The sequence below is a fragment of the Lathyrus oleraceus genome, chromosome 7 (assembly GCF_024323335.1).
Source record: "Lathyrus oleraceus cultivar Zhongwan6 chromosome 7, CAAS_Psat_ZW6_1.0, whole genome shotgun sequence".
In the NCBI taxonomy this organism is placed as follows: Eukaryota; Viridiplantae; Streptophyta; class Magnoliopsida; order Fabales; family Fabaceae; genus Lathyrus; species Lathyrus oleraceus.
The window spans coordinates 526,081,753-526,153,841 of record NC_066585.1 but is presented as its reverse complement, the minus strand read 5'-3'; the positions used below and the strand labels follow the sequence as shown (position 1 = coordinate 526,153,841).

Sequence of the window (72,089 nt, the reverse complement as noted above, 5' to 3'; positions counted from 1 at the left end):
ACCCTATTTTTTCCTCATCTCACAATTTTCTCTTTCTCCTTATTTCCTCCAATTTCACGTATTGATACTTCCAAGCCTTCACTAATGCTTCTTATTAGTATTAACCTAATTCCATATTTCTACTTATTTCACCTTGGCCCTAACTTACCTTTATTTCTCACCACTTTACCCCATATTTTCGTTATTCCTAGTTTCCACCCAAATCTCATGAGTCCAATATTTTTTTATTATTTTAATCATTTAAAATTAACTAAAATTTAAAATGATTCTTACCACTCTCCATAAATCCCACGTCACACTCCCACTAGTGGGTCCTCTCCACACTACCTTAACTGAAGCAATCTCCTTGCCTCTCAAGTGCTTTACTTCACGATCCTCAATTCACAAAGGTGATGCCTCAACAATCAAGTTCTCTCTAACTCATACACCGTCCAATTGGATCACATGAGATAGATCAGGAATGTACTTCCAAAGTTGCAACACATGAAATACATCATGTAGATTCAAAAGAGACGGTGGTAATGAGACTCTATAGGCCGCCTCTTTTACTCTCTACATGATCTGATACGAACCAATGAAACGAGACATGAGCTTTCGATACTTCAACGCTCGACCAAAACCAGTTACCGGAGTAACTCTCAAAAACACATGATCTCCCTCTTGGAACTCAAGTTCCTTCCTTTGCTTATCATGATAACTCTTTTGTCGACTGTGTGAAGCTTTCATCTTCTCCTGAATCATCCTGACCTTCTCAGTAGTCTGTTGAACGATCTCTGGTCCAAGCACGACACTTTTACCTGATTAATAACAACACATAGGAGTCCTACACCACCTTCCATACAAAGCCTCATACGGTTATATTCCAATACTAGAATGAAAAATGTTGATGTAGGAGAAATCAATCAATAACAAGTAGGTATCCTAATTACCTCCTTGTTCTAGAACACAAGCTTTCAACAAATCTTCCAAGGATTTGATAGTCTTCTCTGTCTGACTGTCTGTCTGCGGATGATAAGCAGAACTCAATCTTAACTTAATTCCCAGAGCTTCCTGCAAACTCTGTCAAAATCTTGATGTGAAAGTCAAATCTTTATCTGATACAATGCTTGAAGGAATACCATGCATCTTCACAATCTCACTGATGTAAACCTCTGCTAGATTTTACAAAGAGTAACTGATATTTATCAAAATGAAATGAGCCTATTTAGCCAGTTTATCAACAATAACTAATACTGAATCACTTCCCGTCGTCTTCAGCAAACCTATCACAAAGTCCATAGAAATGATGTCTCATTTCCACTCAGGGATACTCAATGGTTGCATCAATCCTGATGACTTCGGATGCTCGATCTTCGACTTCTGACAATGTAAACAAGAATAAATAAACTTAACAACATCCTTCTTCATACTCGACCACCAAAACATCTTCTTTAGGTCATGATACTTCTTCGTAGCACCAGGATGAATACTCAATTCACTTTTGTGACCTTCCTCAAGAAATTTATTCTTAAGCTCTGGAAAATATAGTACATTGACTCTATCTTTGAACCTCATAACACCATTCTCATCAATTTTTAAATCCACCTTTTTACCTTGATTGATCAACACTAACTGGTCAATCAATCCCAAATCTGATTTTTGCATTCTCTGATCTTGTCAATAACATTGTTAGTCAACTTCAGCATACCCAATAAAACAGTATGCAACATCATCTCGCATACCAAACTAAGATCTCAGAACTTCTCAATCAAGTCCATCTCTCTAACCATCAATGTTGAAATATGCAAGGACTTTCTACTCAAATCATCTACCACCATATTAGCTTTACCCAAATGGTAACTCAACTCGAAGTTGTAGTCTTTTAAGAAATCAAGCCACCTTTTCTGTCTCATGTTCAACTCTTCATGATCAAACAAATATTTCAAACTCTTATGATCGCTGAAAACTTTAAATCTAGAGCTATATAGATAATGTCTCCAAATTTTAAGTGCAAACATCGCAACTACCAACTCTAAATCATGGGTAGGATAAATCCTATCATGATTCTTCAGTTGTCTTGAAGCATACGTAAAAACCTAATGATTATGCATAAGCACACTACCCAAGCCCATCTTCTAAGCATCACAAAATACCATAAAGGATTCACTAGCATCTGATAGAACTAAAACTGGAGTTGTCGTCAACTTCTTCTTTAACTCTTGAAAGCTTTCCTCACACATAAGCTTGTGCTTTTTGAGTCAACTGGGTCAAAGGAAAATCTAACCTCTAAAAGCCTTCATAAACCTCCTATAATAATCAGTTAAACCATGAAAAGTTATGATGTCAGTAACACACTAAGGAATCTCCCAATGTAACACTACTTCTACCTTACATGGATCAATTGTTATACCACCACTAGAAATCACGTGACCAAGGAACATCACTTCACGCAACCAGAACTCACACTTGTATAACTTGGCATACAACTTCTTATCTCATAAAGTCTTCAACATAACTCTCAGATATCCTGCATGCCCTTAATCTGACTTCAAATACACTAAGATGTCATCGATGAACACCACAACAAAATGATCCAAATAAGGATGAAATTTTTTGTTCATGTAATCCATAAACACACTTGGTGCATTAGACACACTGAACGAAATCACCGAGTACTCATAAATATCATATCGGGTTTTAAAAGTATTCTTTGGAATATCTTCAACCTTCACTCAAATATGATGATAACCTGATCTCTAATCAATCTTGATGAAAACATAAGCACCTACCAACTGATCCATAAGGTCATCAATTCTCAAAAGAGGATACTTATTCCTAATTGCGACCTTATTCAGTTGTCGATAGTTAACACATAATCTCTTGCTACCATCTTTCTTCTTCACCAACAACACTGGTGCTCCCCACTTTGACACGTTGGGGCTAATAAAATTCTTCTCAAGCAGACCTTCTAACTGTTTTTTCAACTCTCCCAACCCTGATGCAGAAATTCTATATGAAGACCATCGACACAGATCTAGTACCAGGTACTAAATCTATGGTGAACTCAACTTTACGTTATGAAGGCAAGTTACCAATATCTTTAGGAAAAACATCAGGAAACTCATACACCACAAGCATATCATTAACCACAACATCACTTTCCACCCTCAAAGAAGCTAGCATCACAAGCACCTAATCATCCTCCCTCAAAGACATCCCAACTTAACTAGTGGCCATAAATCTCGAATCCACGCTCTCTTCGAGTTTAGGAAACAATGCAGTCTTGTCAAAGCAGTTTATGTACGCATGGTTGAACTCTAGCTAGTTCATCCAGAAAATCACATCGAGTTGAATCAACGGAAAATAGACCAAGTCCATCCCGGAGTCTTTACCAAAAATTATCAAAGGACAATTTAAACACACTAGCGAAGTAGTCATTAAACCATAAGTTGGGTATCAATGATGACACTTCTACTCATAGAAGATACTTCAAGTTAAATATTTTTAACACATTAAAGAGCAATAAATTAATGAGTTGCACCAGTATCAATCATATAAATTATTGCAACATCGTGAATAAAATACGTACTTCGAATCAAGTTATCTGATTTTGAGAAATCAACACCACTCAAATCAAATACTCTACCATTAGTCTGAGCAGCAGTAGCCAACGCCTTATTTGGTTACTGACATTGTGTACTGATGTGACCCTGCTCACCATAATTATAACTGGTCCGCATATTACTCGTGCACTCATCAATATCGTGACCTATCTTTCCGCATTTGAAGCAATTCAGACCCCACTCTTACATTCATTAGCACGGTGATCCATCTCTCCACACTTAAAACTCTTTAGAGGATTAAGAGCTCCTCCTCCACTTATCTCTTTCTCACCTATAGATTTCTATTGAAACTTCCATTTCTCTTTATCAGCTAGAGTCAAATACGGTTTCTCACAAAATTGATTTCCACTCTTCTTCTTACTAGCACTCTTGTAGTGAGCACATCTAGCCTTGTTATCTTCATCATATATCATGAACTTTTAACTAGCATAGAGAATAAAAAAATCTCCTAATAACCAATAAATTTCTTCATTTCAGGATCCAAGCTGCTTTCGAACTTGATGCACTTTGACCCTTCAACCGTCGCACCATTAGTGTGGAAAAAATCTCACTAGCTCTTTGAACTTAGCAGCACACTCAGCAACAGTCATGTTTCCTTGCTTCAGCTCAAGGAACTCAATCTCTTTCTTACTACGCACATAAGTCAGGAAATACTTCTCGAGGAATCTAGTTCTGAACACAATCCAAGTAATCTCAGTACCATCATCTTCAATTCTCTGATGCGCATTATCCCACTAGTATTCAACCTCTTCTGAAATCATGTGAGTACCACACATCATTTTCTTGGCATCAGTGCAAGCCATAACCCAAAAAATATTCTCAATCTCTCACAGCCATGTCTAAGCACCTTCCAAATCATATATACCCTTGAAGGTACATGGATTGTTCCTCTGAAACTCCCTAAATCCACAGAATTTGTCAGAACTTCCATTCTAACTATTCTAACTCTCCTGTAAAGTCGTGTTTACCTGAGCCATCGCATGAGCCATTGCTTGAAGAGATTCAACAATTGCTTCATCATTTTTACCTATATGTGTATGCACAATCAGCCAAAAAATATTTCTTAATAAAAAAATAGTAAAGTAAATAGCATTAAACGAAACAAACAGCCAACAATGTACGTACACATGTCGCACACAAAAGATGACAACTAGTTCACAACCTATCTGAATGGACCGACCTGCTACGATATCAATATAAAACACCATAATTCCCCGACTCAACATTTAGTAAAATAATTCAATTTTAACTCAACAATTAGAGTGTCACCATATTTCACCAAACATAAAAAACCAACAAAATATAATCTTGTGAATTAAGTAGCGAAAATAATAGAGTTTGACATATAATGTCCCAACAACAAATGAATAACAAGGTGGTTCAACAACTCCAAAATGAACAAGACATCTAATAGTGAAATATAGAACAACTCATCCCCAATACTACATATCAGAGTGACTCCATTAAGTACATTAATGATAAATACTAAAGAGGTCTCAATGTCGTCCTCTAACTCAAGCAGATACTCCTTTACCTGATTGTCTATACTCCAGAGGTGCATAAACACCACAACAAACAAACGAGGGTGAGAATATGCTTATATACATTAATTGTGCAAAACATAGAAAGGGTAACATATTCATCACAATCATCAATGACACGCTTATTCATAGTATTAAACAATCATAACGATTACTCAATCACACATACATGTACGTATGCAAATGTACCCACTACTCGACTCTACATGCATGCGGTACCGATTTGGACATCAAATATATGTTATTGATTTTCTTCCATACTTGCTCCTAGTCCCATCTTCTGAACTAGAGCTTACCATAATCGTCATTGATCCCCACTACAAAATTAGTAACGTTTCAGTAATCCCATTATTGAAATTAGCTACTCACTTTCGGTCCCCACTTCTGAACCAGATCTCACCACCGAACCAAAGTCTATACACCATGATGCATGGACTCAACAACAACATGCAAATATGATCATTCACAACCGACACCACTTTTTACTGTGTACACCGGCAATAAGTCCATCACCTCAACACAACAAGTATGATATGAAAATATATTAGACAATGCATAATCATACAATTATATCCATATTATAGATTTTATTTAATTCCTCATGATATTTTATCATAACAATTTGTCACTCTCTTCGCCAACTCGTAACAACCCTCAAATTCATGATTATATAATGTATTCAATAATCATCTCATAAGACTTCCACAAGTAAAAAACATCATTCATATTTTCATGTACATGTTTAATATTTAAAGCATTAATATAAGGTAGTGTTACACGTTAGCTATCCAACGCTTCGAACCGCACCTCAAACGGAGTTACAAAACTCAAGTTACGTACGAAAATGACGCGTTTAGTACAAAATTCAGGGAGATGCTACGACCTGTAGCACTCCCTAGTCCAAAACCCCTTTTGGACATGTGTCTGGTACAAAACCCTATAGGGCTGCTACAACCCATATCATTTCCCAAAAAACCCCAATTTGGTCACGATTTTGTGCGATCTTTCTATGGCAGTGCAAGGGTTTGTCGTATCTGTTTCGTTCGTCGATCATTCTTTTAGATTTCAAGGAAATAAAGAGAAGTTGTTACAGTCTCTAGGGAATTCGTGCCTTTAATGCTCTCATGCTTCTGAAGGTGTGAAAAACACAAGAACGTGGGGTTTGAATTGGGTTTTACAAAACAAAAGTTTTTTTCCAACTCAAGAACACCACTTAACAAGTTAATGAAAACAATATAAAAACACAAGTATTTTTATAATGGTTTTCTTAAAACTCAAAGCTACTCCAGTCCACCCGCAAATGTGACTTTTCCTTATACACAAGGACTTAATCCACTATAATCACCAAACTACAATAATCACAATGAATAACCTTCTTTGTATTCGCAAGGATCCGACTATACCCTAGTCTCCTTGAGGACTCACAAAGAATAGCGTTCTTTGTATTCTAAAGGATAACCTCCTTAAGAAATCAAACAAATAGTTTGAATAATACTTTTTGTGTGTTACAAGTTGCTTATATACAAGCAGATGTTACACGAATGATAAACAAACACTTAAAAAAACTGTGTACAAAAGAATGATAGCTTTTCACAAAGAAATGGACTTGTCAAAATGTTGTATCACCGACGTTTTCTTCAAGTCTCCAAGTCTCACTTATATATTATAAGAAGAAGATCATTGGAGGGAAAAATGGGGAATGCTCATAGAGAGGTTGCCCACTGTTGGCTGGTGAAATGAGTGATATTGCGTACTGTCTTTCGCCCATAAAATCAGTGACAGATGTGATGTATAATATTGTCCTTTTCCCATGATATCAGGTAGTGGAGAGGATATTTGATTTGTACTATATATATTATTTGATCACATTTCCATTTGATCTTATCTTCAAGTTCATTGACTTCTGATGAAAGTTGATGAAGCATGAAATAAAGAGACATAAAGTTGGATTCAAAAACTTCAGAATCTTTTGTCTGAACCTTGACAATGTCAATAGTCTGGCTTAAGATCTTCAATATCTTCAGAGTCTTCAAAATCTACAGTCAGAACCTTGATAACCTCAATAGTCTGGCTTGAGATCTTTAGAATCTTCAGCTACGTAACATAACTTCAGAAGCTTGCCATTCTTCAGAAGCTTGGTGATCAGAGTCACATCCAGAAGCACAAGCTGAATGGACATTGTAGCAACAACATAACGTCTCCTCAGAAGCTTCTCGGGAGTGATTCAACATAGAAGCAAAAATATCATTGCAGTAGAAATATTGAACATCTTTAAGAACTTCTCATGATTGGCGCAAAAACGGAATTGAAACTCATTATTCAGAAACCGATGACGTTGAACGTCATATACTCAGAATCAGAACTAGTTGTTAAAGTTACACAATAACAAACCATTAGGGTATCAGAATTGTTCTCACACAAATACAACATTGTTATCATCAAAACTCAAGGTATAGATGCAGAACCAACTCTTGTTCTAACAACTTCAAATGTCTTTTTGGAGGTACCATCATAATGATATTTGGGAACTAAAACAATTGAGTGTTATGTGTATGAGATTTGAAGAGTTGACATGGTTTATTCTTCTTAGTATGTCATCATATGATTCTTGAGGAGTCAGTTTCTCATTTCTTTAAGGTGTCGGTCTTTAACAAGATCAAAACTGATTTGCTTTCAAATTTAAATTTAAAATTAAACTAAATTGTTTAGCTATGTATATAAACAAAATTTAAATGGGACACACAAAACATTTTTATGACACGTAATACAAAAATTTAGTATTATATATATATATATATATATATATATATATATATATAATATATATATATATATATATATATATATATATATATATGTATGAACTAAAGATCAAAAGAGTTCAATGTGTCACTGGTAACAAGTACAAGAGGTAGAAAATCACTAGCAAAGAGAAGAAAAAAAGTAAGCGACAATCAAGAAAAGAAGCCAACCACCATTACAAAAAAAAAACACCACAAACACTTCATAACATACAGAAAGAGATCAGTGAATCATGAAGAAACTGAGCTAGAACTCCACAAACAAGGGACTGCTGAATGAACCTATGTCTCCACTTGAACACCAAGAACACACTAAAGGGAGGATGCCTATACTCAATCCTCTATTGAGTCAGATGCATGATATGATTATAAATTCAGGCCGATAAAGCACAAAAGTTAACCATGAACCTACCAAGATATCATTTCCATGCCCAGAGAATGCTCAATCCCTCCACGTCATTCGAAGTCACCACTTTACTTGAGAACGCTATATCATTAAGAGATTTCCAAGTTGACTAAATCACAACATGTCAAATGATAAGACAACCCCCTAATCCTATCCAGACTCCCAATAGGTAAGAACATTTGGAAAAGGATTACAGGATCTCCAGGTAGAACCATAACTCACCCCATCCATATAAGGTTCCTATACAAAACTTAAACTGCCACCTCATAAGTCACAAAAAGGTGAGAGGAAGAATCAACAACCACCGAACAAAAAGGAAAAAGGACACCCTCCAAAACCATTGGGATTCCCTTCTTGATTAAGTTCTCTCTAGTAGGGATACATTCCTGAAGGAGTTTCCAAGGGAAAACACATACTTTGGAGGGGGCCCGACTACTCCAAACACAAAGAAGAACACTCTCTATAGACAAGTCCTTGGTATCTCTAGGAAGCTTTCGAGATAAGAGGTAGGTGTAAGTATAAATCACAAAATATATACCATCTTTGGGATGATGTCAGCACCACTTATCAAGCTGACATAATGGGATAAAAAAACTGATAACCAAGAGAAGATTAACAATCGAAACTCATTTATGTCCAAAATGATGGGATGTTCTCCACTTAAGATCGCAACCTTATAAGTGACCATCCCACCTACAAACCTCCCAACATAACAGGCTTTCTGGTTAGAGATAGAGAAAAGCCCAGGGAATCTAACACTAAGAGGAGTGACCCCAACCAAGGGTCAATCCAAAAATAGGTGAGAAGACTTGAATCAACATGCGTAAGTAGACCATAATGGAATTAATCAGAGGGGTCATCTGATATAGCCCCAAGAGTGGAGACACCTCTCCACCATGGCAACACTGAACGACGACACACAAATCTATCACCCATGGAAGACATCAATACTACAAATAATACATTATATGACAAAGCTTTCACCTCAACCAATAAATAATCTAGGTATATGTCTTGGGAGCGACATGATTAATTTTTTAAAAAATATTTACAACATATTCTCGCGTTTTTGGAAAAAAAATTGAGGGAATAAATCTACTAGGGACCTCGCTTCGGATCCTAATTGTTGCATTTTCTATTTTTTATTTATTTTTCAACTAGCTTAGAGACTAAAATTCAACACCAATCATTGTGAATCAACTAACGATCGATGAAAAACTGTATTTTTAGATACGTAATAAAATGACTAAAAATTAAAATATTTAAATTGATTTTCCTTCTCGTTGTCTTTCTACTACTTGTTGTCTCGGTAGTGTAGCTACGATTATTGTTCACTCTTTTCTCTTATTAGAGTTTATTTCATTTCTATTTTCTTATTTTCATTTGCTTAACTATGGGTCAAACCTAATTAAACACCTCTAAATTAATTCTTTTTAATTTTTAATTTTTTTAATCAAATAACTAATACATATATCCATTTATTTTATTTTATTTCTCATATCTAAAATATTATTCTTCAAAATTTTATGTTAAAATTCTATAATTTTTATAAACAATTAAAATGATATAATCAAAATATATTAACAACATTTTATATTAATAATTAAATATGTTTAAAATTATCACATAGTAGAAAATACTATATAAGAGAAACTGATCATAATGTTGCTAAATCTGAGTATAATCAATAGTAAAATAATACATTAAAATTGGACAATAATGAGTTAAGATTGGACAACAATGTCGCTATATATTATTAATTTAATGCACACAAAATATCCTTCATAAATAATAGGCAAAATATTCTTTTGATCTCTTAACTATACATTTGAATTCAGATTAATCTATTAATTTTTTTTATCAGCCGTGGAATTTTTTTTTGTCAGCCGTGGTTCTTTAACTTTTGAAACATTGTCACATTTATCCGTTCGTTAGTGCTTAGTGGATATGAGACTCGATATAGCAACCAAAACTATATGATGTTGTGGAACTAAGGGCCCGTTTGTTTTGACTTTTTTTAAAAATAATTTTTATAGTGTTATTGTTAGATGCCCAAAAGTGCTTATTTGAGCTATCATATGTGGGCATCTTTCACTCTATTTCCTTGCTAAAATGTCGAAACCACCTTTGTTTTAGATGAAATGCAATACATTGATAAACGATCTTGGTACCTTTGATTTGTGTGTTATTGTGCAGGAAGAAGGCATGAAATAATTGAAAATGAAGACACAAGAAAGTTGGCAAAGGGACCAAATAAAACAAGCATTCATCAGTTTGCTCGCTGGGCGAGGTCTGCGGCGAAGCACTCGCTAGGCGAGCGTCTAGCGAGGGTCCAGCGAGATGCTCCAGGATTTTACAGTGGCAAACATGACCAAACTCGCTAGGCGAGCTTCCAGCGAACGTTGCAACGAACGCTTCTAGACTTGGTGAAAAGCGCAGCCAGCACTCACTCGCTAGGCGAGGCTCTAGCGAGTTCCCAGCGAGCATTCCAGTAGCAAAACCTCTCAACCTCGCTGGGGCGATGGTTGAAGCGTGTCCTTCGCTAGGCGAAGGTTTGTTCGCTAGGCGAACATGACAGTCTGAGATAGGCTGTGTCTCTGGGCGCAGGTGCCTCAGGTGCCTCAATTAGACCCTCGCTAGGCGAGCCATTCTGCTCGCCTAGCGAGCATGACAACCCAGTACAGCTCTATAAGTAGCAAGTGCCACTTTTTGGAGCCATACCTAGTTTTTCCATACTTTTGCATTTTTTCTAGATATTTTACAGATTTTGTTCTTAGAAGCTTTTGTGCCCTAAATTTCATTTCTCTTCATCTCTTAACCATCTTTTACAAAAAGAAGGTGGATTCCCATCCAATCTCGATTATTCGACTCGGATGTTGATCAACCTTCTTCCGAAACTTGCCGACCAAGCTACCATGAAAATGAGTAGCTAAGTCCTCCATTTGTCAAGGTTAGACGTAGATGATCATTAGCTTTGTGTGTAAATGTAAGGATCTCCATGTGTAAACTCTTTAATGGTGAATATATGATGAAAACTTTGTTCTTATTCAAAACTCTTTGTGTTGGTTTATGATCGAGAGATGTTTACCAACTCTTAACCTAGGTATTCATCCAATCTTGTTTGTTAGCTAGAGATAATAATGAATGATTTTGTTCACCATAAGGTTGAACCAAAAAGTTGTCATTTTGATAGGTTGTGTTAGAGATAAACAATCGATCAAAATGGGAAAACTCACAATGTGTGTTCGAGAGAAACACATTGGGAGGACTTTGTGAAATAATTTATCATCTAAAGGAGTTTATAAGATTGTTGACCGAACAAATACATGCAAAGTGATCGTTGAACCCTAACTTTGGCAATATTTCTCAAATATTCAAATCAAACTTTTACCGCATTGTATTACCTTTTTATGCAAGATAACGTGATTAAAACCAAAACCCCCTGTGTTACTTAAGCTAAGATTAATACAACCATCGAACGACGGTGATATCTTACAATCCCTGTGGATACGATAACAAAAACCCGACACTTAAAATTACAACCAACAAAATGGCGCCGTTGCCGGGGATTGTAAATTGATATTGCGAGCATCGCAATGGCTGCTTAATTTTTAGCTTTTGAATTTTTAACTTGTGCTTGTAATTTGTTTGGTTTAGTGTGCAGCTTACGTTTTATGCGAGGGAAAATCCCTGTGGACGAACTTCTTTTTGATCCTGAGATCGAGAGAACCGCAAGGAGGCTTAATAGCAAAACGAGACGTAGGAGGCAGCAGGCTAGACAACGTCAAGAGCAAGGAGAAAGTTCTTCTACCACAAATCCACCACCATTCATACCTAACATGGAGCCACCACCACCACCTATTTCTACTCCATGCATAAACAGTCCAAGAAACACCGCTCAGTTTGCCAACCACACAGGAAGGCAAGCTGAGATGAAAACGGGAACTCTCAATTTATTATATGGAAGTCCATTCACCGGAATGGACCATGAAGACCCATTTGCTTTTCTCACAAAATTTTATGAGATAGCATTGGCGGCCGGAGTGGATCAGGCTCAGGAGCTCCCGTTGTTCAGAAGATTATTTCCCCACGCTTTGCTCGGCAAAGCAAAAGATTGATACTTAGATCAAACACCAGCCGTAATGACAGACTGGAACGTGTTAGAAGAAAAGTTTATCGAAAGATTCTTCTCCCATAACCGGTTCATGGAATCAAAGACGGCCATCTCGGTGTTTGCACAAGGAATCAATGAATCCTTAAATGAAGCGTGGGAAAGATTCAAGTCCATGCTTAGGAAATGTAAAGGGCATGGATTTGATGAATTGACTCAAATCCATATCTTCAAAAATGGACTTCAACCAAATTGCAAGACGTTGTTGGATGCTACCTCGGGTGGCTCTTTATTGTCAAAAAGTGCCGAAGAAGCTACAGACATTATAAATCGAATGGCTCTAAATGATCTTCAGAGTCAAAGTCGAGGCAACTCTTTGAAGAAGCCGGGAGTGCTTGAGCTAGGGACGAACGATGCCATCCTTGCCCAAAACAAGCTCATCTCACAACAAGTGGAACTCTTAACGCAACAAATTAAAGAGTTGAGAGAACCGTCTAAAGCTAAACAAATAGCTTGTTGTGAGCTTTGTAAAGGTGAGCATGACACCGGATTCTGTCCACCTCCGAGATTCGAAGATGTAAACTACATGGCAAACCAAAGGGACTACCAACCGAGACAACAACAACAACAACAACCTTATCAACCGCACCCTCAAAATCAACAACATTACCAAGGGAACCAAGGGTTCCAACCTAGGAGTAACTATTACCATAACCAAGGTTATGGAGGTGGTTCTTCTAGCCGTCAAAACCCTCCTCAAAATCCTTATATACCTCAACAACCGCCAGTCGTAACTTCTAAGTTGGAAGACACAATGACGCAATTCATGCAAATGTCAATGGCAAATCAAAAAAGCAATGACGCGGCCATAAAAAATCTCAAGACTCAAGTTGGGCAACTTGCTAAGCAACTCGCGGAACAACAAACCGGTCCTTCCTTTTCGGCAAATACGCAAATAAATCCTAAGGAGCATTGTAAGGCGGTCACAACGAGAAGTGGGAAGGAGTTGATGAGTGAGAATAACAAAAGAGTTGAGAGTGAACAAAGAGAGAAAAAGAAAGAAAATGAGGAGGAAATATTGGAGGAAAATGTTGATGGTGAAGTGGGGGAGTGGAGTAAGGAGGAAGAAGTTGAAAATAACGAAAAGAATGGTGAAGTTAAAAAGAAAAAAAGTGTGGAGATTGAGAAAAATACGATTGATGAAGTAAGGGGGGAGGAAGTGAAAAAGCCTAGATGGAGGAGTGCTAGAGTTGCAAAGGGAAAGGAGGTAGTGAGCACTACTCCAATCCAAAACCTACCTTATCCTCATGCCCCGTCCACAAGAGAGAATGAACGGCATTACGCCCGGTTCATGGATATTTTTAAACAATTACAAATAAACATTTCGTTTGCCGAAGCCTTGGAGCAAATGCCCAAGTATGCCAAGTTCATGAAGGACATACTTACAAAAAAACGGAGGTATACGGAACCGGAGACCATCGTCCTTGATGCGAGCTGTAGTGCCATTATTCAAAGGACGCTTCCAAAAAAAGAGGTTGATCTGGGAAGAGTTACTTTGCCAGTTAAAATTGGAGATATCTATGTCGGGAAGGGACTAATTGACTTGGGGTCGAGCATTAATCTTATACCTTTGTCTATTATTAAGAGGCTTGGCAACATAGAAATTAAGTCCATCCGAATGACGTTGCAATTGGCGGATAAATCGACAACCCATCCTCATGGCGTAGCCCAAGATGTTTTGGTTAAAGTCGACAAATTCTTTTTCCCGGTCGAGGAAGATGATGATGCTTCGCTCATCTTGGGCCGACCATTCATGAAGACCGCGCGAATGATGATAGATGTTGATGATGGTTTAATGAAGGTGAGAGTCCAAAATGAGGAAGTAACATTCGATCTATTCGAAGCAATGAAGCATTCAAAAGATAGAAATGATAGCTTTCGCATCGATGTGATCGAAGAAGCAGTTTTGGAGGTTTCTAAGCATATTCACGAGATATCTCCTACGGAGTTAGCTCTTGACGACTCATTGGAGGTTTTCACTGTTGAAGAAGAGCTAGCTCTTGAGGAATGCTTAAAGGAACTTGATAGTTTAGACGACCTACAACCGTGGGAAGTAAAGGAAGAAGACTTGAAGAAGGAGGTTATTGATGAAAAAGCGCCTATTGAATTGAAAATACTACCTTCTACTTTGAAGTATGTATTCCTAGATGAGACCGAAGCAAAGCCGGTCATCATAAGCAACCTTTTGACAATTGATGAAGAAGCCCGTCTGATCACCGTGCTAAAAACAAATCAAGAAGCCATGGGTTGGACTCTTTCCGATCTAAAAGGAATTAGTCCCTCCTATTGTATGCACAAGATTTTGATGGAAGAAGATTTCAAGCCGGTAGCTCAACCACAACGCCGCTTAAATCCTACCATGAAGGAGGTTGTTCGAAAGGAAGTTGTAAAGCTGTTGGATGCGGGGATGATTTACCCGATCTCGGATAGTCCGTGGGTTAGTCCTGTGCATGTGGTTCCGAAGAAGGGTGGAATTACCGTAATCCGAAATGACAAGGATGAATTGATCCCTACTAAAGTTGCAACGGGGTGGAGAATGTGTATTGATTATAGGCGGTTGAATACCGCGACTCGAAAGGACCATTTTCCACTCCCATTCATGGATCAAATGCTCGAAAGACTCTCGGGCCAACAATACTATTGTTTTTTGGACGGCTACTCCGGGTACAACCAAATTGCGGTTGACCCGGCCGATCATGAGAAGACGGCTTTCACGTGTCCGTTTGGAGTGTTCGCATACCGAAAAATGCCCTTTGGGCTGTGCAATGCACCGGTGACTTTCCAACGATGTGTGCAAGCCATTTTTGTCGATCTGATAGAGAAAACAATGGAAGTCTTCATGGATGACTTCTCGGTATTTGGTGGGTCTTTTAGTCTATGCTTGGCAAACTTGAAAACGGTGTTGGAAAGATGTGTGAAGACCAATTTGGTGCTTAATTGGGAGAAGTGTCACTTCATGGTGACCGAGGGGATCGTGCTAGGCCACAAAGTCTCTAGAAGGGGGCTTGAAGTGGATAGAGCTAAGGTTGAAGTGATAGAAAAATTACCTCCTCCGGTGAATGTGAAGGGCATCCGTAGCTTTTTGGGGCGCGCCGGGTTCTACCGGCGCTTTATCAAGGACTTCTCAAAGGTGGCTAAGCCTTTGAGCAATTTGCTCACTAAGGACCAGGTATTTCTCTTAACCGATGATTGTTTGCAAGCTTTTGAGACTTTAAAAGAAAAATTGGTTACCGCTCCAATAATAGTCGCTCCCAATTGGAATGAAAATTTTGAACTAATGTGTGATGCGAGCGACTACGCAGTTGGAGCGGTACTTGGCCAAAGAAAAGATAAAAATTTTCATGCGATACATTATGCAAGTAAGGTTCTTAACGAGGCTCAAATAAACTATGCCACTACGGAAAAAGAACTACTTGCAATAGTGTATGCGCTAGAAAAGTTTAGGTCTTATCTTATAGGGTCTAAAGTCGTAGTGTATACCGACCACGCGGCGATTAAATATCTGCTAACCAAACCGGATTCGAAGCAAAGGCTCATCCGTTGGATCCTCTTGTTACAAGAATTTGATGTGGAAATCAAAGACAAGAAGGGGTCGGAAAATTTGGTGGCGGATCATTTATCCCGCTTAGTGAATGTGGAGGTTACAGCGTCTGAGAAGGAAATCCGGGAAGAATTTCCTGATGAAAAACTGTTTAAAGTTCAAGTTAGGCCGTGGTTTGCAGACTTTGCGAACCACAAGGCTAGTGGTTTTGTGCCTCCCGACCTAACTTCGAACCAAAAAAGGAAGTTTCTTTCGGATGCCAAGTATTATGTTTGGGATGACCCGTACTTGTTTAAGTTGGGTAGTGATAACCTATTAAGGAGATGCGTCACTGGCGATGAAGCACAGAGCATCCTTTGGCATTGTCACAACTCGCCTTACGACGGACACTATAATGGGGTGAGAACGGCCACTAAAATCCTCCAATCGGGATTTTATTGGCCCACTATTTTCAAAGACGCACACACCCATGCGCAAAGTTGTGATAGTTGCCAAAGAAGCGGTGGGATAGGTAAGAGAGATGAGATGACTTTCCAAAATATACAAGAAGTCGAAGTATTCGATTGTTGGGGCATCGATTTTGTAGGACCATTCCCACCCTCTTATGGGAACGAGTATATGCTTGTCGCAGTTGACTACGTTTCTAAGTGGGTTGAGGCGATTGCCTCACCTCGGGCGGACGCGAAAACGGTGATAAATTTTTTGAAGAAAAACATATTTTCCCGTTTCGGAACCCCCCGAGTGTTGATAAGTGACGGAGGGTCACACTTTTGTAATGCACCGTTGAAAAACATTTTAAAACATTACGGTGTATCACATAGGGTGACAACTCCGTATCACCCGCAGGCGAATGGGCAAGCCGAGGTCTCTAATCGAGAGATTAAGAGAATTCTCGAAAAAACTGTGTCTAATTCAAAAAAGGAGTGGTCCCAAAAATTGGATGAGGCGTTATGTGTAACACCCCGATTAAAATAAGAGAATTATTTAATTGAGTTAATATTATTTTATTAATTTAATTAAATAAAATTGGATTATTGGATTATTTTTATTATTATTATTGATGTTATTTATTTTAATAATAATCAAATAAATAAATAAATGGAATATGAAGAGTGGAAGGGTAAAAGTGGAAATTGATATAAGAAGCCAAGAGAACTCAGAGTTGGGTTTTCACGTGTTTTGCTTCAGAGTCAGAGAAAGGGGGAGAAACGCTAAGAGAAAGAGAAGGAAGAGGAAAAGGCCAAAGATTGCTCGGAGCTTCCTTCAATCCAAAGAGGTAAGGGGTCTGAACCTTATTAAACGATAATATGCGAGCAATTTCATGATATCTGTTGGATTATTGATGGATTTTGGGGATTTTAGGGAGATTGGGAAAGTTGGGGTTTTGATGGAAAATTCTCCGATCTGTGAGTTTTGTTGCGTTATAGGCACTGTAATCGAAGTATGTTGTGTATATATGTCTGTTGAATGTCGATTTTGGTTTGTTAGCTGTGGGGTACGGGTTACGGCGAGTAGAGAAGCAAAGCTGCGCTGAATTCTGCAGCAGAGGGCTTCTGTTCGCGCGCGATTCGCGGCGCGAAGCCCTGTTCGCGGCGCGAACTGGGCAGGATTTAGAGGAGTTCTGTAATTCGTTGTTCGCGGCGCGAACCCTTCTTCGCGGCGCGTACTGAAGCGAAATAAATTGTTCGCGACGCGGTCCTTCGTTCGCGGCGCGAACTGTGTTGTATTGGAAGAGTTCGCGGCGCGTCCCTATGTTGGCGGCGCGAACTGGAGAAATGCAGAAGCTAATGTTGGTGAGTTTTGAGTACGTTGAGTTGCGAGACTCTTAGTAAGTCGCTGTAATTGTATTATAAATAATTAATAGTGATTATATGATTGTGTATGAGGTGTTTATGATAATGATATGTTGAATTTACGTGTTTAATTATGAATGTGTTATGTGACGATGTGATATCGTTGTAATGTTGTTGTTGTTTTGTTGAGTTGAAGGTCATGCTATTAATGATGATGATAACATGACTATATGATGATGTTGTTGCTATGTTGATTATGATGCATGTTTGATGTGCATGCATTCATGAAAGGCCGATGCCTAGTGATGAACGGACTGAGTTCCAATGATGTTGTTGACTCCGGGCTTGTTGAGAGGCTTGGTTCCTTGCGGGGAACTCGGATTCTATGGTGATGAATCTGGGAGTGGTGATCCTGTAGTTGGTCACAAAATGGGTATACCGAGTCGTGTTGAGTCATGCATGGGTGTGTGCATTGCATTTGATGTGTTGTTTTGTTGATGTTCATGAGTTTGTTGATTATGATAATGATGATGAGCTGTGTTGGCGTATGTGAAATATATATTTATGTTTATATTTCTGTCGTTATATTATTATTTAATAATGTAATTCTCACCCCTTCTGCATGTGTTTATGTTCATCTATGATGAGCAATGTGCAAATAAAGAGGAGTAGCTATTGTTGAGGTTCGAGGAATAAGTGTAGAGTTATTCTACAGAGTCGAGTCAAATGCTCTGGTCATGTGACACCGGGGTTATGGGATTCGATAGATAGTTGATTATTATTTATGTTGTTTATGATGACTAAATGTTGAGATGTTTTGTTGAGATAATGTTGAAACATTATTATGAATTATAATATTTGTGCTGTTGTCCGCTGCGAAGTTTTAAAAATTAAATAATATGTTTTATGTTGTAATGCAATAAGTGTTACGTTGTAAGAAATGTAAACTCTTCTACATGTTGTACTCTGATAATATATTTAAATATGTCGTTTGGGTAGAAGGGTGTTACATTAGTGGTATCAGAGCATGGTCAGTCCAGTCGAGTCATAATGTGAGGTTTTCCCTGTTGGTCGATTAGTGTAAATGACACTGTCGATATTTAACGGTCGTGGTTGTGTTGTGCAGAGTATGGCTGGAGAAAATGACCGTGCGATTGCTGAGGCTTTGGCTGCTATGGTGCAGGCTATGCAGGCGCAGCAGAATCCGCCGGTCGACGAGTTTAGGAATTTGGGAAGGTTTCTGAAGAATAACCCTCCTACATTCAAAGGGCGCTATGATCCAGATGGTGCTCAAATTTGGCTGAAGGAAATTGAGAAGATTTTCCGGGTGATGACGTGTACTGAAGCACAGAAGGTGCAGTTTGGTACGCATATGTTATCTGAAGAGGCTGAAAACTGGTGGGATAACACTCGCCAGAGAATTGAAGTACCAGGTGCTGAGATGACTTGGGAAAGGTTCAAGACGGCCTTTCTGGAGAAATATTTTCCTGCTGATGTGCGATGTAAGAAGGAGATGGAATTTCTAGGACTGAAACAGGGTAACATGTCTGTTGCTGATTACGCTTCGAAGTTTGAGGAGCTGGTGCAGTATTGTCCTCATTATAATAATGCTGATGTTGAGGAATCCAAGTGTGTCAAGTTTGAGAATGGGTTGCGTCCAGAGATCAAACAAGGCATTGGTTACCAGGAGATTCGTAGGTTTCCTACACTGGTTAATAAGTGCAGGATATTTGATGAAGATAGCAAGGCTAGGGCTGCTCATTACAAGAGTCTTAATGAGAAGAAGAATAAGGATCGTGGTAGTCCTTATGCATCCCCGAATGGTAAAGGTAAGCAGAAGGTGGTAGATGCGAAGAAGCCAAGTGGGGGAGGATCTCCCATAGCTGGTAAATGTTTCAAGTGTGGCGAGCCAGGCCACCGTGCTGATAGCTGTACCAAGAAAGTGCTGAGATGTTTCCGATGCGGTCAGGCTGGTCATAGAGTTACTGAATGTAAGGATGCTGGTCCGACATGTTTTAATTGTGGCGAGAAAGGCCATATCAGTTCGCAGTGCTCGAAACCGAAGAAGGCGGCTACTGCAGCTCATACTACTGGTAGGGTGTTTGCTCTGAGTGGGGCTGAAGCTCCTAAAGAAGATAATCTGATTAAAGGTACTTGCTTGATTAATAATGTTGAATTGCTTGCTATTGTTGACACTGGTGCTACTCATTCGTTTATTTCGTATGAGTGTGCAACCAGGATTGGTGTGATTATGTCGTCCTTAGGCGGAAGTATGGTGATAGATACTCCTGCTAATGGTTCTGTGAAGACTTCTGTTGTCTGTCGAGGTTGTCATTTGACGATCTTTGAGAGAGAGTTCGTAGTTGATTTGGTGTGCTTACCCTTGCACCAAATTGATATTATTTTGGGAATGAATTGGCTAGAATTCTATGGCGTGTTTATCAACTGTTATAGGAAGACGGTGCGGTTTTCTGAAGTTGGTGAGAATGATGAGGCAAGATTTCTATCTGCTAGGCAGGTGGGGGATTTTGTGAAGGATGAAGCTCAGGTATTCGCTTTATTTGCGTCTCTGCAAGCGGATAAGAAAGTGGTAAGCGTAGATTTGCCTGTTGTCTGTGAATTTCAGGATGTGTTTCCGGAGGATGTAAGTGAATTACCTCCAGAACGTGAAGTCGAATTTGCCATTGACTTAGTACCAGGTACGAGTCCAGTGTCGATGTCTCCTTATAGAATGTCGGCAACTGAATTAGTTGAATTGAAGAAGCAACTTGAAGAATTGCTTGAGAAGAAGTTTGTGCGTCCAAGTGTTTCTCCTTGGGGTGCACCAGTATTGTTAGTGAAAAAGAAAGAAGGTACGATGAGGTTGTGTGTCGATTATCGGCAGTTGAATAAGGTGACTATCAAGAATCGGTATCCATTGCCGAGGATTGATGATTTGATGGACCAGTTGGTTGGAGCTCATGTTTTCAGTAAGATTGATTTGCGGTCGGGTTATCATCAGATCCGAGTGAAGTCAGATGATATTGCGAAGACTGCTTTCCGTACGAGGTATGGTCATTATGAATACACTGTGATGCCGTTCGGTGTGTCTAATGCTCCAGGTGTGTTTATGGAATATATGAATCGTATATTTCATCCGTACCTTGATAATTTTGTTGTGGTGTTCATAGATGATATATTGATATATTCTAAGACGGAAGAAGAGCATGCAGGACATCTGAGAATTGTTTTGCAGGTGTTAAGAGAAAAGAAATTATATGCAAAGTTATCTAAATGTGAGTTCTGGTTGAAGGAAGTGAGTTTCCTTGGCCATGTGATTTCGAGTGGTGGGATTTCTGTTGATCCTGCTAAAGTTGTTGCTGTATTACAGTGGGAGACTCCGAAGTCTGCTACTGAGATACGCAGTTTTCTGGGGTTAGCTGGTTATTATCGCAGATTTATTGAGGGCTTCTCTAAGTTGGCATTGCCGTTGACGCAGTTGACTAAGAAGGGTCAAGTTTATGTGTGGGATGCAGCTTGTGAAGCGAGTTTTGTTGAGTTGAAGAGGCGGTTGACCAGTGCTCCAGTGTTGATCTTGCCTAATCCTGGTGAGTCCTTCGTTGTTTATTGTGATGCTTCTTTGATGGGTCTTGGTGGTGTTTTGATGCAGAACGGTAAAGTTGTAGCTTATGCTTCTAGACAGTTGAAAGTTCATGAGAGGAATTATCCTACGCATGATCTAGAACTTGCAGCTGTTGTATTTGTGTTGAAAATGTGGAGGCATTATTTGTATGGTTCCAGATTCGAAGTGTTCAGTGATCACAAGAGTCTGAAGTATCTGTTTGATCAGAAAGAGTTAAATATGAGGCAGAGAAGGTGGTTAGAATTACTGAAGGATTTTGACTTTGAATTGAGTTATCATCCCGGTAAGGCTAATGTAGTTGCAGATGCGCTGAGTAGAAAGTCTCTACATATGTCTATGATGATGGTTCGGGAACTTGAGTTAATTGAACAGTTCCGTGATATGAGTTTGGGTTGTGAAGTTTCCGCTGATAGTGTAAAGTTGGGTATGCTGAAGTTGACTAGTGGAATTCTGGAAGATATTCGGAATGGTCAGCAAGTTGATGTCGCTCTAGTTGATCATATTACTATGGTTAACCAGGGTAATGGTGGTAATTTTGAGATTGATGAGAATGGCATCCTGCGATTTAAAGGTAGAGTTTGTGTTCCTGAGGTGTCTGAATTGAAAAAGAGTATTCTTGAAGAGGGCCATAGGAGTGGATTGAGTATCCATCCAGGTGCAACTAAAATGTATCAAGATTTGAAGAAGTTGTTTTGGTGGGCTGGTATGAAAAGAGATATTGCTAAGTTTGTGTATGCCTGTTTGACTTGTCAGAAGTCAAAGATTGAACATCAGAAACCGGCAGGTATGATGCAACCTTTGAAGATTCCTGAATGGAAGTGGGATAGCATTTCCATGGATTTTGTGACGGGATTGCCGAAGACGGTGAAAGGTAATGATTCTATTTGGGTGATTGTGGATCGATTGACTAAGTCGGCGCATTTCTTACCGATGAAGATTAATCACTCTTTAGAGAAGTTGGCAGAGTTGTATATTGAGGAGATAGTGAGGCTGCATGGTATCCCATCCAGTATTGTGTCTGATAGAGATCCCAGATTTACTTCTAGATTTTGGGAAAGTTTGCAGAAAGCGTTGGGGACTAAGTTGAGGTTGAGTTCAGCTTATCATCCTCAGACTGATGGTCAGACTGAAAGAACTATCCAATCCTTGGAGGATTTGTTGAGAGCTTGTGTGTTGGAACAGAGTGGTTCTTGGGATAGTTATTTGCCGTTGGTGGAGTTTACTTATAATAATAGTTTTCATGCTAGTATCGGTATGGCTCCATATGAAGCATTGTATGGTAGGAGGTGTAGAACTCCATTATGTTGGTATGAATCAGGTGAGAGTGTTGTACTCGGACCTGAGATTGTGCAGCAGACGACTGAAAGGATTAAGATGATTCAGGAGAAAATGAAGATTTCTCAGAGTCGTCAGAAGAGTTATCATGATAACAGGAGAAAGGCACTTGAGTTCCAAGAGGGAGATCATGTGTTCTTGAGAGTTACTCCGACGACAGGTGTGGGTAGAGCTTTAAAGTCTAAAAAGCTTACTCCGAGGTTTGTGGGTCCGTATCAGGTTTTGAAGAGGGTTGGGGAAGTGGCGTATCGGATAGCTTTACCGCCGTCGCTTTCTAATCTGCATGATGTGTTTCATGTATCTCAGTTGAGAAAATATATTGCGGATCCTTCGCATGTTGTTCAGTTGGATGATATCCAAGTGAGGGATAATTTGACCGTTGAGGTATTGCCAATTCGGATAGATGACCGAGAAGAGAAGACCCTGAGAGGTAAGAAGATTGCTCTAGTGAAAGTTGTTTGGGGAGGTCCAGCTGGTGAGAGCTTGACTTGGGAGCGTGAAGATCAGATGAAGGAGTCGTATCCGGCTCTATTTGCTTGAGGTATGTTTTCGAGGACGAAAACTCTTTTAGTGGGGGAGAGTTGTAACACCCCGATTAAAATAAGAGAATTATTTAATTGAGTTAATATTATTTTATTAATTTAATTAAATAAAATTGGATTATTGGATTATTTTTATTATTATTATTGATGTTATTTATTTTAATAATAATCAAATAAATAAATAAATGGAATATGAAGAGTGGAAGGGTAAAAGTGGAAATTGATATAAGAAGCCAAGAGAACTCAGAGTTGGGTTTTCACGTGTTTTGCTTCAGAGTCAGAGAAAGGGGGAGAAACGCTAAGAGAAAGAGAAGGAAGAGGAAAAGGCCAAAGATTGCTCGGAGCTTCCTTCAATCCAAAGAGGTAAGGGGTCTGAACCTTATTAAACGATAATATGCGAGCAATTTCATGATATCTGTTGGATTATTGATGGATTTTGGGGATTTTAGGGAGATTGGGAAAGTTGGGGTTTTGATGGAAAATTCTCCGATCTGTGAGTTTTGTTGCGTTATAGGCACTGTAATCGAAGTATGTTGTGTATATATGTCTGTTGAATGTCGATTTTGGTTTGTTAGCTGTGGGGTACGGGTTACGGCGAGTAGAGAAGCAAAGCTGCGCTGAATTCTGCAGCAGAGGGCTTCTGTTCGCGCGCGATTCGCGGCGCGAAGCCCTGTTCGCGGCGCGAACTGGGCAGGATTTAGAGGAGTTCTGTAATTCGTTGTTCGCGGCGCGAACCCTTCTTCGCGGCGCGTACTGAAGCGAAATAAATTGTTCGCGACGCGGTCCTTCGTTCGCGGCGCGAACTGTGTTGTATTGGAAGAGTTCGCGGCGCGTCCCTATGTTGGCGGCGCGAACTGGAGAAATGCAGAAGCTAATGTTGGTGAGTTTTGAGTACGTTGAGTTGCGAGACTCTTAGTAAGTCGCTGTAATTGTATTATAAATAATTAATAGTGATTATATGATTGTGTATGAGGTGTTTATGATAATGATATGTTGAATTTACGTGTTTAATTATGAATGTGTTATGTGACGATGTGATATCGTTGTAATGTTGTTGTTGTTTTGTTGAGTTGAAGGTCATGCTATTAATGATGATGATAACATGACTATATGATGATGTTGTTGCTATGTTGATTATGATGCATGTTTGATGTGCATGCATTCATGAAAGGCCGATGCCTAGTGATGAACGGACTGAGTTCCAATGATGTTGTTGACTCCGGGCTTGTTGAGAGGCTTGGTTCCTTGCGGGGAACTCGGATTCTATGGTGATGAATCTGGGAGTGGTGATCCAGTAGTTGGTCACAAAATGGGTATACCGAGTCGTGTTGAGTCATGCATGGGTGTGTGCATTGCATTTGATGTGTTGTTTTGTTGATGTTCATGAGTTTGTTGATTATGATAATGATGATGAGCTGTGTTGGCGTATGTGAATATATATTTATGTTTATATTTCTGTCGTTATATTATTATTTAATAATGTAATTCTCACCCCTTCTGCATGTGTTTATGTTCATCTATGATGAGCAATGTGCAGATAAAGAGGAGTAGCTATTGTTGAGGTTCGAGGAATAAGTGTAGAGTTATTCTACAGAGTCGAGTCAAATGCTCTGGTCATGTGACACCGGGGTTATGGGATTCGATAGATAGTTGATTATTATTTATGTTGTTTATGATGACTAAATGTTGAGATGTTTTGTTGAGATAATGTTGAAACATTATTATGAATTATAATATTTGTGCTGTTGTCCGCTGCGAAGTTTTAAAAATTAAATAATATGTTTTATGTTGTAATGCAATAAGTGTTACGTTGTAAGAAATGTAAACTCTTCTACATGTTGTACTCTGATAATATATTTAAATATGTCGTTTGGGTAGAAGGGTGTTACATTATGGGCATACCGTACCACCTTTAAAGCTCCAATTGGCCTAACTCCCTTTCAATTGGTGTTTGGTAAAACTTGCCATTTGCCGGTTGAATTGGAGCACAAAGCCTTGTGGGCCCTGAAATATTTAAATTTTGAAAATGAGTTGGCCGGTGACAGAAGGAAGGTGCAACTACTTGAGTTGGAAGAAATGCGCAATGCCGCATATCACTCAAGTTGGTTGTACAAAGAAAAGGCAAAAAGTACCACGACAAGAAGCTCCGAAGCAAAGAATTTGTGCCCGGACAGTTGGTCCTATTGTTCAACTCCAGGTTGAAATTGTTTCCCGGGAAGTTGAAATCAAAATGGTCCGGGCCATTTCGGGTGAAAGAGGTGAAGGAGTACGGGGCTATTGTCATTGAAGACATGGACAAGAAAGATAGTTGGACCGTGAATGGCCAAAGATTGAAAGTTTATCTCGGCGGTCATGTGGATCGCGAGAGCTGTGTAATTCCGTTGGATGCTCCTCTGTAAGCATCACACCGTCGAGCTTAGCCGACGTTAAACAAGCGCTTGTTGAGAGGCACCCCAACATTGTAAGTATTTACTGCTTTTTCTGTGTGTTGTGATGGGATTCGAAGTGCTTGCACCTTGCTGAATAAACCTGAACTGCTGCCTTTGAAAAGGCAATTGCTGTCATGCTCGCTTGCTGCTCGCTAGGCAAGGCAGTAGCGAGCTGATTCGCTAAGCTGCTCGCTAGGCGAAGCAGCAGCGAGCGCTGCATGACAGCACTTATTAAAAATCTCAGCAGGGCACTCATTTTGGCCCAAACACAACTTTTCTGTTTTTCAACTCTGCTGAGGAAAATTTTCACCGAGCACTCTCCACACTCTCTCATTTTCATCTCTCTCACTAACACTCTATCCCTATTTGGAAGATTGCAAACCCTACTCCACTTCACATTTCAATCAATCCGTGTAACTAAGGTTTGCCCTACTACATTTTCTGTATGTTTGAACTCTGTTATTTCCGATTTGAATGACAATTAGGATGAGTTGTGGTATGGGAAATTTTAGGTTTGCATGTGGGATTTTAGGTTTTGCAATTGGGGGATTTATGTTTTGCAATTGGGGATTTTAGGTTTTGCATGTAAATGTGTAATCCCCAATAGCATAGTACGTTCGTTTAATTGATAAATCATTAGGTTCTGAAATTGAAACCATTAGCATGTGGGTTTTTGGGAAGATTTCTCTGAAAATGTTGCAGAACCCAAAAACCCGTAAGGTTCGCTAGCACTCGCTAGGCGAACCAGGGGCGAGCGTTCGCTGCCACTTCGCTAGGCGAAGCAGCGGCGAGCATGACAGTTCTTTAAATTTTGGTTTTGCTGTCTAATCTGTTTGGTGTGTGTTGTTTCCTTTTATATTTTGCAGATGGAATCAAGGTCTGGAAATTCAAAGAAGAGAAAGGGAACGAGCACTTCCCGTCCAGTAACGATCCAATTTGATAACGGCAAATTTGTCGGGGCGAAGCAGGCCGCCAGGTACATTGCTTTGGAAAAACGGAAAATTCTTCCGGAGAAGCGATTCCTCATCAACCCCCAAGGCACAAACAGAGCATTTGCCGGGTTGATGGACACTATGAAGTGGGATTGGTTAATTTCCCCACTTGAGCATTATGACATAGCAACGGTGCGTGAGTTTTATGCAAACGCACTGCCTGATGACGACGAGCCCTTTACTTGGATATCTAGGGTGGCCGGCCGTCCAGTTGCATTTGATAGGGATGCCATTAACCGAGTCCTTGGTGAGCCGCTCCAGCTGGGAGCTGAGGAAAGAGACACATACCACACTGATTTACGGCTTCACCGGGATGTTGAAGCCATTTCTGCCGCCCTGCTATTAAGAGGGAAATCTGTTGAGCGGAACCCATCTGGGGTTCCGATGAGGTATCATAGGGAGGACATGACTCCCTTGGCTCAACTGATACTGCTTTTGGTTCTAACAAACATCCAGCCAAAGTCCCACACGTCTACAGTGCCGATCCCAGTGGCACATTTGGTTCACAATATCCTCTCCAACGTCCAGATCGATGTGGCGAGGATCATCGCTAATGAGCTTAAGTCCGTGATCGAAAGCGGGCTAAAGTCGGGGGCTCGTGTGAATTGTCCCCTAGCTTTCCCGTGCTTGATCATGAGTTTGTGCATTCAGGCAAAGGTGAAACTACCGTCTCGGGGTCAGGTAAGGATCCCGCCACCTATCGATGACCGGTACGTGGCCAAATATTGCAGGGCCAAGAATGCCAGAGGCAGTGCAACTGCAGAGAGTACCCGGGCTTCTGATGGTCCTGATACTTCTACTCTTGGACCAGATCCCTACCTGCAGGCTGTGTGCGATTACAGTTTTGAATGGATGGCGGCAACCCAGCGTGCCATGATAGATATGCACGACTCTATGCAGCGGTTACAGCTGCAGGGAAGTGGTGCTCATGCCTTGATGACGCGTGAGCAGTTTCTGCTTAACGCCAACTGGCCTGTGGACAGGCCTGTGTATGGTGAGGGGGCGGGCGCTGGTGCGTCTTCGGGTGCTGCAGCTGATGATGATGATGAGGATGATGAGGCTACCGGTTCTGAGGCCGGTAGCGAGGAGGATTCTGAGCCCTTGGAGGGTTAAGTTTTTGTATTTTTCAGTTTTTATGTTTATTTCTATTGTATTTTCGGATTCTGTATTTTGACTTTGGTTTTGTACTTTTGGGGTGTTTTGTCCCCCATGAACAAATTTAATTTTTCAGTAATGTTATTTATTTATGTTTTTAATTTTGTTTGTTTAATAAATTTTTGGTTGATTGAGTGGCAAACCTTCTAGATTGGTTGCTCCTCAAAGAAGTACCCAATGAAGGTGCATCCGAGCTTGGATGGCAATGATAAGAATAAACAAGTGAATGAGGCTAAGGTACATGGTTACCTCCGGCTAGAATTTTAGAATGCATTAAGAACTTTACTCTTTTTGGTAAATTGAATATTGTCTTTTTGCAACATAATTGAATGAATGTTTCATCTAGGACTTAAAACCACAAATTGTGAGGAAACCTCCATTGTACACTTAAATGCTGGATTCTAATAAGTTTTGTTGATTCATTTGATTCATGCTTTGTCTTTTATTATTGTGAATATGTGGAAGCAATTAGAAATGATCAAGGGACTTGTTTTCTATCGAGCACAACTACATCCAAGGACAACTTACCTGTGAGCAGAGAGAGTATTCGTTAACCCCTTTGAGCTTAAACAATTGAATCTCAGCTTGAAATAAAGCGAGACTTCAAAAATCTTTTTTTTACAACCCGGAAAATCTTGATTATTGTTCTTTTGCCGTAAAAAGTTAAGAGCATTCACTTAGGGTGAGTAAGAGATAAGTTGGGGAGAATCGGTAAGTACCACAACTCTTGAAAAAAATAAATGAAAAACTGAGCAAGCATTGAAAATAAAAATATAGAAAAGAAACATCTGTTTTGTAAATATGATGTGAAAGAAAAGAACAAAAATAGAAAGAATGAAAATGAATGCTTGCTTGGAAGAAAAATAGTGAAAAATAAAAAATTGAGTTGTGAAATAAGAGTTGTGAAGGTTTCAAATAATAAACAAATGGAACGAAGTCGAGATGTGTGAATATGTGTACAGTGAATGTCTCTTTTGCATCGGCAATTTCGTTTCAATGGCCTTAGAAATGACCCTTGTTTGTTAACCTGACCAAGCTTCAACCGAAAAGCCCTTAGTGATCTTCGTGCTTCCACATTACCATTTATAATTGTTAGACATTGTATGAATCGAATTGATTTCTTCATTATTTGTTAGAGAGTGAGATTATTCCCGCGGTTGCAAACGCGTAAATTCTTCATTCCTTATTCGAAGAGGAGAGATAGGGTGATTCATTCAGAATAATATTGTTGTAGATAGATAAATATTTCGCATAGCTATTAAGTTTTAGTTCTTGTGTATTATTTTATTCGAACCGTTGGAAACTTGTATATGCTGATTCGCTTGTGTTTGAGCCGTTTTATCCAACTTCGGAGAAACCTTTTTCTTAAAGCAAATCCTCTTGTCCTTCAAGGGGCATACTTTGCTTGAGGACAAGCAAGAATCTAGTTGGGGAGAGTTGTTAGATGCCCAAAAGTGCTTATTTGAGCTATCATATGTGGGCATCTTTCACTCTATTTCCTTGCTAAAATGTCGAAACCACCTTTGTTTTAGATAAAATGCAATACATTGATAAACGATCTTGGTACCTTTGATTTGTGTGTTATTGTGCAGGAAGAAGGCATGAAATAATTGAAAATGAAGACACAAGAAAGTTGGCAAAGGGACCAAATAAAACAAGCATTCATCAGTTTGCTCGCTGGGCGAGGTCTGCGGCGAAGCACTCGCTAGGCGAGCGTCTAGCGAGGGTCCAGCGAGATGCTCCAGGATTTTACAGTGGCAAACATGACCAAACTCGCTAGGCGAGCTTCCAGCGAACGTTGCAGCGAACGCTTCCAGACTTGGTGAAAAGCGCAGCCAGCACTCACTCGCTAGGCGAGGCTCTAGCGAGTTCCCAGCGAGCATTCCAGTAGCAAAACCTCTCAACCTCGCTGGGGCGATGGTTGAAGCGTGTCCTTCGCTAGGCGAAGGTTTGTTCGCTAGGCGAACATGACAGTCTGAGATAGGCTGTGTCTCTGGGCGCAGGTGTCTCAGGTGCCTCAATTAGACCCTCGCTAGGCGAGCCATTCTGCTCGCCTAGCGAGCATGACAACCCAGTACAGCTCTATAAGTAGCAAGTGCCACTTTTTGGAGCCATACCTAGTTTTTCCATACTTTTGCACTTTTTCTAGATATTTTACAGATTTTGTTCTTAGAAGCTTTTGTGCCCTAAATTTCATTTCTCTTCATCTCTTAACCATCTTTTACAAAAAGAAGGTGGATTCCCATCCAATCTCGATTATTCGACTCGGATGTTGATCAACCTTCTTCCGAAACTTGCCGACCAAGCTACCATGAAAATGAGTAGCTAAGTCCTCCATTTGTCAAGGTTAGATGTAGATGATCATTAGCTTTGTGTGTAAATGTAAGGATCTCCATGTGTAAACTCTTTAATGGTGAATATATGATGAAAACTTTGTTCTTATTCAAAACTCTTTGTGTTGGTTTATGATCGAGAGATGTTTACCAACTCTTAACCTAGGTTTTCATCCAATCTTGTTTGTTAGCTAGAGATAGTAATGAATGATTTTGTTCACCATAAGGTTGAACCAAAAAGTTGTCATTTTGATAGGTTGTGTTAGAGATAAACAATCGATCAAAATGGGAAAACTCACAATGTGTGTTCGAGAGAAACACATTGGAAGGACTTTGTGAAATAATTTATCATCTAAAGGAGTTTATAAGATTGTTGACCGAACAAATACATGCAAAGTGATCGTTGAACCCTAACTTTGGCAATATTTCTCAAATATTCAAATCAAACTTTTACCGCATTGTATTACCTTTTTATGCAAGATAACGTGATTAAAACCAAAACCCCATGTGTTACTTAAGCTAAGATTAATACAACCATCGAACGGCGGTGATATCTTACAATCCCTGTGGATACGATAACAAAAACCCGACACTTAAAATTACAACCAACAGTTATATATTTTAGTGTAAAAAAAATTTACAAAGAAACTTTTTATAAAAGTTTCAAATGAAAATTTGGTTTGAATAGTTATTCTTAAAATGTTATTTTAGGTATTTCATCATTTTATCGAAGCTTTTTTTGGATATCAAATTTTTAAAAAATCACTTAATTTTGAAGCTATTTCAAATAGCTTTTCATAAAAATCATTTTTAAGATACAACTTTTTGAAAAAATTGTGATTTTGACTATGTTTTGATCTTCAATAATGTATATTTATGTTATAGAATGAACAATTCAATATTTTAATTTATAAAAAACAAATTTAAAAAAATTTATAATATTTTGAAAAATATTTTTATAGAATCCATTTTCAAAAATATAAAGAAAAAATCTATGTTTTTAAAGCTAAAACAAACGGGCCCTAAAAGACATCATCCTTTCAGTTCTACTGATTGATTTGTTCGTAAGTTCATCGATCCTGCAAACAGGACTAAACCAAAGGACAAGACACCTGAATTAGAACTTAGTATCTCACATATAAAATGGAATAATCACATAAATATTCAAAATACTAACTCAAATTAATGAAGTGTGACTTCCGCCTGGTCTTCTTCCTGCTTGCTTCTGTTTGATTCTTACAACCTCCTCCACCTTTTCTACACAATTACTCTGAACAATTCATCAAGTATAAGAAACATAACCCAAAAAAATGGCATTGAAAGATATGAATATATTTGTTTGATGATAGGAACTAGGCATTTAGAAAAAATGTGTTTGCTACAATAAAACGGATACACAAATTAAAAAAAGAAGAAGCAAATTGATAATAAGAAAGATGATGTATTATTGTCAACTTCAACTGTCATGTAGCTTAAAAAATAGTTATTTGAGGAAAACAGACTAAAGAAATTCATATACATCTATTAAAAAATTAAAAAATTAAAGTGAAAAAGAAAAATTAAGGGATAATCTGAACTCAAATCCAATAGTATAGTTAAGAGAAACAAATATTTTACCTAAATAATAATACAAACATTCACGTATAATCATCTAAGAATAACAACTATTAATATTTTATAATATCTCAAATTTGGGATGTTATACGTTAGCTCTTAATTTGTTTTGAAATTTTAAAAAGTTTTAGTCCAAACGAAAATTAAATTATGAGTTGAATCAAATTATTTACAAACTTTAATTAAGTCGAATTCAAGTTCGAAAAAGAGTTAGTGATGATCTCAAATCAAATTTCAACCGGATCTAATTCTTATAAAATCGAGATTGGATTAAATAAAATTCTATTAAACTCGAGTCATTATCAACGGGAATAGTCATCCTGATTAATTAATTCTAAACTTTGAAAAAGAAAAAGAAACATTGATTCGAAATTGATGTTTTGGCCGAATACACCTAAATTTGGATCATTGAAACAAACAACTCTATCGAAAAAAATGCTTAATATAATAAGATTCTCTATGATTGATGGATCTTTCTTTCTACACATGACATTCTTCAATTATTTGAGAGAATCTATACTTTTAACAAGTATGAATTGGTACCAAATGCTCTTTAAAAAGTTATGATTCTCTTTATTTTTATTCTCAATACTTTTTATATAGTTTTAAAAATATATACATAATACCATAATATGTATTAAATTAAATTTTTCTAACATACAATTTATAATAAGCAGAGATTTATGATTGATATTAGCTATAATTAGCTTTAACATTACACAAGACAACCAAACCCAAAGCAACTATAGCCACTTTATTTTATTTTAAAAAAGCAAACATATATGATATGCTTTTTCTACATTATATCATTACATATATTGCCTCCAATATCTCTGCTTCAACCTTTCATGTGTTGCACTTCATTTGCAGTTGCAAGGGTCACAAGTGCAGCTATCACCACACTTGCAGCCACCATCCTCAGCTGCAACACTCATTTCAGCACCATCAAACTGGATCTTCGCCGGACCGACGCCAAGAATCACGGTTTCTGTGGTTTCCATTTCGGAGTAGCTCAATCCACTAGACCTCTTGTTGCATCTGCACAGCAATAAAAATCAAAATAATCCAATAAAATATTAACAAATTTTTTGCAAGATTGATTCTTAAGAAAAAAAATAAATACCAACAGATTAATAACCATATAGAAAAAAATAATTATATAGATTTTAATGTAAGGAAGAGTTAAGGTGGTGGATCCTTACTTGCAGCTATCACCACAGTTGCAACTGCTTCCACAACCACAGCTAGACATATTTTCAGAAACTAAGATTTTTTTTGCAAACAACAATTGATATTAATTGCTTGGTTAGTGTTATCTTCTATAAAAGTGGTGTCTTTTAATGATGCTGTGTGACTCCAATTTATAAGGTGGAAGAGAATAATCAGTGAAATCTTGACCGTCCACGTGTTGTAATCTTGTGTTGTATGGGTCCACAAGCCTACGCTTGGATCAATTCCTAGTAGACATCGTTTTCATTGCACGTCTTATTGTGGTGTTGGCGATAAAATTGTTGCATGCTTGCTGATTGGTTTTCACAAAACATGATATTTTATTGATTTTATAAATTTACTTTTATTAACAAATCATATTTGAATATAAAAGTCACCGCAACGTTTTTGCTTTTTGTACTTTTGGAGAAACAATTGTTTGATGAGAAATAGAATTTTGAAGCGGTAGGATAAGTTTTCGGTACGATAGAGAGAAGTTAATAGTGAAAAAGTTAAAAATATATAATGAGGAAGAATGAATTTGATTATTTAAAAATGACATTTTTTTTCTTTTATGGTTGAGGTGGTTAAAACCGCAAGCGAGGAGTGTGGCGTGAATTGTCATCACTGGTTCGATTGATCTGGACTGTTGATAATGTTTTAGAGGTGAAATTGTCTATTCTCAACGAGGATGGAGGAACACTTGTTTCTCGCATGCGCTCCTTTGCTTAGGTTTCGTCCATTGCCTTGTGAGCGGCCACAAATTGTTGTCCCCAAACCCTTGCTATTGCTTTGTAAGATACGTGTTTGCTATATACGTTCTAGACCGATTGATTGGCATGAGGAGATGAAGAGCTCTGATGGGACATCACTATTATTGGTAACATACACATTAAGTATCTTTCTAGTAATAAATCTGATGTGTGTTCCTATGCTAGTTCCTAATGATTCTTCGTCTTCCTTAGAGAACTTAAGTACTTTGCATAATCTTTGATGAAATATCGATCGTCGATGGTGCGTAGTAGATCATATGATCTCTAGTGGTAAAGGCACATATAAAAGATCTCTAAAGCATCATTTTTCTATTTATTGTCATCTGCAACCTGTGAAAGATCTTATTCTTGTCTTGCCAACTTCGTTCTTTATCGATAACTCTTTAATTCTAGTTTCTTGCCTAAGCTCACATGCAATTTTCGTTTGGTGGCCTTTGATACGCACACCAACCTACTTGTTTTAAGGTAAAGCCAATGACTTATTCTTGCTTTTGCCTTTTTATAGTATTTTTTGGACAATGAGTTTTTTAGAATGGACATTCCATCTTACATATTTTGCAAGGAAATGAGGATATTTATGTTGGACAAGCATTAACTACCATACAACGTAATATACCTACTAAGACTTCTGAGTCTCATTTCCCTTGAAGGAGGAACACACATACATGTACTTTTTAACTAGTACAATGACGTCCATCGTGGGTCTTTGTAAAACTATCATATGCCACACCGTGTTCATCACCATCACCCTGCATGTTGTTACCCTTCACTCATACACCTAGCCATTTACATCCATGGCAAACAGGAGAGCTTCATCCCCACACCAGAAGATACCAGTAGTATTGGTGATGTCGATGCTCTAGCAGAGATGCGTGCCTCCATGGATGAGTTACGTCGCTATAACCACACGCTGGAGGATGATGTCCACAATATCAAACAACGCCAATAGGATTCCAATCCCTAGAGGAGATGTAAATGTTAGACCCCTAGCCGCTCTCAGATGAGATATGGGGGATATATGCCCCGAGGGTTTCAAACATCCATACTTGGCCAATTTTGATGGGCGCAAAGATCCCTACGAGCATGTCGCCTCCATCAATACAAAGATGGCCATTATAGGAGTACCTGCCTCCCTGAAGTACAAGCTGCTATCTAGCATTTTTAGGGACGTCGCCCTTCGATGGTATATGGGTTTATCCGTGCCTCCATCAACAACTATCATAAACTGGTAAAGAAGTTAGTACACCAATTCCTCGCCACAGAAAGATGTCCACCACACGCCTATTTAACATATGTCAGGGTCCATCAAAGTCTCTGAGGGGCTACTTCTACTGCTTTAACGAGGCCACCATCAAGGTCGTCCCACCTAACCAAAAATGTTTATGGTGGCATTCCAAAATAGAGTTGAGGCATAACAATTTAACGAGTCCCTCCCCCATAAGCCAACATTTTAGTTGGCAGAAGTGGTCACTAGAGTAGAGTCCTACATAAAGGGTGATGAGAATAACAATGAAAAAAAGGCGCACGATGTCAAAGAGCACGTTCCCAAGGTCGGTGGCCCACATCACCAGAGAAAGAGCAACTATACCTCACCCAAAAAGGACCATACTACATTCAAAAGGGTAGGTAAGGTGGCAGAGAACTTCAAACCCTTGAACACTCACCACGAGCTAATCTGGTACGAGGTTCTCCACCTTCACAACATCCCTCTGGCGCCTACTCCTAAGACAAATGTGATGGGTTCTGAATTGTTTAGGTGGTGCAAGTTCTATATTATCAAGGGACACCACACCGAAGATTTCTACTAACTCAAATAGGAAATCACTAGATTAATACATGAGGGAAACCTCAAGAAATATGTGAGGCGCAACTCCCCCCATTCGGAAAATAAGTATAACCCGCGAAGGCGAGACGATGTTGGAAGCCCTAGACCCAAAAAATCCCAAGATGATCTTTAAGAAGTAGGTAGTAAAAATGCGTACCACACACTTAACACCGTAGCTTAAGGATTAGCCAGGGCAGGGAAACCAACTCCGCCCAAAGCAGGTATGCTCGCCAGATCCTGAGTATGGAAAACCTCCTTAAAGTTAAGACCGAAAGCAAGCGCCAAATTCACAAGCCATGATCGCCTTCTCGGGGAAAGATGCAGTTGTCATCCATCCTCTTAACTATGACCCCGTGGTCATTACCGTTAAGTGCGAAAGTTAGGGAATTAAAAGAGATAACATGTACGTGTACGTGTAAATGGGCATATCACCTTGAGGATCACTTTTAGATAGCAGGAAAAAGAGATAAAAGTCAAATATCTGGTTAGTGATGCCCCTTCTTCGTATAATATGATTATAGGGCGACCGACCTTTAACCTGCTGGGCGACACCTTGTGAAATATGTATTTGTGCATGTCTCGAATAGTTCTTTATAGAAAATATTTGTTTGTTGGTTGATTTTAGAGAATAATGTTTAGGTCGCATTCAAGCGGTTTAACATCTACTTGTATGCTCGCACTATGGAGGCTGGATCATCTGTTTATAATTCGTGTAGCAATGGATAAAACACTATTCTTTTATGAAAAAGTTTATTTTGATTGCATCAGAGTAAAAAGTTAGTTTGGTGAGCTGAGATTGATTTTAGGTGGAAGACGAGTAACTGGTTCCAGCAAAGTGTACACTAAGCCTCCGATACTCGAGAAACAAACAAAAATACATTCACCTGCTCCCTTTCTAATCCAAGTTAATTTATATATATTTTTTTAAGTTAACTAATTACGTTCATTATAATTGATTCAGTTTTGAAAATGGATTTGATGTAGGTTAACTTGTAAACATGATGATTTAATTGAAAATAATTTGATTTTTCTTATTTATTGTGACAACTATTCAATTTGATTTTTTATGGAGAATAAAAATAGATTTTTGATTATTAGCATTCACAATGTTCATAAAAATCCTGAAATCATCAATTTAATTAATTATAAAAAAAACAAATAGCAAAAATTTAAAACAAGAAAAGGGTGCAAACAAAGGTAGTAAATTAAAACAATGGTATTGAAGTCAAAAAATACAAAAAAAAGGGAAAGAAATAAAGGGGGCGTGTGGTAAAAGAGGAGAATGCCTAATTGAGAGGGGCCCAAAGCTGGTCAATAGGGGAAAGGGAGTTGACTTCGTGTGGGCCGCCTGATTGCATCAAGCGACCATGATGCGTTGTGCATGATAAGGCTAGTGAATGGGGTAGTGTAGGATCATGGGAAAGAGAAAAGGAGGGATCACGCCATGTGGCGCATTATCTGCCACATAAACTAGTCAATAGTCAACTACAACAAACGGCCCAGATTAATTATGAATTTAAGCTTCTTCTTCCCCACTCATGCAAGGCCAATTGCACAATAACAACATCAATGACTACTTTTTCTTTGAAAATCACCTAATATGCATATAATTTAACAAATAAATATGCAAAATTCATCTATGAATCGTCATGAACATGAATCCATGATCAAAGTGTATTAATTAACAACAAAAAATGGTGAGAATTAGGATTTAAAGTAAACCTGAATTTGATTGAGTGGCTCGATCCGGCCATAACTTGATGTTTTGAATCACTTTGCATTTTTTCTTCAAACGGTTGATTTTTTAATTTTCCGGGTTTTTGTTCTTGAATGTTCATGAACACTCATGAACATCAATAACACTAAGAACACCAATTTTTCAGAAATTCATATTTCAATTTATTTTGAACAAATGATTAAAGGATATAAAACATAGTAAGTGTAGAAACAATTTTATGTAAAAAAAATCACACAAAATACAATGGTCAAGCCTTACCTAAGCGAAAAAACCTCAAGAATGCGATGAACACTGATGAGCAACCCAAATTCCGATCAAGCTCCAATATTGCTCCATCTAAACTCGTTTTTCATGTCTCTTTGTAGATCTAAACACCTATTTATCTTCTATACCTCATTCCATCATAATTTCACAATTTCTACATTTTTTTTCAAAATCGAGTTCAAAATGGATTTGCGCGAATTTGAGTTTTGGTGTAGTTGTGTGTAGTTTTTTTTTGTCTATACTATGTAATTGGACTCATATTTATAATAATTTTCATGTTAACATAAAAGGAAAACAAGTCATAGTGACAAATCGCGACCAATTAAAAACAAGCATGACAAATTGCGACCAATTAGAAACAAGTATGACACATTGCAACCCTTTGAACATGTATGATCAAAGATCGTCGTCAACCTGAAAGATCGGTGCTTAGATCAAAGATAAAAATATCTTCGTCAACCCGAAGGTCGATGCTTACATCAAGGATAAAAAGATCGTTGTCAACTCGAAGGTTGATGCTTAGATCAAGGATAAAAATATCGTTGTTAACCCGAAGGTCGATGCTTAGATCAAGGATAAAAAGATCGACGTCAACCCGAAAGTCGATGCTTAGATCAAGGATAAAAAGGTTGTTGTCAACCCAGAGGTTGATGCTTATATCAAAGTTAAAAAGATCATCGTCAACCCGAAAGTTGATGCTTAGATCAAACATGAAAAGATCATCGTTAACTTAGAAGCTTGATGCTAAAATCGTGGGATAGGTCGTCGCCAACTCAAGGGTCAGCGCTTGGACCTACAAATGAGAAAAGATCACCGTCAACCCAAAGGTCGATGCTTAGATCAAATAGGAAAGGATCATCGTTAATATGAAGATTAATACTTAGATCAACATAGGACAAGTTTGTCATCAACCCGAAGCTCGACGTTTAGATCACGGTAAAGTGATCATCGTCAATCCGAAGATTGATGCTTAGATCAAGGTGAGATAAATCATCACCAACCAAAGGGTCAGTGCTTAGATCGCACATGATAAGATCATCATTAACATGGAGGTTGATGATGCCTTAGATCATTACAGGACAAGATCGTCGTCAACCCGAAAGTCAATGCTTAGATGAAGACAAACTGATCATCGTCAACCCAAAGGTCGATGCTTAGATCAAGGATAAGATCTAAGAATGATGATTAGATTAACAGATAGATCATGGCCAACCCAAAGGTTAATCCTTAGATCAAACAAGAAAATATCTTCGTCAACTTGAGAGACCACACAAATTCAAATCAGTCGGAAATTCAAGTGGAAGCAGTTGAGAAAGTTACGATTGGTACAAGCACGAAAGAAAGTTTTTCTGTCAACTAGTGCAATATTGAAACCACACCACCAAAACTAGATAATATTGAGAGACTATCAATTATATTCGAAAGTATTCCAAACCCGTTCCTGGATATTACATTAAGTCATGATCCAAGTCAATTATTTGTACTTTCTAAGGATTCAAATAATGAAGATTTGAAGGGACATGAGTACCTAGACAATTCCATATTACAAATTTGGTGTTCGTAAGTATAGCTTTTATGTTGATTTTTATTTATATTCATAAGTTCTTGTACATTAACATAAAGATTTGACTCTTGCAGGTTCATGCATGAGTTCTGTGTTGAAAGTAATACAAATAAGTAGTATTTCTTAGATCCATCGCGGCTTGGTCTTACTCACGGTTCGACAGGAAACAATATCTTTGTTTACATACAAGAAAAGTTGAAAGAGAACAAAGAGTATTATTTGGTCCGTTTTTACTGTGAGTAAGTATATATTAATTTGTATTTTCCTTTATAAATCAAATTTATACATATTATTAATTATTCTGAATTTTTATGCATTGAACATTGACAACTAATTGTTATATGTCCGAGGAAAAATGTTATAATTGTGTTTTGCTCGTTGCGCTTTGTGCTGCCTAAAGTTGTGGTTAACACTTTGAATGCGTAAGTGGTATTATTCTTAATATTCAAATTTTAATTTTAGATTTGAATAGTTTCTATTCATTTTTAATTTTAACCAACATGTGTAGAATGATTGAAGAACATAATGCAATCAAACAAAATTTACTTGGTTAAAAGCCAAACTATGGATATCCAAAAGTAAGTATACTACTTGTGCTTTTTGACTGTATTATTTGTGTGTATTAGTGGTATAAATATATGAAATTATTCGTAGTGACGAAAACAACCCAACAACTATTCTTGGGGATACTATGTTATAAGATATAGACATTACAAATGGATGGATGAAGCACCAGGTATACATATATATACACATATTTATATTTCTTAAGTTAATGTTGTTGTTGTTAGCTTATCGTAGTTTAAAGTTTGTTTTAATTATGAGTTTAATGACAGAACACCATACTCAAAAGAAGATATAAATGACATCCGATCACATTGGATCATTGCCTTCTATTCATTTTTTTTTGAATCTTGACAACAATAATTTTTCTTGGTTGTTATAATATTAATTTGTATATGTACATAGGTTTTGTCATTTTTATATGCAAATATGTAAATGTGTGTATTTTGTATTGATGAGAATAATGTAAATGTGTACATTTGGTTTTGAAAGCAATGATAATTTATTATTATGTATTTAAAAGATTTAAAATGATATGATATATTTCAATTTTGTCATATATTTTGTAATTTCTATATAAGAAATGATACAGGTCAGTGAAAATAAGATTTACAACAATGTAAATTTGATATTATGTGTTTACAGGCTAATGAAAATAAGATTTATAATGATATGATACAAACTAGTGAAAATAAAATTTATAATGATATGATACAAGCCAGTGAAAATGAGATTTAAAACAAATTATATATGAAAATAAATAAGATTTAACCCCTCGATTATCACCTAAAATCAAAGTAAAAGTATACCTTATTACCTCAATTTTAAATAAAACCGAGAGGTATATGACACACGCAACAAAATTTGGAAAATAAAAATATGTTATTGCTAGGGATCGAACCAATGACCATTTACTTTCTAAAATCGAGGAAAAAATGGCAAGTTATCATGTCACCCTTCGTTACCTCGTATGTGTAATCGAGATAAAAGTCATTTCGCGACAGAGATAAGATGTGTTATTTATAATAGTGTTATCAATTGGATATGGCAAGATCACGGGAAAGAGAAAAGGGGGACAACTACATGTGACACGAGATCTGACACAGAAACTAGTCAACAAACAACTGCAACGAATGGTCCTGATTACTTTTGGATTTAAGCTTCTTTTTCCCTACTCATGCAAGACCAATTGCACAACAACAACAATGATTATTTTTTCTTGGAAAATCACCAAATATGCATGGAATTGACAAATAAATATGCAAAATTCATCTACGAATCATCACGAACATGAATCTATGATCAAAGTGTATCAATTAACAATAAAAAATGACAAAAATTAGAATTTAAAATGAATTCAAATTTGACTTTGAGGGACTCAATCCGGCCATAACTTAGTGTTTTAGACCAAAAATAATAATTAATTTAAAAATATATACATAATACCATAATGTATAAGATTTGTCTAAACATACCATTTATAATAAGCAGAGATTTATGATTGATATTAGCTATAATTAGCTTTAACATTACACAAGACAACCAAACACAAAGCAACTATAGCCACTTTATTTTATTTTAAAAAAGCAAACATATATGATATGCTTTTTCTACATCATATCATTACATATATTGCCTCCAATATCTCTGCTTCAAACTTTCATATTCATTTGCAGTTGCAAGGGTCACAAGTGCAGCTATCTCCACACTTGCAGCCACCATCCTCAGCTGCAACACTCATTTCAGCACCATCAAACTGGATCTTCGCCGGACCGACGCCAAGAATCACGGTCTCTGTGGTTTCCATTTCGGAGTAGCTCAATCCACTAGACCTCTTGCTGCATCTGCACAGCAATAAAAATCAATTATACATATTAATATATGTTTTTAATTTATGGACGGCTAAAGGGAAACCTTATCTTATTTTAATACCATCAAAAAGCTTTTTAAGATATTCAAGTGACAATTGATTCAATATTGGCCATCAATTCATAGTCTTTAGACAGTTAAAATCTGAAAGAGAAAAATCTATGGAGAGAATTAAAGACAAAAACTTTTGTTTTCTTCTTTTGAGGCAGCTAATAAAAGACATAACTCTTTACAAAGTATCTACTTTTCTTGAGTAGTGATAAATCTTTTCAAAATATTCTATATTTTTGACAAATAACCAATAAGATTGTTGGGTTTATATTTTAATTTAAAACTTCTTAATTTTAAAAAGTAAAAATTTATTTTAGATTTAAATTGTCTAATCCCAATAATCAAATTTCTTAAAACATTTCATGTCAATAAATCTGATTTTTAAATTTTTAAATGAATTTATTTTAAATTTAAATTGTTTAATAAATTTAAAAAATCTGAATTATAAAAATCAGGTTAATCAATTATTCAGTAAATATGAACTTTATTTTAATTTTTGTTTAGAATAATAATAAGAATGAGGATAGTCAAAAGTAACCATAAAAAATGGAAGTATCTAATTTCATAAAACCCAACCAAAAAGTACTTAAAAAATACAATATTATATTAACAAATATATGTAAGATTCATTCATAAGATAAACAATAAACTCGAAAGAATTAAGGTGGTGAATCCTTACTTGCAGCTATCACCACAGTTGCAACTGCTTCCACAACCACAGCTAGACATATTTTCAGAAACTAAGATTTTTAATGGTGCTGTTATCTTCACTACAATTGATGTCTTTTAATGGTGCTGCGTGCCCTCAATTTATAAGGTGGGAGAGAATAATTTGTGAAATCTTGACCGTCCACGTGTTGTAATCTTGTGTTACTTGGGCCCACAAGGCTACCCTTGGATTATTTCCACGTAGACATCGTTTTCATTGCACGTCTTATTGTGGGGTTGGCGATTAAATTGTTGCATGCTTTGCTTCAAGTCAAATGTGATTAGTGTCTTAATTGGTTTGCACAAAAATTGATTTTGAATTTATTTTAAGAAATTTATTGCACTGAAATATTAAGTTTAAAGGTGGGTTAGAATTCGTGGTTTCAAGGAAAGACTATTTTAGAGATAAAGTTAAGGCCTCTTTTGTTTTGGTTTCTTTAAATGATTTTTTTAATGTTATATAATTTTGATAACAAAAATTTATAAAAAATGTATGATGTTATTGTCATATTGTATAAAATTAAGAGCTTTTTTTTGAAATTGTATAATGTACTAAATTCTAAAAAGATTTATCTAAGATATACAATATACACATTGTATTTTTTTTCCAATTCTCTTTGTCTCCTCCATTTATCATCTCATTTGTTTTTATCATCATCACAATAATCACTTTCTTTTATTTATTGTGCTTTTGATAATTATTTTTTAAAATTTTACTTTACTTTTATTAGTAACATGTGGTTATATTTTCGTGACAAGTGTGAATGAAATTGATATCAATAGATTTGCAACACTCGCACATAATCATCCACATACAATGGACAAAAGTGGTATCGTGGTATTAAATTGACGGAATAGCTTTTTTAAGGATAGATGGAGATAAATACTAAATATGGTTGTTTTGTTTGTTGCTTATGTATTGTGTCATTACATCATATTTGTACAAGGGCATGCATGGTAGCAACAACTTCTGATGAATTTTTTTATAAAAAAAAATTAGCAACCGCAAGTGCTTTTGTATTTTTTTTGATATTGATGCAAAATATATATGAAAAAAAATAATGAAATACTAGTGTCATAGTTTTGATCAAAATGTGTAAATTTTTTTTTTAAAATTGATCTCTGTGGATCTCCACGGGGATCTGTGGGGATGAAGATGCAAAAAAATATTCTCCTATGACGGGGATCGAGGACGAGAATGGAGAATAAATTGGGAGGCGGGTGGGGAGATGGAAATCATCCTCCAAACATTCTCTACCCGTTGACATTCCTAATTAAAATTTTCCAAGGTCGAATTCAAGACCCCGTACCTTTATGGTTGTGCGAATGAAATTTTAATAATTATTATGTTTAAGATATTAAACTTGTATCAATGAATTTTTTAAATAATTACTCATTCCGTTCCTTTTTAAGTGTCACTTGAAAAAAAAATTGTTCCATTTTAAATGTCACTTACAAAGTTCAAGGTAGTATTAACTGTATTTTTGTCAAAATTACTCCTACGTAATTATTACAGAGAGAAAAAGTAAAATGAATGTAATAAATAATTAAGGGTATTATAGGTAAAAGAATAATTATTGTTTGAAAAATATCAATAATGATTAACTTTCTTGATATGTGTAAAAAGTTAAAAAATGACACTTAAAAAGAAACAGAGAGAGTATTGTTAATTTGTCTACAAATAAAATAAAATAAAATTCAAACATACCTCCATCAATTTAAATGCTTTTATTTTGGATTAAAAACAAGCAATGTTCATTCATTTAAATTGATCGAATATACTTAATAAAAATAATACAAATTCTATTAAAAACGAAAAGATTAAAAGTGCGAACAAACTCACATAATCTAAGTTAATAGCATAAAATAACAAATTGTGTACATACATGACTCGTGTTCTACAATGTTGAAGATGGAGGGATATTGCTACAAAATACGTTGCGAAAAACAATTTTTTTAAGTCGATCCTTACGAAAGAACTTGATCAATAATAAGATGATTACCTCTTGTGGTGATTTTCTATTGATGCAAAATATAAAGAGAGATCTTGAGCATTGGACTAACGACAACACCTCTATTCAGTCCACAAAATATAATGTTTTCAATCTCTGTGCTAGCTGATCTGAATGAAGAGAGAGAGAGAGAGAGAGAGAGAGAGAGAGAGAGAGAGAGAGAGAGAGAGAGAGAGAGAGAGAGAGAGAGAGAGAGAGAGAGAGAGAGAGAGAGAGAGAGAGAGAGAGAGAGAGAGAGTCCAAGATTAGAGAGAGAGAGAGAGAGAGAGAGAGAGAGTCCAAGATTCTTAAGTGTTAGATTTTTACAAATTAAATTTTGTCAAGCATGAATACTTCAACACAAATGTTCTATTCATAGAACCGCTTGTGTGGACTGCAAGCTTAACAAGTCCACTTAAGCATACCGTACCTTATAATGTACCGTATTTCACATAGTACCTTAAGATGTTATATATTCCATTTAAATACATCATATATTACAATGTTATGTATTTTACTTAAGCATAACATAGCTTACGATGTTCCGTGTTCTACTTAAATATACCATACCTTAGGATGTTTTGTATTTCACTTAAGCATAGTGTACCTTACAATGTTCCACATTTCTCTAATTAACACTTGTGAATTATAAGACAACAAAATCAAATAGGATTCACTTATTTATTTTATCTCTCATAATCTGTTCTTATGCGAGTGACCCTATATGTCTCGTAACATTAATAGTTATATTAAATCACACATTTAATATAATAAATAACGAGCAATATTTAGATACACACCACTACTACCAAAATAACAAATAATGTCATGTGATATGATGAAACATTTCCATGATATTATTTATGGATAAAATTACCTTTTTTTTTATCTTATGTATATATTGAACACAAGACATAGATTGTGTCACCGTTGCCTAATTCAATATTGAGCCTAAAGACATTTATCTTGTTATACGTGACATGAAAATTAAATCTAGGTCACTCACGTCCATTAACATATTTTATGGAGTACCTATCAACACTATCTTTATGGTTATCGTATTACGGATATCGTTTGAATGATAATGAAGTATTTGACTCCACATTCACAGACCATGGTAAATTCAGATTGAAAGGTGGTATACACCATTATCCCAAAGAGAATAACTTATGACACTTGCATAATATTTTATTTAGTATTCTCATTGTAAATAAGTCTTATATAAATATTACTCATAATATTTAGACATATGTGAAAATTTGATAACTCTCTATCTATGATCCATGAGACATGATCATCAATTTATCCACATAATAATCTTAATACTTTAATGTTATCCCACTTTACAATAAACTTGATTGTAGATACTTTAAGAATAATACCTTTATGTTTCATGATGTCTCATGATTAAGTAACACTTAATATTTCTTCAAATCGACTAACTACTCTAAGTACTTTATTACTTTAAAAAACAAACATAATAAACTTATTATTATTATTATTATTATTAGAGTTGAATATGTTTGTAGTCCGCCTAAATATCTCAATCTTCAATTTAATCTCTCAAAAATTTTATTTAAAGAATGATCCTGTTAATACTTTTCATCCACGCTTTTGGTCTCTCCTGCTAAAGTTTATTAAAAGAAACTGACATGGCATGTTATATGAAAAAATTTATGATTGGCCAAACATGTGGTAATGCCAGCGTGGTAAGATGCTTACATGGATGCCACGTGCCTTTTGTCACCCATTTTATAATTTTTATATTAATAAAATTTCTAGTGATATAATTTTTTTCCGCTAAATTCGCCGCTAACATGAGCATCATACCAAAACCCAAAAACCGTAGTTAATATGTGGCTAATCCGCAACTAATCCTTAGCTAATTCAAATACATCATTCTTATGACCTAAACTTCATTTTTTTAATGATTTTTGACATTAAAGTTTATCAAATCATAAGGATCTCTCTAACAATTTATTTTTTGACTTGAGATGAATCAAATATAAATTATTTAACTGTCGATTTTCCATGAAACGAAAACAATGCAAACATTTGAATATGATTCAACTTTAAAGGATCTGCAAAGTTTCATGGTATTTTAAATAAGTTTCGATTTACTTTTATTTTCCGATCGAAACACGTATAAATGTGTTTTTTTCAAGAGACAAAACAACATATTTAACCCTATCAGTGGTAAAAAGGGTGACATAATTTAATTATTGTCATGATCTTTTTTGCATGTTAGTGTATACTATTACAAGGATCTCTCTCACAAAAATTGAATTTTGTTTGATGTGAGAGTAATTAAATAAGTTTTTTTTTTAATTGCCGATTTTTCATGAAACACAACTAACGCAAACTTTTTCATATGATTGAATTTTGAGCTAAAATTTTGTAGAACTTACTACATAACACATAAAAATGATTTGAAGATTTTTTGTGGAATTTTGATTGATTTTAGCTTATTTTGATTTATTTTCGCCTCTTGAAAAAACACATTTATATGTGTCTCGATCGAATAATCAAAATAAATCGAGAATTATTCATAATGTAATGAAACTTTTTAGATCATTTTTATATATTTTGAGATAAGTCCCTGCAAAAGAATAGTTTAAAATTCAATCATAATTCAACTTTTACCTTGTTTTCGTTTCATAGAAAATCGGTGCTTAAAAAAATTCATATTTGATTAATTTCAAATAAAATAAATTAAACTTTTATGACAAATGTTTATAATGTGATAAACTTCCATGCAAAAGATCATTAAAAAAAACAAAGTCTAGGTCAAAAGAATGTTGTATTTGAGTTAATTAGAAATTAGCTACGGATTAACTACAAATTAGCTGTAGTTTCTGAATTTCGGTATGATGTTCACGTTAACGACAAAGTTTCTATCGCAACAAATTTTATTAATATAAATAAGATAAATTAGTGACAAAATGCCATGTGTCATCCATGTTAGCATCTTTGTCACACTGACATTGTCACGTGTATGCTTTGAAATGAAAAGTTTTCATTGTCATGCCACACCAGCATCTGTTAACAAACGTTAGTTAGAGAGACCAAAAGTATGGATGAAAAATATTATAAAGACCGTTTTTTGAAAAGAAAAATTTGAGAGATTAAAAGTGAAGATTGAAATGTTTAGGAGGACTACAAACATGTTTAAATCTTATTATTAATAGATAATTCGATAAAATATCAAGATGTAATAAAATTATAAGTCTCTAGAACTTACACCAATAAAAAACGTCAAAATCATTGATGGAATAAGCCCTTAATTAGAATCAAATGAACACTACGACAAAACTACTAAGAAAAAATGCAGCACAAAATTGTAATAAATTAACAAAATTCCATACAAAAATTTAAATAATAATAATAATAATAATAATTTATTTAAATAAAAACCAATCAAGATTAAGGTGTTTTACTGACCCTAAATTACCTCTCTTTTATAGATGACAAAGAAGACAAAACAAAACCTTTTTTTAAAGAGACTAATAAATCTATTTTATCCTATTTATTTAAATACTTCATTCCTATGTTTTATTTAAATACTACATTCATATGTTTCTCCGCTCATAGATGATACTTTGTTTGGATAGATAAATATTTTAATATGGATAAGGATGAATGGATTTGTAAAAAAATAAATAATAGTCTTTGTCATGATATTTGATGTTCTATATAATTTATTTGAGGAAAGATCTAAACATGCAAGATGGGGATTTAAGTTGCGTTTAGTTAAAAAAAAAAAAACTTAACTAAATCGTTTCTCTAATGGGAGAGCTACCTCTTGTCTCTCTACAACCCTCGAATTTCACCTTTATGCATAAAGAATCTAGTCCACTATAACCAAACATGAATGCAAGTATTCTATACGCCTCTTCAAGGTCTATGTATTCTTTAACTAAACTTATCATGGATTCTTTCAACAAAATAATAATGGTTAACATGTATTCTTTCACCAAAATAATAATGGTCATTTTGTCAACCTTAATAATATTTTATTTTTATTCTTGAGTTTTTTTTATTAAAATATTTTTCATTACGATTTATAATAATAATTGTGACAATAGATTAAAGATTATGAAATTTGAATTCCATCATCAATATTTTTTATTTATTTTTTTTATATAAAAAAAGCATGTGTCCCTTGACTTATATACTTATATTATTAAATAAAAATTAAAAAATAATTAATTACAGTTATTTTATCAACTTATATGTTTCATATTTCACTATGATTGATATTAACAACTATGGTGAAATTCTTTATTGCAAAATTAAAATATAACATGTTCTTCATTTTCTTCATAACACATGTCCTAACGATCCAGACGACAGCGACAACAAAATCTTCAGCATCTTCATTTATTTGGAACATCCAGTCTTCACTCTCTTCATTCATTATTGATTGATCCCTCGTAAGAATTCACATCCTAGATCCAAAATATTTCAAGGAATGTTAATTCTTCAAAAGCTTAGAAGAACTCAACCTATCCACCTTCCTCTGTATCCCCTCCAAGAAGGTATGTTCATCCTTAGTCAAGATGTTCTACTCAAATCTTCACATCATAGATGGAATACCTTAAATTGAAGTAAAGAAGGCATATAATAACTCTATCAGTAGAAGAATTTGGAAATATTCTAAATATCCATAATGAAGATCCCATTGTCGAACTCGGAGACAAAGCAGAAAAGTACAACCACCAGCTCACTGCATCCTCTGTTATGAAGGATCCATCACCCAACATGCCAAATCCCTTCACTGCTGGATATATCCACCTTGAAAGTCATATGATTCACTATGTGATCAATCTCATACTCTTTTCAAGAAAAAGCAACTTCATCCTCATAACCCAAGTTGATGTAGAAACAATATCGTTAATAGAACACAAAATCAAGGTGAAATTGGCAAAACACATGAACGAGTAAATGATGGAAAACATGAAAGAAGGAGTATAACTGCCATATGAAAATCTGATCACAAAGATTTTGAAAGATACTGGATATGATTTCAAAGATGAAGAGTTCAAGGAAGAAAGAACTAAAATAGGATAATTAGTCCTACCATCAATGAAGTTTGAGATGATCAATGGAAAAGTAATTGAAAATCCCCTCTCAAACAAGAAGAAAATAAAAGCAAATAGTCAAGAAGCACCCATAGAGTTAGATGACTTCGACTACTCTATTCCTCAACTGCCCATAATAATAATATCCTCAAATTCATAATTGGAAAGATAATTGTGATTAATGACAAAATTGACTTTCATAACCCAACCATTTATCCCAGACCAAGCACAACTACCTAAAGGCCTTTTTCTTTGATGATTTTAACACATAATAGTCTCACTTATGCGTTTGAACTCATGCTCTCTATAACTCTTAAATTCAACAATTTCTTTTCTTGTACTCTGAATTCATAGTAATTTCTATTAACAAAACAAGTTTTTCCTTTACTAAATGTTTATTTACCTATGTTTTTATATTTAAATTCATCTTAGTGTATATTTATCTGTCTTTTTTATTTCTACAAAGGGGAAGAAGTGTACTCTCAGGGGGAGTAGAGTATACTCTTTACCTAATTGAGGGGGAGTTTGATTACTCCAAATATTTATTGTTGTTTATATTACACTACGCCAAAAACTGGAATAGACAGCGCACCTTAGAGGGCGCTTTATTACAAAAGCGCACTCTAAAGTGAAGCGAAAAAATAAGGAGCGAACAATTGGAATAGACAGCGCACTTTAGAGGGCGCTTTTGTAATAAAGCGCCCTCTAAGGTGAAGCGAAAAAATAAGGAGGAGATAGAGGGACAACAATACAAGGCGCTTTTTAGAAAACGCCCTCTAAGGTTACCCTTAGAGGGCGCTTTTAAAAAAGCGCTCTATAAGTCCATGTGCATTTCCAGTTTATAAAGCGCTTTTGGAAAGCCTTAGAGAGCGCTTTCATAAGCGCCCTCTTAGGCCCCCTTTAGAGGGCACTTTTTTTCCACAAGCTCCCTCTAAGGTCCCCTTTAGTAAACATTAAAATTATAACATACTGCGCGTTTTGTTATTTCACTCTCTGTTATTTTCGTTCTTTTTCACGTTAGGGTTCTCACTGCTACGATTTTCGCTACTTCTAAGGCGTTCTCCTTCCACCTCTGTTAGATCTACGACGTTTCCTCCTTCTATTAATTCGTTGTTAGCTGTTCGATTTTGACACCATAGGTATTTTCCTGTTATTCCGAGATTTAGACGCATATTTCGAGTGATGTAGCAACATTTGGAGTCGGTGTTGTTCAGGTTCGACCGAAAGGAAACTAAATTTGTAACGTTCCAAATTTATCAGACCATAATCTGAACAATATTTACATGTCATTTAGGTTCTTGCTACGATTTTAACTTTGTGGTTAGCAGACAAATCTGGTCGCCGACTTTTACTTATTGTGAGTCTGAGCTTTTTCGATAATTTTTGCATTCACATTACTATTTGTTTGGAGGGTAATAAGAGATTAATCAAAATCTCCTATTGCAGGTTTCTTCATCTGCAATGGCTTTGAGTCTTTTGGTTGTTTCAATATCATTCTACTTGAAGGTAATAATAATTTTTTTGTTTGTTATATTTTTTGAACATTTTTTTTTGTTTATTTTTATATATACATAATACATTAACTAGATATTACACATGCATTCATGCATAAATGTTCAGAAATTTGTAACACAGATTCACAGGATTATATATCAGTAAATTCTTCTTTATATTTTGGTTTTTTATATGGATAATATATTTTATGTTGAATTTGCTCTCAGGAATATATATCACCAGATTCTGATTTATATGCGACATTGAGCCTCGTATCGGTGGCTGGAGTTGTGGTGTGTAAATACAACTTTATTACACAAATGATGGTTTCTATTGTTTGTTTCCCTAACTTCATTATTATAAACTTTCAATTTCTTTCAGGTCATGGTTATTGCATTCTCTCTGGGATTAGGAGCAATGCCATGGATTATAATGTCTGAGGTACAATTTTCTTCAATAATAATATGCATGACAACCCTATATGAACAAACCTTTGTTGTAATATAATGTGATAGTTGATGTGTTGAATATATTTTACATAATAGATTCTTCCGATTAACATCAAAGGCCTAGCTGGAAGTTTTGCAACACTTGCCAATTGGTTCTTTTCCTGGTTGGTTACATTAACAGCAAATTTGCTCTTGGATTGGAGTTCGGGAGGTTTGTGTGCATTGCCTATGTTAATTTTCTATAAATATCTATTGTTTCTAACCAGAAGCTTCCTATGTTTTTATCAGGAACCTTCACGATATATACTACAGTGTGTGTTTTCACAGCAGGATTTGTTGCCATTTGGGTCCCCGAGACAAAGGGAAAAACTCTTGAAGAAATACAACAGTTTTTCAGATGAAGTTTCCTTTCGAGTAGCACTTCAGCTAGTGTTCACTCATGTATTCACATTCATATTTTTTTTCTGAATCAACTCAATTCATTTTTGTGCTCTTTGGTCTTGTTAAATATGAAAAATACCAAAACAGTGTGATTTTCTAATCTAGCAGCATACTTGCATTTTTGTTGTAATTGATTGATTATAAACAAATAAATGAAAGAGAGTGGTTATTATACATTTCAATTAGAGTAGCAGTGGTTTCGGTTCATGACATTTCAAATAGCAAGAGGATCATATATACAATAAGCATATATCAGTATTTGTATTTTAATATTATAAAAGCATAAAAAGAACCTTTAGTTGCTCTTGTGAATTATAACAAGCAGCTGTATGCCATTTTCTTCTGGTTACCTCTTGTGGCTGCAACATAACCTGAAATGAGAATATGGTCACAGAGACATGTGATGCATGTAAATGTTAAATAACCACCCACTTTAGAGGGCGCTTTCCAAAATAAGCGCCCTCTAAACCCTTTAAATTTCCACTTTAGAGGGCGCTTTCCAGTAAAAGCGCCCTATAAACCCTTAAAGGTTTCCACTTTAGAGGGCGCTTTCCAGTAAAAGTGCCCTCTAAACCCTTAAAAGTTTCCACTTTAGAGGGCGCTTTCTTTAAAAAGCGCCCTCTAAAGTGGCCCTTAAAGGGCTTAAAGAGCCACTTTAGAGAGCGCTTTCACCAGGAAAAAAAGCGCTGTCTTTACCTATGCCAGCGCCAGATTAGAGGGCGCTTTAAAGCGCTGTTATAGGCCAAAAAAAGCGCCCTCTTTTCCCTTATTTGGCGTAGTGTTACCACATCTATGAGAGATGAGTTGTCATCATAAAAAGGGGAATAAAGCAAAACCTTATTTTGCAATTCATAGAGCACGATTTTGATGATGACAACTATTAAAGATGTTCATGTCTTGGATAGTGATAACAACTAAAGTCAAGCATAAAGCAGTTAAACGGTTAAAAATGCAAACCAGGATATTTGGGTTTGATGAGACTTGACTATCTGATGATGGCAACCAAAAGATATATATTTCGAACCTCATATTGAAGTGAACTCAAGCAAGTATCTACAAGAAAGAAAGCATTTGACAATTCTTGTAGTACAAAAAATACCTGTCTCGATTGTCTGAGTTAATACTTTGTAAAGCATGAAAGAATTCTTGTAAAATTGTATGGATAAATCACACACACACGAAAATATTTTTGAAACTAGAACTGTTTTTCAAAAATATCTTGAATTTGTGCCAAATTAGTTATAAGTTATTTGAAAAGCTATGAAGGATTTTTTGTCTTTGCAAATTGATTGGCACATTGACCCAATCGATTGGGTCAGTTCAAAAATGTGCCCTAAACAATTACGGCAACATCTTAATGAGTTGTAACGGATAAACATATTTTATTTACATTTTTAACTTGGTAATTGATTAATTTGGAGGCTACCAATCGATTGGTATATGCTACCAATCAGTTGGCAAGTCATAAATTGGCCTTAAAATAACTTCCTTTTTGAGCCAACCTATAGTCAATAGATAGAGGTACCTTTACCATATTCCAAATCATCTAGAAACGTGTTTCATTTCACAATTCTCACTTTCTCTATAAACGTTTCTTTTGTTTACTTTCCCTCACTAAGAATTTAGCCGAAGTGTTTTTCGAGAAAGTCTTTTTGCGAGTGAGGAAGTTGTAATTCTGGAAGGATACAATTTTAAGTTCACCAAGGAACTTTTTTTTATACCTTGGTTGAAAATTTTATCCTATTATGGATTATTTTTTTAGGCTCGAAGCTAAACCCGTAAAAAGATTAGGTTTGGGATTTGTGTGATCAAGTCTCTTGCTTATCTTCTAGATCAACCCGGTGACATAATCTCATATATTTTTGGTTAGACCGTGATAAAACCAAGATTAGGTTAAAACATAGTCCTATATTAAAATCTTGTTTCGGTTTGAGATCAACTCGATGGTAAAATCTCATAGGTTATTTGTTAGCCCATTATAAAGTCAATGTTTAGGTTCGAGAGCTCATCTTGGTGTTAAAAGCTCCTAAAGTTTATTTGAAGCTTGAAGACTAAGCACTCCAAGATTCTTATGGAAAGGAGACTAACCACTTAGATCCTCTGTTTGGAAGGAAGACTCACCGCTTCGCTTCATAGTTTGTTGTTTGGTTGGAAGTTAGCCATAAACTTCTTTTTTCCTTGTATAAGGGGGTTCGAGAGTTTAAACTACTAAAACTCTTAAGTTTATTGGATAATCTCAAGAATAATTCTTGGGGAGAGGATTAGGTATTTTTCTCTTTTGACGGAACCTCTATAATTTCCAGTGTCTTCTCTTTTCCCTTAACTCTTTAATGTACACACTTTAGTTTCTGAAAGTTTATTTTTTCCACTACATAACTTTAGAGTTTTTCTAAAAATATTTTCTAACTCGGATTTTAATTCTAATTTTTTTCAAAACTATGTTTTTTTGAAACAAATCATTCACCCCCTCTTGTGTACGAAGTCACATGTCCAACACAACTGACACAAGACACGCCGAAAGGCATCCTTTTTAAGAGGATCCTCATAAAAAACTTCCTCTAGTTGAGCATCTAACGTAACCTGTTTCTCCTGAAGATTTTATACTCCTTTCACAAGACTTTCCTCTCATTCTGCCAACGCTTTTATTGTACACTGAAGAACAACAAATTCAATCTCCGCCTCGAGCTTACTCTGATAGACGTCATCCTCCATCTTCTTAAGTTGGTTCTTGAGGTCATTCATTTGCCTAACTAATTTAGTCGGAGATCCATGAAGATGATCTTTTTCAGAAAGGAGGGATGACCGCCCTAGACGACCCTACTTCTCTAGAGAATCCTTTTAATCCCAACCTTCTTTACCTCACTAGGGTTATAACGAGTCCTCAATGATGTAACCTCCCGGGATAAAAAAACAGATGCAAAAAATGTTTCAAGACCGACAACTAACTGATTAAAGAGTGGTACCGTTCTCATCACATTGGTGGCTATCTTCTTTACCAGGTCAAACCTACCAGAAGGGGGGAGTGGACTAACGTAGGCGTAATCCCTTGCAGGCACAAAATTGTTTATCCCGTCTATTGATTGAAGAAAATGACTATCCAACATTGAAGGTAGTCGAAGAGAAGCATTTCCTTCCCTTTTAATATGATCAACTACAGGAGCAACTTTCACTCCCCTCGACCTCTTTACTCGATCTTGGCCAGCGACAAATGAATTGGTCATGTCATGCTTCTTCTTAGATTGACATTCCGAATGAGGCAAAAAAAACAGAGGGACCCCGAGTTCCAGTATAATTATGTTCCCAATAACATGACCTTTCTTGAACCTATATGAAAAAGTAAGAAAGATCAACGAATGAGAACTAAATAAGTCCATGTATCCACGAAGAAAAAAGATATAAAATGAATTACCAAACACTCCTTTCCGTCCTTCCACAAAACTAGCTTTTTCCACTTTCATACAGTGTAACATCTCATTAGAAAACAAGAGCAAAATCGCTTTCATATCCCCCATCAACCTGGTTTAGAGCTTCAAAGGAACCTAGTAATATTTAGGACCTTTAGAGAAATGGTCAGGTTACCAGAATCGTCACCTTCGGTCTGTGTATTTAACTTGTCCAATAGAAGGGGGAGAGACAACACAAAATTCCTCGTGAGAAAGAGGATAAAGGAAGTAATCGTTCTTGAAATACTTCCATCTGTCGATGTAGATCTTGAAGATCCAATTCTTAATAGAACATAGAGAAACAAGCCCATGACCAATGACATCCTTTGGGACATGATTTACCTCAAAGAGATGCAAAATAGGTCTCGAGAAGCTGGAGCCATTTTCTATGGTATTCATACAAATACTAGAATACTCTAACAAAACTCCAAGCACATGGATGAAGTTACGAATGGTGAATGCATAGATGGTCCAGAAAATGAAGGATTAAAAGGGGATAACGCACCCTTCAAACTTGTGGCATATCCTTTTCTCAGATGAAATTGAAAAAATATCCCAATCGGAGGAAACCCCTATTTCCAAAAAAGCAGGGCATATTTCTTCCCCTTGAACGAAAATAGATTCGTAGGCTAAATAGGTTGACTCGACCCAAGAGTAATCTTCTACCGCTATCACTTCCATCAAATTGGTTAGGTAAGCAAATATCTAAGTTTACAAAATGAAACAGGTTAATACGATGATGATGGACGAATAGGTAACGACAACAGAAAAGAGGAAAACTTGAGAACAATGTCTAGCTTTTGTAAGAAGGGATAATACAAGGATTGATAGTTCAGATTGAACAACAGGAGAAAATATGAGGGTAATCAATATATTGTCCCATGAATCCAAACGATGACAAAAAAAACTTAAGTACCCTTTGTAGGGCAATCGATCCCTAACCTACACGCGTAGGGCGACGTGTTGGCAAGAAGAAGTGAAAATGGCCCATTGATAAGAAAGCATTAAATGCGCTTGTCCCGTACTATTTATGCGACAAACTCTAAATGTTTCAATTTTGGAACAACAAATATGAATTCTCAGAAAACCGACTCCAGTCACTAAAGACTCCTCAGTATCCAAGGTACCCGGTAAGTCTTGGGGGCAACTGTTCTGCACCGGCCAAAAGACCCATAATAGCAAAGTCCGTATTGGTTCACGCTGCTCAACCCAAGGTATAAATACCCTTCCACACCAATTTCAATTGCATTCTCTAATTTCTAGTATTCACTACACTCATCTTTAATCTTAAACTGACTTCGATGTTAGAATGCTATTCACCCCGCACCATCGTAAAAGAGATCAATACCATAGTTTAAGACCACCAATTCTTCAACTATATTCATTTCAGATTCATGAAGTGAACAACTATAATTAGAACTAAAAAGATTAAAATCATTCCGCCCAAAAATGATCATTACCAATAATTCTAAATCCTAAGTGTTAAGTCCTAATTCTACCTTTATAAATATTTTAATCAATCCAAAATTCTTCCACCCAAATTAATCATTATCTTAGATGATTAACAAATTTAGCAAATTTGATATGTAAACGGTCCTCAACAGAACCATACTTTTAATTATCCAAATTCACTCTTAGACTAAGATTTCTTTTCTGTTTTTTTTTTCTATCATCTCCTATTTGACTTTGTTTTTTAATGAACAAGAAGAAATAAAATTAATTATTGGGTCTCCAATGTTTAACCAATTTCAAATTTGCGTACCTAGACATGTTTTTTTCTTCTTCTTATGAAATGGTTTGGGATCACGTCACATCTAGTAGTTTAGTGTTACGATCATGGAGTCCCAAATCATGTTAAAGTAATGCTTGTTTTATTTTTTATTACTTTGTTACAAATTATGTTATGGCCATATCTCTACATAGTCTTGTCACTAATCATGTGGTAAAAGAATGATTATGAAATGAGAAATTCATATTTTCTTCTTTAAAAAAAACACTATAGCCAATTGAGAGAAAATAATGTAGATACTTTTTACCTTTTAGATCTTCATTCACACACAAAAAATAGACTTTGGATCATCGACTCTAATAATATACATCATAATATGTTGTACCAACAATCCTTTCATTCAAATAACACACAATAATGTATTCCATTTATCATATGCAGAGATTTATGATTCAAGCTTTTAGCTACACTTTACACAAGAAAACCAAACACAAACCAACCACAATTCTCATAACCTTTCAACAAAATCAAATATTTCAATCTGCTGAAGAGAGATCCATGACCACATTAATTATATTATTCTAAAAAACCAAACACACATGTGTACTCATACACACAATTAAACATAATGGTTTCAATATCTCTGCTTCAAGCTTTTATATGTTACACTTCATTTGCAGTTGCAAGGGTCACAAGTGCAGTTATCACCACACTTGCAGCCACCATCCTCAGAAGCAGCACTCATTTCAGCACCTTCAAACTGGATCTTCGCCGGACCGACGCCAAGAATCACGGTTTCGGTGGTTTCCATTTCGGAGTAGCTCAATCCACTAGACCTCTTGTTGCATCTGTCAAGCAAAACAAATCAATTATAAACTTGGTTGTCAAAATAAAGGTTTTCGAAAGACGTTACACGAAAAAGGTTTTCAAATCGATATCGATATGTTATTCAACGTTTTTATGATAAAGAAGAAATTGTGATTAATTCACACCGCAACGACGACAATCACGAAAATCTTTACCCGACTGCAATCGCACCTAAACCAACCGAAATTAGAAAACTCTTTACACGATTGCAATCAACACTTAAACCAACCGAAATCAGAAAAGCCTTTACGCGACTACAATCGACACTTAAACTATCGCGACAGCACGATCCTTATTTTAAACCTCAAAATTATGCGTTTACACATAAAATTGCCCAATTTCACTACACAAAATGATTTAACATAGAATTATGAACCATATTCATAGTCTTAGAATTTAGATTCAGCCTAATTCATTTATAAAAAACAATCCGTCTATATTAAATTTATTTTTCTCATGCTCAGATCATATATTATTCGATGCGATAAAACTAAACAAATTATTTAAAAAAATCTCCAAAGAATCATCTATATGATTAAAAATAGACATACAAATAATTGTAATGAAAAAATTATACAGAAAAACAACAAAGAATTAAGGTGGTGGATCCTTACTTGCAGCTATCACCACAGTTGCAACTGCTTCCACAACCACATCCAGACATATTTTCAGAACCTAAGATTTTTTGCAAACAACAATTGATATTAATTGCTTGGTTGCTGTTATCTTCACTACAATTGATGTCTTTTAATGATGTTGCGTGCCCCAATTTATAAGGTGGGAGAGAATAATTGGTGAAATCTTGACCGTCCACGTGTTGTCATCCTGTGTTGCATGGGTCCACAAGGCCACCCTTGGATTATTTCCACGTAGATATCGTTTTCATCACACGTCTTATTGTGGTGTGCAAATTGCAATGGCGATTAAATTTTAATTTGTTGCATGCTTAATCCAATCTAAGTCAAATGTAGGTTGATTACGTCGCTTTCGTTTGGAAAAGTTAAATGCTTCACTCCTCTATTTCTCCGCTAATGGATGATTACTTGTTTCAATAAATAATAAAATATACTTTAATAAAAATGATGGATAATGACGAAGGACTTTTTTTTAGAAACTTTTTATTTCAAAATGGTATTTAATAATGTCACGGGATAATTTATTTTTGATTAATTAAAAAATTGAAATCCAAGACTATAGTTGTCTTCATAGGAATCCAATAGATGAAAATGGAAATCCTCCGGGAGTACATATAACGCTTCACCAAAGTAGGATCAATATATGATAAGCTGCAATGTTGGATGTTCCAAAAAGGGTTAAGGGAAGACTATATGTTTCACGGAAATTTAGGGCTAGAAGAAGGAAAGGGTATGAGTGACTTTCTTACTAGGGTCAATTCTTACATTAATTATGAAAGGAAACTCTAAGCTGAAGAATTAGAAAATGTTTGAAGAACAAGAAACTTGGTTCATAGTCGACCAACAGAGAGGGACGTTAACCAATGTCGGGACAAAGGAAATAAAGGTTGTAAAAGCATATTAGTGGAACTTTGTGCTTGCATGTTCAATAAGGATGTAATCAAAAGCTAAGCAAGTTATGTCTATCATTGTATGGTTTTGATTATGACAACTTATAAAGATGAAACCTAGCCTTGATGAGACTTTAATGAAAAGAGAAATGCTATGCTAACACTTAATTGTAACACCGTAGCCGTTTACACCGTAGCTTCAAGCATTAGTTTAGAATTGATACAAATTTCAATGCATTGGATAATAATATAATAAAGGAAAATATGGATTGTGCCATATATAAATACGGTTGTAGATGTAAAAATACGTGGGGTTATTTTAGCATTTGTGTAATGAAAACTTGTGAAGATACAATATCACCTTAAAGCATAAAGACAAGTAAGAATGTTAAGCCATAAAGAATATACAAGATAGTTTGTTTAAGCTCTTCCTCTGAATAAAGATGAAGTGTTAAGGTTAATAATCATAATATCCTCTGATGATGGCGTTCAAATTGAAGATATCTCAAGTCTCATCTCCAGGAATACTCAAGCAAGTTCTTATATGATTGTTGTATTTGAAAAAGTATTGGAACTTCAAGTTATGAAAGAGAGGAAGTGTGAATGCTTGCTTGATTGTGTCTTAATGATTATTGTTTTATTAAAAAAAACAAGGGAGTTTTTGTAAAGTACTATGGCTAAATCACACACTCACTAAAAAAAATTTAAATCCTCCATTTATCAGGAAAATGACCTAAAAATGTTTTGGAGCCTAGCTAGATGAATTGGAAACTATCTGAATGATTAGGACATGTATTTTGAATTGCCCAATTAATTAGAGCATATTCCCAATCGATTGGATAGGAGAAAATTGGGTCCATAATCGATTGTGACAATGTATTAATGAAGGGTAGCGACAATATATCAAAATCTTAAAAAAATGAACATTTATAATTGATTATTTAGGTCATCAAATCGATTGGAATTATGACTTAATCTATTGGACCATTAATTTGGCCAATGAATCCTTTATTTTTTGTACCAACCTTTAGCCTATAAATAGAGGTTTCTCCTTTCAATTTTTCACATCCAAAAAGATAATTATTCTCACTCCCCTCACTCTCAATCTCTACAATATTTTTTCTCTTTCTCTCACATCAACTTAGACATAACGCTTTGAGAAATGTTCTTGTGTTTAAGTGAGTAATTTGTTCTGGAAAGGGTAATATTGTAAATTCACCAAGAGTTCTTTTTCCTCTTAAGTGAATATCTCTCTCTTAGATAGTGTTTGTTTGAGTTCAAAGCTAAACCCATTAAAATATTAGTTTGGGGGATTTAGTATTAAGTTGTTGTTTAGTTCGAGAGCTAAGCCACTTAAGAAAAAGCTCTCTTTCAGGGCTCTTGAAGATAATCGGTGAAAAATATTCCCTTCGGTTATTGAGTTCAGTTCGATGTAAAAGCTCTACGTGGTTCGATATCATCCTGATATAAAACCTTGGTTTGGTTCATGTTCATCCCGTGTAAAACCTTGTTTCGGTTTAGAGGAAATCCAGTTCAAAACTCCACATTGGTTCTATATAAGTCTGTATAAAATCTCTGTTTATCTTGGGGACTAACCACTCGAAACTTTGTTCATGTTTGGAAGAAAGACTAACAACTTCAGTCAATTGCTCGATGTTTGATTGGAAGTTAACTTGAAACTTCATTTTCCTTGTATAAGGGGGTTCATTAGCTTAATCTACTAAAAGATCATAAGAATCATTGGATACTCTCAAGATCAAGTATTGGGAATAGAATTAGGTCAGTTCATTTAGACCGAACCTCTATAAATCGTGATGTCATCTCTTTCCCATATCTCTTTACTTTTTGCATATTTTATTTTCTCGATTTTTAAATGTTTTCTTGAAAAATATTTTTGAACTCTGATTTAGAAAAAAAATTATTTTAACTATCAGTTTTCAAACCCCCACAATTCACCTCCCCCTCTTATGTATGGAGTCACATGTTCAACAAGTGGCATCAGAGCCTAAATCCTATTCAAAGACTAATTAGGAGGAGGATGAATTGCAACACTATTTCTAACGAGATCTTTCTTAAACCACCTTCACCGTTTAATGGTGATAGATTTGAACTATGAAAAATTATATTTAAAATATTAATTCAAAGTTTTGATTTTAAATTGTGGGAAATAATAATCAACGACCCATTTATCCCTACTCACCACATAAGTGGAGAAGTAGTAGATAAACACAATTTTCTTTGGAGCATAGAGTAAAATAGAAAGTTAAAAATTGATTTCAAAACTAAAGTTTTTTAGTTATGTCTTTAGAGGATAATAAATTATTTTATGTTCTTAATTGCAAATCTTCCAAGGAATACTCTTGAGATGATATATAGAGTTTCTCCAAGTATCGAAAAAGAGAAAAGGAACACATGAGGCGAATAAGATAAATACTCTATTCATAAGTGCCTCTCCAAATTTAGAAATGCTATAAATAATGTTAGAATATTTGTTAATAATAAATATGTAAGAGTTAAGAATTGGAATCAGAAATATGATCCAATCTTTAAATCAAGAGATGGAAGTGTTTATGAATTCCAAGAAAAATTGAAGAAGGAAGAAATTGTAGAGAAGTTGAAAGAATTAGTTAAATTACTTTAAAGATGAAGGAATAAGCTCAAAACTTGATGAATCCTCAACAACTTCATCAAACTCCTACAAGATAACTCATGTCGTTTCCTTAGAAAGAACATATTCATTAGTTGAACGATCTTCGGAGAATTCATTTTAAGAGGATATGAAGAAGGAAAAGCCTTATCTAGTTGAGTCTTTGAGAGAAGAAGAGAGAATAAAGCCTAAAAAAATGATGAAGATTCAACCTCAGGAAGATTCTTCAAAGAATATTCTTCCAATAAAGAAGATGAAGTATGCTTGAAAGTATCTCATGAAGAAGATGACCATGAGGTAACAAAGCTATCTTACAAGCAGTTGTTTAGATTAAGTGCTAAGTTAATTGAGGAAAATGATAACATTAAAAATCATAACTTAGATCTTAAGGATTATATTGAGTTTCTAGAAAATATAAATGAAATGATTAAGTTCGAAATAGATAATATTAGAAACTCAACTGGAACATGTGAGATTGTGTCTCGATGAAAAAAAAAGCAACAAACTTGCCTAAAACCTTAAGTAAATTTAATAGAGGGAAGTAAAACTTTGATTTGATTCTATCAAGTCAAGAACTTTGTTTAAATAAAACTACATTTTGGTTTAAATCCAATAGAGCACATAATACAAAATTAAATAGGTAGAAAGTGAATAGAACTATTTATAAATTCTCTCATTGTAATAGATTTGGCCACTTAGAACCTTTTTGTTTTGATAAATTGAAAATGTCTAAAGGTAGTAACCCTAGACCTTATAAAGCAGCTAACACATCAGGACCCAAGAAATATTGGGTGATAAAGGTGACATCCTAATGTATTTTTGCAAGGATGCTTTGCAGATTTTATTAAGCCTTAGCGCATATTAAATAAAGTTGTGCAAAGAAAGGAGTTTACTCTCGAGTATACGATAGTTTTAGTTTAAAGTCTTTGATCCAAGGATGCTTGAGGATGATCTTAACGTCTCTAAATTATGATGATCTGCTAACCTCTTACTAGGTTGAGAAGATAAGTTTGTGGTGGACATATCTATATCACATTTTTAACCAACTCTCAATCCAAAGATCTGTAGAGAAGGGAATGTCACATTACGTTGGTATTCCCTTGAAAGGGGGAATTTTTTTCTCTCAAGGTTACTTGGTAACCAAGGTAGTACACTATATTAAAGGTTGAATGATTGAAAACTCTGATTAATCCTTTAAAAAAAGCGTTTAATCTTTACTCATCAATTTAAAATATTTTTGCTAACCAAATAGTTGAGTTTTCTAGTGTTTTCTACAAAAGGATACAAATAAGCTGGCCAGGGGTGCAAAAAATGAGAAAGCCAAAGCAGAATATAACACAAGGACCAAAAAGCACCAAGAAGGATGAATTGAAAAGCCTAATTGATTAGGGATATAATCCAATCGGCTGGATCACATTGGAGATTCAAATTTCAAATCAAATATGATAGAAGTTCGTCTCCAAGTCAATCTAATTCGTACATTAAGGAAAATTGCACAAGATCCTTGAGAATTTTATGACCCAATAAATTGGAGCCTTAACCAAATCAATTGGACAATCAATTTTGGGAATATTCGATTCTAATTTTTATTGGGCATAATCTCCATTGATTTTCTTGAAGGTTTACATGCCCAAAATCACCATAAGCTCTACTATAAATAGGTAACCCTTTCTTATTCTATTACATCACATATTTTCTTTCTCTCTAATTGTATGTAATATTATTCCTTTAAATACTCCATCATCATCACCATATCTCCTAGGAGGCTGAGATTTTCCTCTATCCCTCTCACCGATGATTTCACATCTCAACAACAAGAAGGAAAATTCTTCTAAGACTTCGCAAACAGATCCATCTTGAGAATTCACACTTTGGATTCTGATGTATTTAAGGAATTTGAATTCTTAAAGATCTTTGAAGAGTTAAAATCATCCACATTCCTCTATAGCCCCTAAGAAAGGTGTATCCACCATTGGTCAAGATATTCTTCTCAAATATCAACTTTACTGATGGAATAATTTACTTCAAAGTAAGAAGACACAATATGTCTCTATCATTTGAAGAATTTGCAAGCATCTTGAATCTTCTCAATGAAGATCTTATCTTCAAGCCATAAGAACAAGGAGATAACTTCAACTTCAAGACTGACGCATCCTCGCTTATGAAAATATCATCATCCCTGGTGCTATCTCCTTTCACTGTAGGATCTATAAACCCTAACATTTGTTTGATCCATTATGTTTCCAATCACATATTATTTCTATGGAAAATCAAATTGGTCTTATATCTAGGTTTGATCTTCAAAACTTCTGGATGATGGCAAACAAAATCAAAACAAACTAGGAAAATGAAGTAATCTAATACATGTTGGGAAGAAAGAGAAAAGGAATGTTCCTACCATATGGTGAGCTGGTAAAAAAAATCTTGGAACACGCCTAATTCAACTTTGGGAATGAAGAATTTGAAGAAGATGTGACAAAATAGGATAAACGACTCTAACAACAATGAAGTATGAAATCATTAATGTAAAATTAAATGAAAACCCTTTCAAAGGAAATAATAAAAGGACAAAAGATCAATAAGCGCCTGTGAACCTAGAAGATTTCGACTATGACACCCATGTATGCCTTCTACTAAAGATCTACTAAGGAAATAATTAAAATATGAAAGAGGACAAATGATAAAATCAACTCATGGCCTTTAACTTTGCTCAAGACATAAACCAGAGATGATGAGTTATGATGATCAAGATAGTGAAGACTAGTCTCACCTATGTGTTTTAATATATAAGTGTGTTTGCATTTCAGTTTTTGCATTGTTTCAATTTCAGAATTTCCCTGCTTTCTGTACTTAGAATTCCAGTATAATTTGAATCAATGAAGTGTGTTATTCTAAATTCTTATGTGACTAGCATATTTATATTCCCGCCTTACATCTTTACATGCCTTTTTGGTTATAACAAAGGGGGAAACATATACTCTCTACTCATTTCAGGGGATGTTTAAATACTCCATTATTATCTAACTGTTGTTTCTTTTACCACCTCCCTAAGAGACACATTATTATCATAAAAAAGGGGAGAATATGGAACTATGTGCTTGAAGATTCAATAAGGAAGTAATCATAGCTAAGGAAGTCATGCCTATTATGGTTTAGTCTTGATGATGACAACATGCGAAGATGCAAGGAAACCTTTATGAGACTTTAATGACAACTCGTGGGGATATAATCTGACCTTAAAGCACAAAAATAAGTAAGTATTTCAAGGAGTCAAAAATGAACAAGATTGTTTGTTCAAGCTCTTCCTCTTAATAAAGTCAAAGAGTTAGGGTTTAATGATCACCATAATATCTTCTAATGATGGCGTATAACTTAAATACATCTTAAGCCTCATTTCCAATAAAACTCAAGCAAGTTCTTATATGATTGGTGTATTTGGCAGAGTCTAGAAGCTTCAAAGTGTGAAAGACAGGAAGTGTGAAAGCTCGTTTGGCAGTGTCTGAGTGATGCGTGTTTTATAAAAACACAAGGGCATTTTGGTAAGTAATATGGATAAATCACACACTAACTAAAATTATTTTTAAATTCTTTATTTCTCAAAGAAAATAACCTAAAAATATTTTGTAGTCTAGTCATATGAATTGGAAACTATCAGAATGGTTAGGACATGTACTTTTAATTGTCTGATTGATTAGAGAATATTTATAATTGATTGTGTAGTGTCTTAATAAAGGGTAACAACTCTATATCAAATATTTCTAAAATGGGCAATTATAATTGATTATTTAGGTCATCCAACCGATTAGAATAAGGACCCATTCGACTAGACCATTAATTTGGCCCATGGATCCTTTCCTTTTTTGTACCAACCTTTAGCCTATAAATGGAGGCCTCTCCTTTCACTTTTTTACATCCATAAACGTGAGTCTTCTCACTCTTCACACACTCCTTCTCTAAAATATTTTTTCTCTTCCTATCACATCAATTTAGCCATAGCACTTTGAGAAAGGTTCTTGTTTTCAAGTGAGGGATTTATTCTGGAAAGGGTCATATTGTAAATTAACCAACATTTCTTTTTCCTCTTGAGTGAATATCTCTTCCTTAGGAAATGTTTGTTTGGGTTCAAATCTAAACTCGTTAAAAGCTTTGTTTGGGGGATTTAATATTAAGTCATCGTAGGATCAATATATGATAAGCTGCAATGCTGGATATTCCAAAAAGGGTTAAGGGAAGACTATATGTTTCATGGAAATTTAGGGCTAGAAGAAGGAAAGGGTATGAGTGACTTTCTTAATAGGGTCAATTCTTACATTAATTATGAAAGGAAACTCTAAGCTGAAGAATTAGAAAAAGTTTGAAGATCAAGAAACCTGGTTCATAGTCGACCAACAGAGAGGGACGTTAACCAATGTCGAGACAAAGGAAATAAAGGTTGTAAAGGCATATTTGTGGAACTTTGTGCTTGCATGTTCAATAAGGATGTAATCAAAAGCTAAGCAAGTCATGTCTATCATTGTTTGGTTTTGATTATGACAACCTATAAAGATGAAACCTAGCCTTGATGAGACTATGATTACAACTTGTTAAGCCATAAAAAATGCATAAGATAGTTTGTTAAAGCTCTTCCTTTGAATAAAGATGAAGTGTTAAGCTTAATGATCATTATAATATCCTCTAATGATGGTGTCCAAAATGAAGATATCTCAAGCCTCACCTCCAGGAATACTCAAGCAAATTCTTATATGATTTTTGTATTCAGAAAAGTATTGGAGCTTCAAGTTATGAAAGAGAGGAAGTGTGAATGCTCGCTTGATCATGTCTGAATGATTATTGTTTTATAAAAAAACAAGGGAGTTTTTGTAAATTACTATGGCTAAATCACACACTCACTAAAACCATTTTTAAATCCTCTATTTATTTATGAAAATGACCTAAAAATATTTTGGAGCATAGCCAGATGAATTGGAAACTATGTGAATGATTAGGACATGTATTTTGAATTCTTAAATTGATTAGAGCATATTCCCAATCAATTGGATATGAGAAAATTCAGTCCATAATCGATTGTGACAATGTATTAATGAAGGGTAATGACAATATATCAAATCCTTAAAAAAAGGGCATTTATAATCAATTATTTAGGTCATCTAAATCGACTGGAATTTTGACTTAATCTATTGGACCATTAATTTGGCCAATGGATCCTTTCTTTTTTTTACCAACCTTTAGCCTATAAATAGAGGTCTCTCCTTTCAATTTTTCACATCCAGAAACATAATTATTCTCACTCTCCTCACTTTCAATCCCTAAAATATTTTTTTTCTCTTTCTCTCACATCAACTTAGACATACGCTTTGAGAAATGTTCTTGTGTTTAAGTGAGGAATTTGTTCTGGAAATGATAATATTGTAAATTCACCAAGAGTTCTTTTTCCACTTAAGTGAATATCTCTCCCTTAGGTATTGTTTGTTTGGTTTCAAAGTTAAACCCGTTAAAATATTAGTTTGGGGGATTTAGTATTAAGTTGTTGTTTAGTTCGAGAGCTGAGCCACTTAAGAAAAAGTTGTCTTTCAGGATTCTTGAAGATAACCAGTGATAAATCTTCTCTTTGGTTATTGAGTTCAGCCCGATGTAAAAACTCTACTTGGTTCGATATCATCCTGATATAAAATCTTGGTTTGGTTCATGTTCATCCCGTGTAAACCCCTGTTTCAGTTTAGTGGAAACTCATTTTGAAACTCCACATTGGTTCTATATAAGTCTGTATAAAATCTCGATTTATCTTGGGGATTAACCGCTCGAGACTTTTTTTCATGTTTGGAAAAAAGACTAACCACTTCAGTCCATTGCTTGATATATGTTTGGTTGGAAGTTAACTTGAAACTTCAATTTTCTTGTATAAGGGGGTTTGTTAGCTTAACCTACTAAAAGATCATAAGAATCTCTTTCCCATATCTCTTTACTTTTTGCATATTTTATTTTCTCGGTTTTTAAATGTTTTCTTGAAAAATGTTTTTGAACTCTGATTTAGAAAAAAAATATATTTTAAACTATCAGTTTTCAAACCCCCAAAATTCACCTCCCCGTCTTGTTTGTGGAGTCACATGTTCAACAAGTGGTGTCAGAGCCTAAATCTGATTCAAAGACTAATTAGGAGGAAGATGAATTCCAACACTATTTCTAACAAGAGATATTTCTTAAACCACCTCCACCGTTTAATGGTGATAGGTTTGAACATGAAAAACTATATTTAAAATATTAATTCAAAGTTTTGATTTCAAATTGTGGGAAACAATAATCAACGATCCATTTATCCCTACTCACCATATAAATGGAGAAGTAGTAGATAAACTATATTTTCTTTGGAGCATAGAGTAAAATAGAAAGTTAAAAATTGATTTCAAAACTAAAGTTTTTCAGTTATGTCTTTATAGGATAATCAATTATTTTATGTTTTTAATTGCAAATCTTCCAAGGAATACTCTTGAGCTGATATATAGAGTCTCTCCAAGTATCGAAAAGGAGAAAATGAACACATGAGGCGAATAAGATAAATATTGTATCCATAAGTGCCTCTCCAAATTTAGAAATGCTATAAAAAATGTTAGAATGTTTGTTAATAATAAATATGTAAGAGTTAATAATTGGAATCAAAAATGTGATCCAATCTTTAAATCAAGAGATGGAAGTGTTTACGACTTCTAAGAAAAATTAAAGAAGGAAGAAATTGTAGAAAAGTTGAAAGAACTAGTTAAATTACTCAAAAAGATGAAGGAATAAGCTCAAAACTTGACGAATCCTCAACAACTTCATCAAACTCCTACAAGATCACTCATGTGGTTTCCTTAGAAAGAACATATTCAGTAGTTGAACGATCTTTGGAGAATTCATTTTAAGAGGATATGAAGAAGGAGAAGCCTTATCTAGTGGAATCTTTGAGAGAAGAAGAGAGAATAAAGCCTCAAAGAATGATGAAGAGTCAACCTCAGGAAGAACCTTCAAAGAATCTTCTTCCAATAAAGGAGATGAAGTATGCTTGAAAGTATCTCATGAAGAAGATGACCATGATGTAATAAAGACATCTTACAAGATGTTGTTTAGATTAAGTGCTAAGTTGATTGAGGAAAATGATAACATTAAAAAGCATAACTTAGACCTTAAGAATTATATTGAGTTTCTCGAAAAGAGAAATGAAACGATTAAGTTCGAAATAGATAATATTAGAAACTCAACTGGAACATGTGAGATCGTGTCTCGATGAAAAAAGAAGAAACAAACTTACATGAAACCCTATGTAAATTTAATAGAGGGAAGTAAAACCTTGATTTGATTCTATCAAGTCAAAGACTTTGCTTAAATAAAACTGCATTATGGTTTAAATTTGATAGAGCACATAATACAAAATTAAATAGGTAGAAAGTGAATAAAACTATTTATAAATTCTCTCATTGTAATAGACTTGGCCACTTAGAGCCTTTTTGTTTTGATAAATTGAAAATGTCTAAAGGTAGTAACCCTAGACCTTATAAAACATCTAACACGTGAGGACCCAAGAAAAATTGGGTGATAAAGGTGAAACCCTAATGTATTTTTGCAAGGATGCTTTGCAGCTTTTATTAAGCCTTAGCACATATTAAATGAAGTTGTGCAAAGAAAGGAGTTTACTATCGAGTATACAATAATTTTAGTTTAAAGTCTCTTATTCAAGGATACTTGAGGATGATCTTAATGTCTCTGAATCATGATGATATGCTAACCTCTTACTAGGTTGAGAAGATAAGTTTATGGTGGACATATCTATATCACATTTGTAACCAACTCTCATATCCAAAGATCCGTAGAGAAGGGAATGTCACATTATGTTGGTATTCCCTTGAAAGGGGGAGTTTCTTTTGTCAAGGTTACTTTGTAACCAAGGTAGTACATTATATTAAAGGTTGAATGATTGAAAACTCTGATTAATCCTTTAAAATAATGCGTTTAATTTTTACTCATCAATTTAAAATATTTTTGTTAACCAAATAGATGAGCTTTCTAGTGCTTTTCTATAAAAGGCTGCAAATAAGCTAGCCAAGGGTGCAAAAAATGAGAAAATCAAAGCAGAATATAGCACAAGGATCAAAAATCACCAAGAAGGCTGAATTCAAAAGCCCAATTGATTAGGGATATAATCCAATCGGTTGGATCACATTGGAGTTTCAAATTTCAAATCAAATTTGATAGAACTTTGTCTCCAAGTCAATCTAATTTGCGCATTAAGGAAAATTGCACAAGATCCTTGAAAATTTGATGACCCAATCAATTGGAGCCTAAACCAAATCAATTGGACAATCAATTTTAGGAATATTTGGTTCTAATTTTTATTGGGAATAATCTCCATTGATTTTCTTCAAGGTTTACATGCCCAAAATCACCATAAGCTCTATTATAAATAGATGCCCTTTCTTATTCTATTACATCATATATTTTATTTCTCTCTAATTATATGTAAGATTATTACTTAAAATACTCCATTATCATCACCATGTCTCCCAGGCTGCTAAGATTTTCCTCTATCCCTCTCACCGATGATTTCACATCTCAACAACAAGAAGGAAGATTCTTCCAAGACTTTGCAAACAGATCCATCTTGAGAACTCACCTTTTGGATTCTGATGTATTTAAGTAATTTGAATTCTTAAAGATCTTTGAAGAGTTAAAATTGTCCACACTCCACTACAACCCCAAGAAAGGTGTATCCATCATTGGTCAAGATGTTCTTCTCAACTATCAACTTTACTGATGGAATAGTTTACTTCGAAGTAAGAAGACACAAGGTGTCTCTATCATTTGAAGAATTTGCAAGCATCTTGAATCTTCTCAATGAAGGTCCTATCTTCAAGCCATAAGAACAAGGAGACAACTTCAACTTCAAGATTGGCGCATCCTCGCTTATGAAAATATCAACATCCCTGGTTCTATCTTCTTTCACCGTAGGATCTATACACCCTGACATTTGTCTGATCCATTATGTTTCCAATCACATACTATTTCTATGGAAAAGCAATTTTGGTCTATTATCTAGGTTTGATGTTCAAAACTTTTGGATGATTGCAAACAAAATCAAAACAAACTATGCAAATGAAGTAATCTAATACATGTTGGGAATAAAGAGAAAAGGAATGTTCCTACCATATGGTCAACTGGTAAAAAAAATCTTGGACTAATTCAACTTTGGGAATGAAGAATTTGAAGAAGATGTGACAAAATAGGAGAAACGAATCTAACAATAATGAAGTATGAAATCATTAATTTAAAAGTAAATGAAAACCCTTTCAAAGGAAAGAATAAAAGGACTAAAGAGCAATAAGCTCCCGCGAACCTAGAGGATTTCGAATATGACATCCTTGTTATGCCTTCTACTAAAGATCTACTAAGGAAATAATTAAAATACAAAAGAGGACACATGAGAAAATTAACTTCATGGCCTTTAACTTTGCTCAAGACATAAACCATAGGTGTTGAATTATGATGATCATGATAGTGAAGATTAGTCTCACCTATGTGTTTAATATTTAAGTGTGTTTTAATTTTAATTTTTGCATTGTTTCAATTTCAGAAATTTCCCCGCTTTCTGTACTTAGAATTCCAGTATTATTTGAATCGATGAAGTCTATTATTCTAAATTCTTATGTGACTATGTACCTACATATTTAAATTCCCGCCTTACATCTTTACTTGCCTTTTTGGTTATGACAAATGGGGGGTTTAAATACCCGTCTCTACTCATTTGAGAGGGGGTTTAAATACTCTATTATTATCTACCTGTTGTTTCTTTTACCACGTCCCTGAGAGACACGTTATTATCATAAAAAAGGGGAGAATGTGGAACTATGTGCTTGAAGGTTCAATAAGGAAGTAATCATAGCTAAGCAAGTCATGCCTATTATGGGTTGGTCTTGATGATGACAACATGCAAAGATACAAGGTAACATTAATGA

The 72,089-nt window shown here is 35.4% G+C and overlaps 3 protein-coding genes and 1 long non-coding RNA gene across 4 annotated transcripts; 1 reads left to right on the top strand and 3 right to left on the bottom strand.

Annotated features, from left to right (window-relative positions):
• Positions 1-32,540: 32,540 nt before the first annotated feature.
• Positions 32,541-33,235, bottom strand: LOC127108491 (metallothionein-like protein 1). Its single transcript, XM_051045965.1, has 2 exons — positions 33,080-33,235; positions 32,541-32,915 (listed from the first exon to the last, which is right to left on the bottom strand). Exons 1-2 carry the CDS (start codon positions 33,127-33,129, stop codon positions 32,738-32,740), a joined length of 228 nt encoding a protein of 75 aa, XP_050901922.1. The 5' UTR covers positions 33,130-33,235; the 3' UTR covers positions 32,541-32,737.
• Positions 33,236-41,291: 8,056 nt separating this feature from the next.
• On the bottom strand, positions 41,292-42,563 carry LOC127108492 (metallothionein-like protein 1). The gene is made up of 2 exons (XM_051045966.1): positions 42,414-42,563; positions 41,292-41,658 (listed from the first exon to the last, which is right to left on the bottom strand). The coding sequence occupies exons 1-2, from the start codon at positions 42,461-42,463 to the stop codon at positions 41,481-41,483; spliced, it is 228 nt and encodes a 75-aa protein (XP_050901923.1). The 5' UTR covers positions 42,464-42,563; the 3' UTR covers positions 41,292-41,480.
• Positions 42,564-50,801: 8,238 nt separating this feature from the next.
• LOC127108494 (uncharacterized) lies at positions 50,802-51,672 on the top strand. Its single transcript, XR_007796051.1, has 3 exons — positions 50,802-50,871; positions 50,961-51,020; positions 51,236-51,672. It is a non-coding gene; the product is annotated as an uncharacterized LOC127108494 (long non-coding RNA).
• Positions 51,673-57,347: 5,675 nt separating this feature from the next.
• Positions 57,348-58,679, bottom strand: LOC127108490 (metallothionein-like protein 1). The gene is made up of 2 exons (NM_001427122.1): positions 58,552-58,679; positions 57,348-57,918 (listed from the first exon to the last, which is right to left on the bottom strand). The coding sequence occupies exons 1-2, from the start codon at positions 58,599-58,601 to the stop codon at positions 57,741-57,743; spliced, it is 228 nt and encodes a 75-aa protein (NP_001414051.1). The 5' UTR covers positions 58,602-58,679; the 3' UTR covers positions 57,348-57,740.
• Between the last annotated feature and the right edge of the window lie 13,410 nt (positions 58,680-72,089).

Coding starts and splice junctions, on each gene's coding strand:
- LOC127108491 (XM_051045965.1), bottom strand. CDS start 33,129: ATGTCTAGCTGTGGTTGTGGAAGCAGTTGCAACTGTGGTGATAGCTGC. Junction 32,916..33,079: donor AACTGTGGTGATAGCTGCAA/GTAAGGATCCAC, acceptor ATTGCTGTGCAG/ATGCAACAAGAGGTCTAGTG.
- LOC127108490 (NM_001427122.1), bottom strand. CDS start 58,601: ATGTCTGGATGTGGTTGTGGAAGCAGTTGCAACTGTGGTGATAGCTGC. Junction 57,919..58,551: donor AACTGTGGTGATAGCTGCAA/GTAAGGATCCAC, acceptor TTTGCTTGACAG/ATGCAACAAGAGGTCTAGTG.
- LOC127108492 (XM_051045966.1), bottom strand. CDS start 42,463: ATGTCTAGCTGTGGTTGTGGAAGCAGTTGCAACTGTGGTGATAGCTGC. Junction 41,659..42,413: donor AACTGTGGTGATAGCTGCAA/GTAAGGATTCAC, acceptor ATTGCTGTGCAG/ATGCAGCAAGAGGTCTAGTG.